Below are 72,089 nucleotides of genomic sequence, written 5' to 3' on the forward strand. Positions count from 1 at the left end.
AAGGAATTTTGGACCATTCCTCTTTACAAAACTGTTTCAGTTCCACAATATTCTTGCGATATCTGGTGTGAACCACTCTCTTGAGGTCATGCCACAGCATTTCAATCGGGTTGAAGTCAGGACTGACTGAGCCACTCCAGAAGGCGTATTTTCTTCTGTTCAAGGCATTCTGTTGTTGATTTACTTCTGTCTTTTGGGTTGTTGTCCTTTTGCATCACCTGGCTTCTGTTGAGCTTCAATTGGTGGACAGATAACCATACATTCCCCTGCAAAAGAAATTTTTCAGTCGATAGCAAACTGTCCAAGCCTTGAGGCAGCAAAGCAGCCCCAAACATGATGCTCCCTCCACCATAGTTTCCAGTTGGGATGAGGTTTTTATATTCGTGTGCTGTGCCTTTTTTCAATTTTTTTCTCCTTTCAAACAACCCAACTTTAGTTTAATCTGTCCACAGAACATCCAGGTGCACTTTTGCAAACTTCAGACGTGCAGCAATGTTTTTTTTTGACAGCAGTGGCTTCTTCCATGGTATTCTCCCATGACCACCATTCTTTTTTAGTGTTTTGCGTATGTTAGACTCATCCTCAGATGTTAGCATCTTCCAGAGAATTCTGTAAGTCTTTAGCTGACACTCTAGGATTCATCTTAACCTCATTGAGAATTCTGCACTGTGCGCTTTCAGTCATCTTTGCAGGACGGCCACTCCTAGGGAGAGTAGCAACAGTGCTGAAATTTCTCTATTTCTAGACAATTTGTCTTACTGTGGACTGACTTTTAGAGATACTTGTGTAACCCTTTCCAGCTTTATGCAAGTCAACAATTCTTAATCTTAGGTCTTCTGAGATCTCTTTTGTTCGAGGCATGGTTCACATGACATGTAACCTTTATTTAACTAGTCAAGTCAGTTAAGAACAAATTCTTATTTACAATGACGGGCTACCGGGGAACAGTGGGTTAACTGCCTTGTTCATGGGCAGAACGACATATTTTTACCTTGTCAGCTCGGGGATTCGATCCAGCAAACTTTCAGTTACTGGCACAACACTCTAACCACTAGGCTACCTGCCACTCCACATAAGGCAATGCTTCTTGTAAATAGCAAACTCAAATTTTGTGAGTGTTTTTTGAGGGGCAGGGCAGCTCTAACCAAAATCTCCAATCTCGTCTCATTGATTCGACTCCAGGTTAATTGACTCCTGACTCCAATTAGCTTTTGGAGAAGTCATTAGCCTAGGGGTTCACATACTTTTTCCAACCTACACTGTGAATTTTTAAATGATGTATTCAAATATAGACAAGAAAAATAAAATAATTTGTGTATTATTAGTTTAAGCACACTGTGTTTGTCTGTTGTGACTTAGATGAAGATCAGATCAAATTTGATGTAAAATGTGTGCAGAAATCCGGGTAATTCCAAAGGGTTCACATACTTTTTCTTGCCACTGTATATTGTTTTATGTGATGTTTGCCTTTTCCTGCCCTCAGACTGGGACAATGATATGTCCTCCCTGCTGCTGCTTGTCCTCAGACTGGAACAATGATATGTCCCCCCTGCTGTTACTGCTTGCCCTCAGACTGGGACAATGATATGTCCTCCCTGCTGTTACTGCTTGCCCTCAGACTGGGACAATGATATGTCCTCCCTGCTGTTACTGCTTGCCCTCAGACTGGGACACTGATATGTCCTCCCTGCTGTTACTGCTGCATCATCTCCCACTACCAGCAGGAGGGAAGAGAACTTGCACACAAATAGTTTGGTATTTAATCATATAAGTCCACAACATTTAGATGTAAATCTGATAACTGGGAAATATACACAGTTATGTTGTTCTACTGTCCTTTACATCACAAATTAGTAATGAATTTAACATGATTGTTCTTTAAGTCCCTCCTACCATTTCCAACATTCTTTATATTAGAAATATGTTATCGTTCTCCACTTTTGGATGATGCAGTACGGCAAAATCTCTCTCTGTGGTAACAAAGGGATTTTTAACTTCCATTTCTGCAGAGTGGGAGAGAGAGTACATGCAATGGAATTTACGACATTATAAAACTGTGGTGAGAGGGGGGGGGGGGGTGATCTCGTGCCTATGATCCTCACCCAAGAGGGCAAGTCATGACAGTCCTTCAGTCGTCATTACTTTTGCCGGTTCTGTTTGATAGGAATGTCTAAGGCTCAGACGGCTTACTGTGAGGATGACCCTAAGATTGTCTTGCGTGATAAAGATACATTTGAATCAGTTGCAGTCAGACCCACAGCTCCCCATCTGTGTATGGTGTAAAGAACAAAATCATCAAAACTAAACAGTTTGCAGAACTTCCATGTTTGTAGTAATTCTTCTGTGGGCATAATGCATGACATTCTTGAAGGGGTGGCTCAGTTTGAGTTAAAATTGTTGTTTGAATATGGCTCTGAAAATGTTATTTTCCAAAACGTGCGCTTCTCTCTAGAATCAACGCATTTCACTACGGGTATGTGGAACGCAAAAACCGTCCAACTAAAGTCAACCGAGAGAACAGTGGAAATAGCATAGCACTTAATTTTATTCCAACTCTGTGTCTTGTGAGAAACATTCTCTTGATTTGGGATGATGTTGTTCCAGCTGGAACTGAGAACTGGAATACGCTGCTCAGCTTACTGCAAATAATCAACTTAGTTTTTCCCCCTTTTCTTAGCCAGGGCATGACTGTGTATCTGAAGCATTTAATAATTGAACATCACGCACTTTTCAAACAGTTGTACACACATAAAAACTTAATACACAAACATCACTTTATGATACATTACCCAGCATACAAAAGACAAATCGGTCCTTTATTACATATGTGGACCATGATGTTTGAGGCAAAGTACAAACTGTTTAGTTTGCAGTAAGATGGAGCATGAAATGCCAGTCTTTTGTAAAATAACTAAGATCATTGTGGTTGACAACATTGCATACCTATTGCTGGACAAGTTGCATACTGGTAATTTCAGTGAACATTACCATGCATTCACTGTGTTTTGATATGTGTTGATGACAAAGTTGCTGTCAAAGTTGACGATCTGAAATTGTATAAGCCTTTTGTCCTTCAAAGTACTAATGGTGCTGATGAGAGCCTTTATATTGTTACTTTGTTTGACATGATTGAGTAATAGTCAGATTATTGGCGATTTTTGTCAAGAAAATTGCATACCTAGTCTTAGGAGGACTTCCACTTGTGTTAAATTGCAACTCTGCAAATACTCTTGTTCTCATATAGTACATATACTGAGGTGTCTGTGATGCACTGATTTCATTCTGAGGTGCCTGTGATATACTGATATACATCCTGGTGTCAATTCACCTACAGGATGCATTCTCTAGAGTTGATCCTCAACACTGAAAGGTGTCGCTGCTTAATACTGAGGGTGTTGAAAAAACAATCACATGGGTCATTTGAACAACATCTGAAGTGTTATATTTTAACTCTCCAAGTGTTTCAATATGAACACTACCAAAGTGTTAAATTACACTGAGTGGCCCTATATAAAAACTGGATGAGCGTTGAAAAAACACTCTCACGGGTCATTTGAACAACACCTGAAGTGTTATATCTTAACACTCAGAGTGTTTCAATATTAACACTACAAAAACTGTTACATTAACACCGATGAGAGTGAACCTATATAAATACTGGATGAGTGTTAACATTAACACGCCTGGTGTTAAATTATCACTTTCAAATTTGCTGTGTAGTCTTATCCTTTGGAGTCTCCCCTCATCCTTATTCAGGCCATTCCCCACAACAAAGACATCTTTCTGGCACAAAAACAGGCTTAACCCTCTTTTGCTTATCTGAACATTATTTTTCTACATGTGAGCTATAGATTAGCTGCATAGTTGTAAATTTAAATGGCTAGATAGCTGAATCAATGAGCCAAGAATTGAATGAAAGGCCAGTGGTGGCGGTGAGTGCGCCTCATTCACATCATAATCCGCTATCGTCCAAAGGCTGCATAGGAGAACAGCAGGCGTTGGCCACAGTTGGTTCTCCAGGGGGTCGTCAGGGACAAAGCGTGCTGGGTTGATTCCCCACTCCCCTGGTGAAGAGAACACACTAACAACAGATTAGTCTTCACCATCCATCATGTGGATCAGCATGTGTTAATCTGAGGGAGACATGCAATGTGTTGTGTGTACATGTTTTGCAGTTGCCTGGGGACCACAGTTGTGCCAAGAACAGCCGGGCGCTGTTGCTGTGACAGGCTGGCCTAGCGATCTCTCTCACCACTGCCTCTCTCTATGCCTCTCTCTCTCATCAGGTCAGGCAGGAGCATGCAGGGAGGCAAGCTGCATCACAATTTGCAGATCAGCCTGTCAACTGAGTATAGCACTGCGTTAGACAAAGGGTGTGTGTTGGGGGTATGGAGGAGACAGCCCTCTGGGGCCTCATTTATTAACGTTGTGTATGTACTAAATAGACCCCAAAACATGCGCCAGTTCACGCAAATGTTGGCCTTTATAAAAACTGAACTTGACATGAGAATGTGCTTGGCTTCTTGCAATCTTTAGACCACGCCTACGAACAGTTTCTAGCAGTTAAAGTACTGCATTGCGAGAAGGCAAGTAGCCTAGTATTTTGTGGGGACGGGGGATATGACGCTTATTCCTAATAAAGAAAATTAGGATAATAAAAACATATTTTTTTTCTCTTTGTATTCTAAAATAGTTAGAAATAGGCATGTACTTCCTATTAAATGTCCATAATCATTGCAGAACAAATTGCTCACTTTTTCTGACTGATGGTTTATACGCGAAGTAGCCTATAGACCTACAATGTCCCATCTCTCATTTAATTGGACCCACTTCACAGTAGTAAATAGAGACACTATTAAGTATGTTTCGTTATGTGATCCGATCTAGAGCGCAGTTTAACCTAAAACAAATGGTTCACCATTTCCAGTTTAATTTTTTTATATATATATATCAATTATATTCATATCCTAGCTTTTGGGCCTGAGTAGCAGGCAGTTTACTTTGGGCACGCTTTTCATCCGGAAGTGAAAATAGTGCCCCTTACCCTAGTGAAGTTAAATGGTCTTTACCTATCACATCTATAAACAGTCAACTTATTAATCATAACCTCATATCATATCATCATTCTGAACAGTTGTAACCTCCTTTCATCTGCAAAAACCGGAGCCTTATTTATGATTCAGTACTACACAAATTGTTTTAATAATTTATTTACTAATTAAATGGGAACACAGGTTAAACATACACCGGTTATTGCACCGGTTATTGACTGGAGACGTAATACGCTGAAAACAGGTCCCTAGTGGAATGACAATGACATTGATGCTTGATAAATAAGAGATGAAGAGGGAGAGAGAGGGACAGAGACACTTAACATTGGTACATTCAGAAACTACTCTCACCTACAGTAACCATAATCTTTGCTCACGAACCGCCGCCCGCTTTGAGTAAGAAATCACGTGAAATTCCTGGGTTCGCCGGGGTTCTCTCGGTGAACAGGGCAGCCTTGGATAGGGGGTTGGGCCTTTTGGCCGCACACTTGCAAGGCTCTGATTGTCCGAAATGGTTCCAACAAGTCTTCTATTGTTGTCCTTCTTTGTAGTTGTCCGGTATCTGGTGACTTGTCATGTAGTCCTGAACAGAACTACAGAGTTGACTTTCCTTCCATTCACTCTTAAAGATGCTTCTTTGAAGATAGGCTAGCCAGTCGTATCGATGGTTTAAGCAGAGTAACAGGATGGCCCTACTTAAATTCACTTTCGAAGATACTTAGGACAGCTAATCAGCGGTACCAGTGATTGTCCGGGAGGTGGGTTTATCGTCTCCACCTCGTGTTGAAATTCAAACCACTTTAAACGTGCAGCTTCACATCTTTCTGGTCTAATGTGTTTTTTTCTTAACCCATCATTTATACAGTTCGCTCGAAAGGGGCGGCTCTGGCAGGCTGACACGTTCCATTACCTCACTCCGGGCGGTAACTATTCACTGTGCAAAGTTAGGTAAAACAATTATCTTGTATAGCTTCTCAAATCACATCACTCTCTTAACCTCTCTTGGGTACGTGAGACGTTAGCGTCCCACCTCTTCAACAGCCAGTGAAACTGCTGGGCGCCAAATTCAAATACAGAAATACTCATTATAAAAATTCAGAAAACAAAACATATTTTACATAGGTTTAAAGATTAACTTCTTGTGAATCCAACCATGATGTCAGATTTAAAAAATACTTTACGGCAAAAGCATACCTTACGATTATTTGAGAACATAGCCCAGCAGACAAATCATTACAAACAGTAACCAGCCAAGTAGAAGAGTTACACAAGTCAGAAATAGAGATAAAATTAATCCCTTACCTTTGATGATCTTCATATGGTTGCACTCAGCAGACATTCATTTACTCAATAAATGTTTCTTTTGTTCGATAAAGTCTCTTTATATCCAAAAACCTCAGTTTTGTTTGCGTGTTTTCTTCAGTAATCCACAGGCTCAAACACAGTCAAAACAGGCAGACAAAAAATCCAAATTGTATCCGTAAAGTTCATAGAAACATGTCAAACGATGTTTATATTCAATCCTCAGGTTGTTTTTAGCCTAAATAATCGATAATATTTCAACCGGACAATAACGTCGTCAATACAAAAAGGTAAACAAGAAAGGCACTCTTTTGCTCGGCGCATGAAAAAGCTCTGTGACACTTTAGGGTCCACTCATTCAGACTGCTCTTACTTCCTAATTTTTCAGAATACAAGCCTGAAACAATCTCTAAAGACTGTTGACATCTAGTGGAAGGCATAGGAACTGCAATTTGAGTCCTAAGTCAATGGATACTGTAATGGCATTGAATAGAAAACTACAAAACCAAAAAGAAAACTACTCCCCGAATGGATATTTCTCAGGTTTTCACCTGCCAAATCAGTTCTGTTATACTCACAGACACTATTTTAACAGTTTTGGAAACGTTAGAGTGTTTTCTATCCAAATCTACCAGTTATATGCATATCATATCTTCTGGGGCCGAGAAGCAGGCAGTTTAATTTGGGCATGCTTTTCATCCAAAAAACCCAAATGCTGCCCCCTACCCTAGAGAAGTTAACAAAAACACTTTAATAATTTTTCATATTACATGCACAACACAGAGTATGGAAACTTCATGCATGTAGCCGGTATACTTTCCAAGTTACAGTATTTCCTTTATAACATTTTTAATGACATCCCAAAATAATATCAAAATTACATTAGTGTTCTATGGATCACCTCTGACCATTCCCCATGTTCTATGTTAGAAATATTGTTCCAGTATTTGCTTTTGAACATGTTAGAGTTTCAGCTGGAAAAAGTCTGTTGAAACAAAGACATTCCTTCGGATAATCTTGAGAACGCATGTTTTTTCCTTCCCCCTCTAGGGTGAGATGGGGTCTGATAGAATTTATTCATTGCAAACCTGATCTGACCTACTTGGATTCTGGTGGACAGTCATGACACTGGGGAATGTAACTTGGACCTTCGTGTGCTTCTCATTTACATAATTCCCCCCGGAATTACTAACTGTTCAGCGTGAAAATGAGTCAGAACGCACAAGTGTTTGCAGGTGTACCTTGCCAAATGACTGAACAGTGAAGAGGTGATCAACATGATGAGTTCATATTCCTTTCAAATGAATGTGCAGTAATGGTCTAGTTAGACTAACTCCACAGTCATTTCCTGCGGTGACGGTAGTGTTACACATCTCTGCTTGTCCCAGAGGATGATGAGCAGCAGAGCAGTCCTCTTGTTTTGGAATTCCTATCCTTTGACTCTCCAGCCTGCTCAGGCAGCTCAAAGAAAATCTCTTGCACAAAAAACAGGCTTAACGAAATGTTACTTACCTGCACTTTATTTTTGTGTGTGAGAGCTATCGATTGGACACATTGTCAGAAGCTGAAATATCTAAATCAATCAGCCCGACAAATGATTGAAGGTCGGTGGTGGTGGGTGTGACCCTTTCATATTATAATCCGGTATCATCCTGTTCAGAATGTAAAAACTGGTAGGCTGAAAAGACTGTATAGGTTGGTTTGGTTTGCTGGTGTTGGTAGTTTGCTGGTGTTGGTATGGGCTACCGTGGTGGTGGGTCGGTAAGAACATGAAGAGAGATGGAGTAGGCTACAGTTCCATGGGCTATTGCAGATTGATTAGGCAGGTATGGAAAAGGATGCTAATGGCAGATTGATCTACAAGAACAATCACTTTTTAAAATTTATTTTATTTAACCTTTATTTAACTAGGCAAGTCAGTTAAGAACTAATTCTTATTTAGAATGATGGCTGACCAAAAGGCAAAAGGCCTCCTGTGGGTACGGGTGCTAGGATTAAAAATAAAAATAAATTAAATAAAAATATAGAACAAAACACGTATCACAACAAGAGAGACAACACAACACTACATAAAGAGAGACCTAAGACAACAACATAGCATGGTAGCAACACAACATTTGTTGTGTTACAGCTTGAATTAAAAAATGAAATAAATTGAGATTATGTCACTGATCTACACACAATACCCCATAATGTCACACTGGAATTTTGTTTTTCGAAATGTTTACAAATTAATTAAAAATGAAAAGTCACCGGCCAATGGTGATTTTAAAACAGTTACATAGTTTAATGGCTGTGATAGGAGAAAACTGAGGATGGATCAACAACATTGTAGTTACTCCACAATACTAACCTGCATGAAGGAGTGAAATAAGGAAGCCTGTACAGAATAAAAATATTCAAAAACATGTATCCTGTTTGCAATAAGGCACTAAAGTAACTGCAAAAAAAATGGCAAAGAAATGCATGTTATGTCCTGAATACAAAGTGTGATGTTTGGGGAAAATCCAACAGCACAGGGTACCACTCTTCATATTTGTCAGGGCATGGACTCTAAAAGGTGTTGAAAGTGTTCCACAGGAATGCTGGCCCATGTTGACTCCAATGCTTCCCACAGTTGGGTCAAGTTGGCTGGATGTGCTTTGGGTGGTGGAAAATTCTTAATAAACACGGAAAACTGTTGAGCGTGAAAAACCCAGCAGTGTTGCAGTTCTTGACAGTACCTACTACCATACCCCATTCAAAGGCACTTAAATATTTTGTCTTCCCCATTCACCCTCTGAATGGCAAACATACACAATGCATGTCTCTAATGTCTCAAGGCTTAAATTCCTTCTTTAACCTTTCTAGCACCAGCGTTCCGCTAGCGGAACTCCTCCCACATTCCACTGAAAAGCCAGAGCGCGAAATTCAAAAAATATTTTTTAGAAATATTTAACTTTCACACATTAACAAGTCCAATACAGCAAATGAAAGATACACATCTTGTGAATCCAGCCAACATGTCCGATTTTTTTAAATGTTTTACAGGGAAAACACAATATATATTTATGCTAGCTCACCAACAAATAGAAAAAAGCACAGACATTTTTCACAGCACAGGTAGCATGCACAAAATCAACCAAACTAACCTAGAACAAACCAAAGAAACCAAGAAACAACTTAATCAGATGACAGTCTTATAACATGTTATACAATAAATCTATGTTTTGTTCGAAAAATGTGCATATTTCAGGTATAAATCATAGTTTACATTGCGGCTACAATCAGAAATTGCACCGAAAGCAGCTAGAATAATTACAGACACCAACGTGACATACCGAAATACTCATCATAAAACATTTCTGAAAAATACATGGTGTATAGCAAATGAAAGACAAAGATCTTGTGAATACAGCCAATATTTCCGATTTTTTAAGTGTTTTACAGCGAAAACACAATATAGCATTATATTAGCTTACTACAATAGCCTACCACACTACCGCATTCATTCATCAAGGCACGTTAGCGATAGCAATAGGCATGTTAGCGTTAGCGAATAAACCAGCAAAAGATATTAAATTTCACTAACCTTCATAAACCTTCCTCAGATGACAGTCGTATAACATCAGGTTATACATACACTTATGTTTTGTTCGAAAATGTGCATATTTAGAGCTGAAATCCGTGGTTATACAACGTAGCATAACGTAGCATAACGTGCTAACGTAGCATCTTTTTCCCAGAATGTGCGGATATTTCTATTAGACTCTCACCTATTCTGACCAAATAGCTATTCATAAACATTACAAAAAAATACATGTTGTATAGGAAACGATAGATCCATTAGTTCTTAATGCAATCGCAGTGTTAGAATTCAAAAAATATCTTCATTACGACATAAGACTTAGTTATGGTAAGGGAATAACCAAAACCTGAGCGCAAAGCTACTAGTACACAGTTCGACAGATATATATGAAATAGCATCACAAAATGGTTCCTACTTTTGCTGATCTTCTATCAGAATGTTGTACGAGGGGTCCTTTGTCCAGAACCGTCGTTGTTTTGGATTCAGAACGTTCTTTTTCCCTCTTGAATTAGCAAGCACACTGGCCATGCGGGGCTAAGCTCTCCAACGTCAACAAAGTCAAACAACGCAACACGCCTAACGTCCCGAATAAATTTCAATAATCTAATGAAACTATATTGAAAAAACATACTTTAGGATGATATTGTAACATGTATCAAATAAAATCAAAGCCGGAGATCATATTCGACCATAACGACAGCTTTCCAGTAGGCAATAACAGGTCCCAACACGCGCCTTGCAGAAAACAGAAAATGGGGGACACGTTGTTCCAAGAGGGCTTATTCAACGTGAACGCGCATGGTGAAAGCATGGTCAGGTCATGGCAGACTTGACTAATTCCTCTCTCATTCGGCCCCCCTTCACAGTAGAGGCATCAGACAAAGTTCTACAGACTGTTGACATCTAGTGGAAGCCATAGGAAGTGAAAACCCGTTCATATCTCGCTGTGATTTCAATGGGATCTTGGTTGAAAATCGACCAGCCTAATAATTTCCACTTCCTGTTTGGATTTTTTCTCAGGTTTTTGCCTGCCATATGAATTCTGTTATACTCACAGACATAATTCAAACAGTTTTAGAAACTTTAGAGTCTTTTCTATCCAATAGTAATAATAATATGCATATATTAGCAACTATGACTGAGGAGCAGGCAGTTTACTCTGGGCACCTCTGTGCACCTTTCATCCAAGCTACTCAATACTGCCCCTGCAGCCACAAGAAGTTAAATAACATTCTTAGAACGTTACTGTTTTATTGTGTTTTTTATGGAAAGTGTTCTTAATGTTCTGAGGACTTTAAATGGAACCATGAGGAAACCTGTTGAAAACGTTAAACTGAAGTACTGAAACTCCTACCTAAGAAACATGGTTCTCAGAACGTTATGTGTTAGCTGGGTATCCTGCACCATAACCATAGGACAAGCACGCTGTCACCAAGCGCTAAGAATAATATGGTTCTCAAAACGTCCAAGTGCTAGCTGGGTAGCTAGACTCTAAACCCATAGTAATTTCCTGTTGTGAAAGTAGTGTTAGACAACTCTTCCAGTCCCAGAGGATCTATACTGCAGCTACCTTTGGTGCCCTGATGAGCAGAGCAGTCCTCGTGTTTAGGCATTCCTCTCCATTGACTCTCATTCTCCAGCTCAAAGGTAAAATCATTAGCATTCATAAAACATGTTTCAAAGGTTATTTAACACAGAAATAGGATCCCTTTTTGCCAGGCAGGCGAGCCAGGGCCATATGGTGTCCCTTGGATCCTTGCCAGGGAGGGAGGAAGGGAGTGTCTTGCCCAATCGCCCTCTAAATGTCACACATTCACAATCCATGTCTCAAGGCTTCAAAATCATTCTTTAACTTGTATCCTCCCCTTCATCTACACGGATTGAAGTGAATTTAACAGGTGACATCAATAAGGGATCATAACTTTTATCTGGATTCACCTGGTCAGTCTATGTCATGGAAAGAGGTGTTCCTAATGTTTTGAACACTCTGTGTATATTCTTATAGCCGATGCTGTAGATATGCTACTTATCTTTTATTGCAGTCATCTCAGTTTTCATTTCATTTTGCCTTCACTTGTTTGTAACATTGGCAAAGACATTGGCAACATTATATTTGTAGTCAACTTCATGGGGAAGTTATCTGCGGTCACAGAGAGTGATAAACATTGTGATTACATGTTTAGCGGAGAACTTCTGTGTATAAAGGAAGGGCAAAAAAGCATCTAATGACTCATTTAGCTGTTCTACGAGTAGTCTGAGGCAGGCATTAGATTACGAGCGTTTTCAAGTGCAACATTAATAAATATGAGAGACTTAATAATGCTTCTACGGAAGTTCTAACGATGAATTTAAGATCATTTTGGGAAACCAGGCCCTGGCCTTTTTTTTCTCATCAAAACCCGATTAATATAATTGCCCAACTGCCTACAAATGGAAAGATAAATTGTGCTTGCTCTTTTGTTTTCCTTTTGGCTAATGGTGAAGACTTTAGGGAGTGGGAGTAGTATACGCTGACCATACCTCCAATGCCGTGTGTTCTCAGCCTAATGGCTCTAATCATGAGAGGAATACCACAGGACACAGACGTCAGTTCAATCTCTTCACTGTAAACCCCAAGGCATTTTTAACTCAATTACTTCTAGTAAGTTGTACTCAAAGTCTCAAAGTCATTATTACTTAAAATGTTTGTGGTACTGACTCAGAACTAAATGAGAAGTCACACCAACTAAATGTATTTTAAAATATGATACCAAATTTAACTTTTTTCCCCAGCATGCTCTACTGCAGATAGATTTAAAAAAAAAAAAAAAAAGTAATGTCTGTGTTTTTGCATGTATATTGAGTCATTGATTTATGAACTGTTATGGTACACAAAGATACATGTCTTCTATACTCATCCAATCATTGTATTCTTGCACCTGTTACTGATTCTTTTTCTTTCTTTCATTTAACCTTTATTTAACCAGACAAGTCAAATAAGAACAAATAATTATTTTCAATGACAGCCAAACCTGGACGACGCTGTGCCAATTGTGCGCCGCCCTATGGGACTCCCAATCACGGCCGGATGTGATAGAGCCTAGAAATGGTTGTTCCAGTTTAAATGGCTTAGGTAGTTACCTCGCACTGTTCTTAACCCTGGCAGTCATTATGAATGCAGGTTGCGGGTGAATACAAATTTCAACAGTTGGATATTGTAACGAAGGCTAGATTCCAATAGAAAATACACATCACTTTGCAAGCCAGCATAATGTGATTTACAGTTAGGGTTGCAAATTCTGGTAAATATTCACCAATTGTTTAAAAAATCCTGGTAGGTAGATTACTGGAATTTTTTGGGGAAAAGTTTGTGGAATTTTGCAACCCTACTTGTAGGCCTGATGTGGCCTGTAAACTAGGAGTTTCAGGTCACTGTATAAGGCCTTATGATATTATAGTTACATTATAATTATATTTGCCTAGGAACTCACTTGGTGAAGGCCACAGGATTGACAATCAATTAATTCAACAAGCATGTCTCTGTCACTAACAAATACAGTTATGGGTGGTAACTCTACAATTCAATTGAAAAGGCAAGGCACACTGGGAAATTATTGGATGCATGGCTTAGTTGGGGCATTACATTTAAGTATACCTTACTTAATGAAAAAAAATGAATATGTATTACTCATATGAAGGTACAGTAGTACTGCTCACTTCAGCTATTTACATTTCTTAACATACTATTTTTAAAGTAATCGTTTTCCTCAAAAGGTTTGAGTAGCCAGAACTTCTCCAGTTTTACAATGTAGTTTTGAGTTACATTTGTTTGAGTTGTCAACTAAAGTGAATTCAACGTGAAATCAACCAAAAATGTCTTCCCCGTCACTAGATTAAGTTTAAATGTTGGGTAACAAAAGAAGAAATAAATTCCCTCACGATGATGACATCGTTTTCTATGTTGATTCAACTTTATCACATTGACTTTCTTTGGTTGACATGGAAACAATGTTGATTCAACCAGTTGTCCCAGTGGGATGTGACTGCACTACCAGTGGGATGTGACTGCACTACCAGTGGGATGTGACTGCACTACCAGTGGGATGTGACTGCACTACCAGTGGGATGTTTCTCTGAATCCCCCAGAGTCAACCAATAACTGGGGCTCAATGAGCCTCTACTGACTCAGCCAGGCCTCTCTTCCTCTCCTCCTTTCTCCCCTCCTCCTTTCTCTCCTCCACCTTTCTCTTCTCCTCCAGAGGGAAGCAGGTATACTGACCACACAGGAATGCCATTACATCACCCAGAAGATAATTGGTTAGAAAGAATGATGCAGAAAACTTTTCATTAAATAGATCTGTCAGATTGTGACAGTTTCATCAAGTCTGGTCAACGATCACAGTGTGGATCATTCATTGTTAGTCATTGTTTCCTTCAATTATTAGTGTTGAATACTGTTACTGGCTCTTTGTTTAGCATTTTGAGGAGCAGCCGGTTCTAAAAGCCTGCCAGTGTACGATATGCTATCATCAGTGCCTGGCAGAGAATGGCCTCTTAACTCTCCATTTGGCCTTTCACTTGCTGTTGTTGTTTTTTTCCTGCGACAGATATTATGACAGAATGTTTTGTTAACAGCCTGCGATTTCAACTCTGAACCAACTGCTAAAACAGAAGCAGAGCGAGAGGCAGCAGAGTCTTCTGCCAGTTCATTATTTAATTTCCTACCTCCTCCTCCTGTGTCTGGGGCTGTTGCGTCACAGGCCTCAGGCGGCTGTTTACACAGACACATTCTCCCTGATCATAAGAGTCCTTCCTCCTGTCAAGACCACGGCTGGGATGTTTCAGAGGAGACGATGCATGTCCTTTTACTCTGGCCCACACGGAACACAGACAACCAGTAAAAGCATCAAAACAAAGTTGTTTTTACACACACTCACCGACACTTAATCTCTCCATTAACATAAATAATTGTATGACCCGCCTCCCCGTTATCTTGTTCAGCTTTATTCTTAGTGCTCTGTTGATGTCTGTGTTTATTTCCAGTAACAAGAGGTGGTTTACTTCTATTGGTGTAGCAGCTACACAGTCTGTGTGTTGCCTAGTGACCTGGAGGTTGAGGGGGATGAAAGCATATATTGTTGAGTTGGCTATACATGAGGTGTTGGTGGAGAGGCAGACTCTCTAATTCAATATCAAGAGCATCTAGTCCACAAGTAGTCTAGCCCCAGAGCTGTTTGTGCTCTACAGTTGGCTATACATAGGAGTTTACAATACAGCTCAAACAGATATCTGTGAGGTGACAGGAGGTGGACCACATATACCTGGGAAAGTCTGTGAAAGGTTCCAGCACCCTTGGGATTCAGAAGATCAAGTCAAGGGGAGTACAAGACGGTAATAGATTTCCTGTCCGAAGTCACCATGGGAACGGGGCTACAGGAACTAGAATCACACGGATGATTCCCCCTTTCTGTTTCAGAGAAAGTGACTCACTAACGTCAGGTTGGGTGAGCATCAAACTAATCTCTTGTGGACAGATTCTTGTGGACAGATGAAACGGCAAAAATCTGTCAAGGCTCATGTACAATTACAGTATGTGATTGTGAGCAGCAGCAGTTCCTGGTTTTTCATCGCCGCTTAATTGGACGAATCAGTTTTGGGCGAAGGCGGTGCTTAAACTGGTGATTTTCAACCCCGTGTGCAGATGATGAACGTTTTCCACAGAATTGTCCATATTGTAAAAATGTATGAAAACAACAATGTATTTTTTGGTCATGATAAACAGGGGTGAAACTATCAGAAGTAAAGGGTTTGGCTGAGACTTTCCGTTTGCGAGAGAGGAGACTTCGCTTCCTTCATTTGCACAAAGGTAATCACAGTTGTTAACGCCATTTCCCCCAGAAGTCAAACAGGACAAACTTTCGCAAGATAATTTTACTTCTGCGTAATCGAGATTAGGATCAAACTGACAAGGCCTATGGTGACGAGTGCTTTAGAAGAGGATAACCGCAACAGCCTGGAGCCTGGTGCCTGGAGAAGTCAAGTGCTATGTTGTGTCACTTGGCTTGAAGTTTGCTAACAAAGCTGAAGATACAAGACACTTCATAAGCACTCCATCATGGCCATATGGGGCACAGGGTTACATGCCCCCTCAGATTTGTCCTGTTTAAAATATAAAAATATATTTTTAATGCGACTAGTGTGATGACTCTCCCACTCTGTCTGCCAAATTCTTTCTATTTGCACTTGTTTTCCTTATTAGGATGTTGGTGGGCAGAGCCAGAAGGGTTGTCAGCGAAATTGTTATTTTTTATTTTACTAGGCAAGTCAGTTAAGAACAAATTCTTATTTTCAATGAAGACTTAGGAACAGTGGGTTAACTGCCTTGTTCAGGGGTAGAACGACAGATTTTTACCTTGCCAGCTCAGGGACTTGATCTTGCAACCTTTCGGTTACTAGTCCAACACTCTAACCACTAGGTTACCTGCCGTCCAAATTGGGACACACCTGGGCCCGGGGGTGTCCCGGGATAAATACACCTCTTCCCCATTCATTGAGGAGACTCTCCATGCAGACACACTGTTTGATTTTGGTTGTGGCATGTTTGTGGCTGCTTGTGTTTGTTTGCTTGCTTTGGCATCTTTCAACAATCCTCGTTATCACATCTATACACGCAACCACTCACTTACACTACTGACTACACACACCACTGCTAACTGTATATAGGTTACCTCAGTTAATAAATATATTTTGTTATTCTTTATCTCCACGTTGTCTCCCTTTTTGTTACGGGCTTCGAGCCGGTTTGTGACACTAGCCACCTAGCAATTTTATGAAATTGGCTTTGGGTAGCCCAGATACTGTAGGTTCCCAATCTCCCGACCTCATAACTACAGTATGTACCAAAAAGCCATTTCAGGCTATCAATCAAGTTGTATTAGCTAGCTTGTCTAACTATTGTATCTTAGTTGGCATGCCTGCTGGCGAGGTTGGTACACTTTAGAAAAGCAAACAATAACTACATTTAATTTTTTCTTTTATTTATTTCACCTTTATTTAACCAGGCAGGCTAGTTGAGAACAAGTTCTCATTTACAACTGCGACCTGGCCAGGAAAAAGCTAAGCAGTTCGACACATACAAATGTACTGAATAAGACACAAATTCCTTTCAATCTTTTCCCAGATTTTAGCAAAGATGTGGAAAAGCATATTTAGTTTCTTTAAAAAAAACACACAAATCAGGAGGATACAGACAGCTCAAGAGGTATGTTTAGATATCCGGGGGCAAACTACCTGCCCTCCAGGACACCAATAGCACCCGATGTCACAGGAAGGCCAAAATTATCATCAAGGACAATAACCACCCGAGCCACTGTCTGTTCATCCCACTATCATCCAGAAGGTGAGATCAGTACAGGTGCATCAAAGCTGGGACCGAGAGACTGAAAAACAGCTTCTATCTCAAGGCCACCAGACTATTAAATAGCCATCACTAGGTGGCTTCTAACCAGTTACGTAACCCTGCACCTTAGAGGCTGCTGGCCCAATATACATAGACTTGAAATCACTGGCCACTTGAATAATGGAACACTAGTCACTCTAATAATGTTTACATATTTTTGCTTTACTCATATGTACAGTTGAAATAAGAAGTTTGCATACACCTTAGCCAAATACATTTAAAATCAGTTTTTCACAATTCCTGACATTTAATCCAAGTAACAAGTCTCTGTTTTAGGTCAGTTAGGATCACCACTTTATTTTAAGAATGTGAAATGTCAGAATAATAGTAGAGAGAATTATTTATTTCAGCATTTCTTTATTTCATCACATTCCCAGTGGGTCAGAAGTTTACATACACTCAATTAGTATTTGGTAGCATTGCCTTTAAATTGTTTAACTTGGGTCAAATGTTTCGGGTAGCCTTCCAAAAGCTTCCCACGATAAGTTGGGTGAATGTTGGCCCATTCCTCCTGACAGAGCTGGTGTAACTGAGTCAGGTTTGTAGGCCTCCTTGCTCGCACACGCTTTTTCAGTTCTGCCCACAAATGTTCTATAGGATTGAGGTCATGGCTTTGTGATGGCCACTCCAATATATTGACTTTGTTGTCCTTAAGCCATTTTGCCACAACTTTAGAAGTATGCTTTGGGTCATTGTCCATTTGGAAGACCCATTTGTGACCAAGCTTTAACTTCCTGACTGATGTCTTGAGATGTTGCTTCAATATATCCACATAATCTTCCTCCTCATGATGCCATCTATTTTGTGAAGTGCACCAGTCCCTCCTGCGACAAAGCACTCCCACAACATGATTCTGCCACCCCGTGCTTCACGGTTGGGATGGTGTTCTTCGGCTTGCAAGCCTCCCCCTTTTTCCTCCAAACATAACGATGGTCATTATGGCCAAACAGTTCTATTTTTGTTTCATCAGACCAGAGGACATTTCTCCAAAAAGTAGAATCTTTGTGCAGTTGCAAACCGTAGTCTAGCTTTTTTATGGCGGTTTTAGAGCAGTGGCTTCTTCCTTGCTGAGCAGCCTTTCAGGTTATGTCGATATAGGACTGGTTTTACTGTGGATATATATACTTTTGTACCTGTTTCTTCTAGTATCTTCACAAGGTCCTTTGCTGTTGTTCTGGGATTGATTTGCACTTTACGCACCAAAGTACGTGTTTTAATGACTCCGACCTAAGTGTATGTTAACTTCCAACTTCAACTGTATATGCTGTATTCTATTGTACTGTATTTTAGTCTATGCCACTCCGACATTGCTCATCCTAATTTTTATACAATACTGGTCAAAAGTTTTAGAACACCTACTTATTCAAGGGTTCTTCTTTATTTTATTATTTTCTACATTGTAGAATACTAGACATCAAAACTATGAAATAACACATATGGACTCAAGTAGTAACCAAAAAAGTGTTAAACAAATGACAATATATATAAATGTGAGATTCTTCAAATAGCCACTCTTTGCCTTGATGACAGCTTTGCACAGTCTTGGCATTCTCTCAACCAGCTTCATGAGGTAGTCACCTGGAATGCATTTCAATTAACAGGTGTGCTTCTTTCTTTCCTCTTTGTGCTAGGGGGCAGTATTTTGACGCCTGGATGAAAAGCGTGCCCAAAGAAAACTGCCTGTTAATCAGGCCCAGAAGCTCGGATATGCATATAATTGGTATATTTGGATAGAGAACACTCTAAAGTTTCTAAAACTGTTAAAATAATGTCAGTGAGTATAACAGAACTGATATGGAAGGCAAAAACCCAAGGACAAACCATCCCAAAAAATAATAATTCAGCCTACCACTGTTTCCAATGGCTGTCATGTTTATTATGAGGCAAAAACCTCCCAGATTGCAGATCCCAGGGCTTCCAAAAGATGTCAACAGTCGTTAGAAAGAGTTTCAGGCTTGATTTTGGAAAAATTACCTAGAATTTGTAGTTTTTCTAAGTGGCTCCCATTTTGGCTGTAGTGTTTTCATGCGCATGGATGAGAGCGCCTTCTTTGTTGTTTATCTCCGGTAAAGACAATAACGATTCTCCGTCTTAAATTTTAATGTTTATTTACGTATTAGGGTACCTGAGGTTTTATTATAAATGTTGTTTGACTTGTTTGAAGAAGTTTATTGGTAACATTTGGGATTCATTTTGTATGCGTTTTGAAGGAGGGAAACCGGTGGATTATTGAATGAAGCGTGCCAGCTAAACTGAGTTTTTGGGGATATAAAGAAGGACTTTATCGAACAAAAGGACCATTTGTGATGTAGCTGGGACCTTTTGGAGTGCCAACAGAAGAAGATCTTCAAAGGTAAGTTTTATCGCTATTTCTGACTTTCGTGTCGCACCTGCCTGTTTGAAAAATGTTTTTCATGCTTTCGTATGCGGGGCGTTGTCCTCAGATAATCGCATGGTGTGCTTTCGCCGTAAAGCCTTTTTGAAATCTGACACAGCGGCTGGATTAACAAGAAGTTAAGCTTTATTTTGATGTATTACACTTGTATTTTCATGAATGTTAAATATTTCTATTGTAATTTAAATTTCGCACTCTGCAATTTCACCGGATGTTGTCGAGGTGGGTCGCTAGCGGAACGCCTGCGCCAGAAAGGTTAATGTGTTTGAGCCAATCAGTTGTGTTGTGACAAAGTAGTGGGGGTATACAGAAGATAGACCTATTTGGTAAAATACCAAGTCCATATCTTGTTGTTAATCCCACCAAAGTGTCCGATTTCAAATATGATTTTCAGCGAAAGCACCACAAACGATTATGTTAGGTCACCGCCAAATCACAGACAAACACAGTCATTTTTCCAGCGAAAGATAGGAGTCACAAAAAGCACAAATAGAGATAAAATTAATCACTAACCTTTGATGATCTTCATCAGATGACACTCATAGGACTTCATGTTACACAATACATGTATGTTTTGTTTGATAGAGTTCATATTTATATCCAAAAATCTGAGTTTACATTGGTGTGTAACGTTCACTAGTTCTAAAAACATCCAGTGATTTTGCATAGCCACATCCATTCAACAGAAATACTCATCATAAATGTAGATGATAATATAAGTTATACACATGGAATTATAGATATACCTCTCCTTAATGCAACCGCTGTGTCAGATTTTTTTTAAACTACGAAAAAAGCAAACCATGCAATAATCTGAGACGGCACTCAGAACAATAGTCAAATTAGCCGCCATGTTGGAGTCAACAGAAACCAGAAATTACATGATAAATATTCCCTTACCTTTGATGATCTTCATCAGAATGCACTCCCAGGAATCCCAGGTCCACAATAAATGCTTGATTTGTTCAATAATGTCCGTTATTTATGTCCAATTAGCTACTTTTGTTAGCGCGTTTGGTAAACAATTCCAAAGTCACGAAGCGCGTTCCCTATAAGCTGACGAAATGTCCAAAAGTTCAGTAACAGTCAGTAGAAACATGTCAAACGATGTATTGAATCAATCTTTAGAATGTTGTTAACATAAATCTTGAATAACGTTCCGACCGGAGAATTACATTGACTTCAGATGAGCGATGGAACAGAGCTTCCTCTCATGTGACGCGTATGGTGAAAGCATGGTCAGGTCATGGCAGACCTGACTAATTCCTGTCTCATCCGCCCACCCTTCACAGTAGAGGCATCAGACAAAGTTCTACAGACTGTTGACATCTAGTGGAAGCCGTAGGCTCAATGGGAACTGTGTTGAAAACCTACCAACCTCAGATTTCTCACTTCCTGTTTGGATTTCTCCTCAGGTTTTTGCCTCCATATGAGTTCTGTTATACTCACAGACATAATTCAAACTGTTTTAGAAACTTCAGAGTGTTTTCTATCCAATACTAATAACAATATGCATATATTAGAAACTAAGACTGAGGAGCAGGCCGTTTACTCTGGGCACCTTTGTGCACCTTTCATCCAAGCTACTCAATACTGCCCCTGCAGCCACAAGAAGTTAAGACATGAAGATCAGTCAATACGGAACATTTCAAGAACTTTGAACGTTTCTTCAAATGCAGTCGCAAAAACAATCAAGCGATATCATGAAACTGGCTCTTATGAGGACCGCCACAGGAGTGGAAGACCCAGAGTTACCTCTGCTGCAGAGGATAAGTTCATTCGAGTTACCAGCCTCAGAAATTGCAGCACGAATAAATGCTTCACAGAGTTCAAGTAACAGACACATCTCAACATCAACTGTTCAGACGAGACTGTGGTAATCAGGCCTTCATGGTCGAATTGCTGCAAAGAAACCACTTCTAAAGTACACCAATATAAGAAGAGACTTGCTTGGGCCAAGAAACACGAGCAATGGACATTAGACTGGTAGAAATATGTCCTTTGGTCTGGAGGCCAAATTTTAGATTTTGGTTCCAGCCGCCATGTCTTTGTGAGATGTGGTGTGGGTGAATGGATGATCTCAGCATGTGTATTTCCCACCGTAAAGCATGGAGGTGGAGTTGTGATGTGTGGGGGTGCTTTGCTGGTGACACTGTCTGTGATTAATTTAGAATTCAAGGAATGCTTAACCAGCATGGCTACCACAGCATTCTGCAGTGATACGCCATGCCATCTGGTTTGGGCTTAGTGGGACTACCATTTCTTTTTCATCAGGACAATTACCCAACACACCTCCAGGCTGAGTAAGGGCTATTTGACCAAGAAGGAGAGTGATGGAGTGCTGCATCAAATGACCTGATCTCCACAATCCCATGAACTCAACCAAATTGAGATGGTTTGGGATGAGTCGGATATGCAGAGTGAAGGAAACGCAGCCAACAAGTGCTCAGCATATGTGGGAACTCCTTCAAGAATGTTGGAGAAGCATTCCAGGTGAAGCTGGTTGAGAGAATGCCAAAAGTGTGCAAAGCTGTCTTCAAGGCAAAGGGTAGTTATTGGAAGAATCTCAAATATAAAAATATATTCTCATTTGTTTAACACTTTTTTGGTTACTACATGATTCCATATGTGTTATTTCATAGTTTTGATGTCTTCACTATTATTCTACAATGTAGAAAATAGTAAAAATAAAGAATAATCCTTGAATGAGTAGGTGTTCTAAAACTTTTGACCTGTAATGTATATTCCATAATTCCATTCTTCTAATTTTAGGTTGTTTGTATTGTGTGTGTTGTTGTGAATTGTTAGATATTGCTGCACTCTTGGAGCTAGAAACACAAGCATTTCACTACACCCCCAATAACGTCTGCTAAACATCTGTATGTGACAAATACAATTTTATTTGATATTCAGTAAAAAAAAAAAAAAGTTTTTATGTAAAATTAAGCATAATGATTATGGCTCTAGGTTGCAAGAAAAATCTGTTAGAGGTGTTTGAAGATCCCTTCTGGATCACCCCCAAGCCGTCCTCACATACTTTGTGCCCCCTCAGATTTTGGGGATGCATGATGCCCCTGTATGCACTGTATGAGCAGACTACAGTATGTGGATGTGTTCAGCATATACAAGTTCCATTGATGTTATTGATGAATCCATTTTGATAAAATTGTGTGGGAGTATTCACATGAGACACTGCGTTATGTGGAGTGAAGAAGAACATAACACATTAGGATAATTCACGAAAGCGGTCAGGTCTTTCTACAGCCTACAGCTTGAGATAATCTTTTAACATTTTTATTCCACAACATGTGTACCATTTTCCCAATGAAGTATAGGAGAATAAAGACTGATATCCTCACGGCACAATTCATACAACTTTTATTTGAAAATGAAATCATGACATTTTTTTGTCTTATTCTGAATGACAAAGCACTGCCACCTTCTGGCGTGATACAGTAGCTACTGTAGCATATTCGAGAAACTGGACCAAAGACAGTAAAGTTCAGAAGTGATGAATAGTTTTGCCAGCATCCAATCCATATAAACTGATTTATCACAGACAAACCTGTTCAAACCTGACATTTTGAAACCATTCAGTCTGATGTTGTCTCATTCTCATCCACATCAGGCTCACAGCAACAGCCAAACTACAGCAAGACCCATCCCATCTCCTAGATGTCTACCGGTGGAAAATATGTTTACCAGACTCTAATGTCAAACAGGTTCCACTGGTCTCAATCAATCTGCCAAAGAGCCGTCATGGAGGACACAGCCAAGCCTCATCTACCGTGTCAAGAACAAGTAATAAACAGAGAGGTCTGGGCCATCAATCTCGTCACTAGGTTTAACAGGGGATTGATCAGAGGAAGAGCCAAAGCCAAGCAGCTGCTACAGGAAACCTCTCCTTCACCTCAATGATTATGTTCTAAATGAGAAGGCTTTGTTTATCATTTTGTAAATACTATTGTCACAGTTATAGACAAGTGCTAATTTAGCTTCTATTATCACGAGACAACCAACCCGTCCAATGGAATTTTCACTCTTTTTCTTTATGGGGCTAATCGTTCTTCTTCTTTCTGAATTCATCCCAGCACTTGAGCTGCTTCAAAGCATGCTGTTTTTGTTGGAAACTCTGTTCTGTAATCTTATCTCTTGAACATTGTTTTGGAATCTATTTATTAAACATTTTAGGCTATGGAAAAATCCATCAAGGTGAATCGAATGATGTTATGTATGGATATGATATTGGTAACACTATGGAAACCATATCGCTCTATCAGATTACTCTGAGAAAGCGTTGCTATTATGGAATAAACTTGACATTTCATGAATGAGCAAAGGTGAAAATTCAGGCATGACACTCATGTAAATTATCAAAATGCAATGCTTTGGTGTTGTGTTTCAATTGGTAGCTACCTTCTGTTGACTTCCAGTTCAATGGCCAATCTGCTTTTAAGCCTTGCTTAATCTTAATTAGAAGGGGAAACAACCGCATCTATCATGCTTATAAGGGGATCTTCCTGACATCCATCAAGCAGGTTTACCTCCAAGTCAAACTTGTCATTTTGGGTTTTACGTTTGGATTTGTTTTCTCTGGCAGAATTCACTTTTAATATACAGTCATCATTTTATAGGCTAGGGGTGAGTTGAGTTACATGATTGGACATGGCATTCTACCATAGTAAGCAATGGCAAATCAAAAATCCCATCCAGTGTAACATTACTGACATAGGAAGTCTAGATTGCTTTCTGCTGTACATACAGGAATATGTATTTTTTGTAAGTGGAGGTGTTGCCCAGTAAATGGCTTAATGACATTTGAATGCACTTTCATTGATCCAATAACGCCAGGAAAGCGACGTGTATCTAGTAATGGATTCTGGCATATTGCGTTGCGTGTGAACATGACCACTGGGGTGTTTCTAGGGTTACGCTCACCTCACACGCAGAAATCTTATGACTAAGAGGACAATAAAAAATAATGGAAAAGCTCTGGGAAATGACTCACTGACTAAAGCCATGCATGGATTTGTTGTCCACACAAACAGATAAATTCAATCCATATTAGCAAAACTTAAACATTCTAGCTACCTTGACACCTGCATGGCGGAAGAAATATAGTGTGTCACTATTGCAAGCATCAATGAAGAAATTCAAATCGCCACTCTGCTGTGCTTTTACTGACTGCCCTTTGTGCACCCTGGTTTCAGCCCTGGGATCCGGAGAGGGTTGGCTGGTCACGGCTTGCTTTGCAGCTCCAGTGAAGAGTGGTGTGTGCAGTGGGTCGGTGTTGGACGTGAGGGCTGTGCTAAGTGCGGCACAGCAGGGCACTGTGTGATGTGAATTCTCAGGAGGCAGCAGCTGTCCCAGAGGAGTGGAGCAGAGACGGCGTGTCAGCTCAAGCCTGCGGTCCGTATTGTTGAGACGTCCAGCTTGACTGAGAGTGTATCCATGCAGAATGCATAATGAGTGGTTACACACAGCGTCCCCTGTTTCTCCCGCTCTCACAGACTGGGAAAAGAGCTGTACCTTATTCAACTGAAATGAGAAGTTATTAGGTAGTACTTTTTCATTCCGATCGAATTTGCTTTGTTTAGCAATGGATCGAACCTGGGCTCATTTAGAGATTTTGTGACATTTTGGGTTTCTGGCTCTGTGTGTCATGATTGGCTAATAATGTGAAAGTGGAGTGAGGTGGCAAGTTGTCTGCATCATTATCACTATATGATTATCTGGCTTCTTGGCTTGAATGCAGCGTTTTAAAATCAATGTCACCAAATTACTCTGAGCATTTCTCCATAGCTGAGGAGCAATTTCTGTAGGCAACCGGTATTCTGTAGGCCACAGGCATTCTGTAGGCCACAGGCATTCTGTAGGCCACCGGCATTCTGTAGGCCACCGGCATTCTGTAAAACACCGGCATTCTGTAGGCCATCGGCATTCTGCAGGTCACCGGCATTCTGCAGGCCACCGGCATTCCGTAGGCCACCGGCAATCCGTAGGTCACCGGCATTCTATAGGTCACCGGCATTCTATAGGCCACCGGCATTCTATAGGCCACCGGCATTCTGTAAAACACCGGCATTCTGTAAAACACCGGCATTCTGTAGGTCACCGGCATTCTGTAGGCCACCGGCATTCTGTAGGCCACCGGCATTCTGTAGGTCACCGGCATTCTGTAGGTCACCGGCATTCTGTAGGCCACCGGCATTCTGTAGGCCACCGGCATTCTATAGGCCACCGGCATTCTATAGGCCACCGGCATTCTGTAGGCCACTAGCATGATAAAAGTAACCAAGGTCTATAATCGAAAAGTAAATCTGAACCATCAGTTTCAAATACCAACCAGTAGAGCTCTGGATAAGAGCGTCTGCTAAATGACTTAAATGTAATGTAAATGTAGAGCTTCTTATGAAACATAATGCAGCATTTCTGTGATCGACTGAGATTGTTGGGAAACTGCTTGGATATTGAAACACTCATCAATCATTTCACATTGGTAAATGCCATTGAGATTATTATCTCTGAACATAATAATTATTGCATGTGAGGATGATATTGAGAATGACAGAAGAACATGAGTACATGCTAAATGACTCCTGTGACATATACTTGAATTATTTTAAGACAACTTTAATGACATTAGATAAAATAAAATGTTCCTCAAGGATGATTCTGTGTTTCTGTGAATTATCACACCCAGCCACATGACATTTACCAAACTACATTTTAATAGTACATACTTAATAACTGATACAAAAGACCATAGTTACAGTGCAAGTGAAGAACAATGTAGATTATCACACCATCTATCTTTACAAATGGTATTTTCAGTAAGACCTTGAATACTTAGTTAATGAACTGGAACAACGTCATAAACAACTGCTCACAGTATGCAGAGCGTACTCAAACATCCATGTATAAGTCTTCTGAGTTATTGTCTTGAAATAGTTTGCTGTTTGGACGATTTTATATGAATAATCTAGAATGGGGTTAATATCTGATTTCAGATAAAATCCATCTACGCCCAAATTAAATTATATATATATATATATGTTTAATTGAGCTCAATCTCATTAGAAAAAATCATACTTCTCCAGAAAAAGTAAGAGAGATTTCTTAATCAGCATATCATTAAGACCGCTTCAACAAGTCATCCATCTCTCTGTTAATGATCGATTAATCAAGGTTAATAACGGACCAACTTATCACACCAAACCATATGGATCGAAGGTCTCATCCATTATAATCATAAGGACATTGTATTCCCTATCCCAGGACTACATCACGCGGTGACAGTCCCTGCCGTCACAGTCAAACCAATGTCAGCATCCCAAATGGCGCCCTATTCCCTACATAGTGCACTACTTTTGACCAGGGCCCACAGTGTGTTATTTGGGGAATAGGGTGCCATTTTAAAAGCAGACATTGACTATTCACAAACTGTGACTGTATTAATGTTGTGTGTTTGACCTCCTGGGGTCTGCTCTATGGTGAGGCAGAGACACATCAGACTCAACGCTACACTTAAAGGGGCTGCTGCAATTTAGAGAGTGACTTTGTGGTTTGGAGGTGTGGATGCCCTCTGTCTGGTAACTGTCTCTGAATCCCACCGCTGACACCAATGTGCACCAAGGGCACACAGTAAAAGCAGTAGACAACTATTCTGGCTCTCCGGGGTAAACACAATATGTGAAGAGCAGAGCTCTCCAATCCTGTTCCTGGAGAGCTACCCTCCTGTAGGTGTTCTCTCCAACCCTGTTCCTGGAGAGCTACCCTCCTGTAGGTGTTCTCTCCAACCCTGTTCCTGGAGAGCTACCCTCCTGTAGGTGTTCTCTCCAACCCAAGCTACACTCCCGTAGTTTTGCTGCAACCCCAGTTGTAACTAACCGGATTCAGCTCATCAACCAGCTAATTATTAGATTCAGGTGAGCTATATTAGGGTTGGAATGAAAACCATTAGGGTTGGAATGAAAAGGATAGCTCTCCAGGAACAGGGTTGGAGAGAACACCTACAGGAGGGTAGCTCTCCAGGAACAGGGATGGAGAGAACACCTACAGAAGGGTAGCTCTCCAGGAACAGGGTTGGAGATACCACCTACAGGAGGGTAGCTCTCCAGGAACAGGGTTGGAAAGAACACCTACAGGAGGGTAGCTCTCCAGGAACATGGTTGGAGAGAACACCTAGGAGGGTAGCTCTCCAGGAACAGGGTTGGAGATAACACCTACAGGAGGGTAGCTCTCCAGGAACAGGGTTGGAGAGAACACCTACAGGAGGGTAGCTCTCCAGGAACAGGGTTGGAGATAACACCTACAGGAGGGTAGCTCTCCTGGAACAGGGTTGGAGAGAACACCTACAGGAGGGTAGCTCTCCAGGAACAGGGTTGGAGATAACACCTACAGGAGGGTAGCTCTCCAGGAACAGGGTTGGTGAGCCCTGCTCTATGGTATCTAAGGGCAACCAGCAGTAGAAAACTAAAGCTCATATGTGTAGAGTATCATTCAATTTATGGTATCTAAGTTGACTCTTAATGTTATAGAGTATCAGCTAATGTATGATGTGATCGATGTCCACGTGTGTGTGTGTGTGTGTGTGTGTGTGTGTGTGTGTGTGTGTGTGTGTGTGTGTGTGTGTCTGTTAGGTAGATGTGCTAGGGAGTTTAGAGAGAGATAAACAGGTGTGCTGCACTGGGAACGAGAGACATGGTATCCTTGAGGCACATAGCGACAGAGATGCATCGCTATGGCAACTGGCTATTGTCGCATCCAGGGCTCATTAAAACTATTTGGCTTGGAAGGCAGTTTGGGTTACAATGTGTTTTGAGACTATAAAGAGGAAGAAAGATAATACTCGATCAAAATATACATCAAGACCGACATTGAAATGGTTACAGCAGTCACATCAAGATGTATGTACACTAGACTTGAATCCAAGTGACTTCTAAGTGTGAGGAATGTTGTTTCCACATGTAAACATCTGTGAAAAGTGTTCAAGGTGAACATCCATTCCTATAAATTGTAGTTCCCGCTCATATGGGTTTGAGGTCTGATAGGGGTGTTTAAGAGAAATAGATTTAGGTTACCCTTACCATCTTAGATATAAATATGCTGGGAAAAGATTGTCTATTCAGCACTCAAGGCTCACTTAGGCAAAAAAAGAGGAGAAAAGCGGAGAACTAGATTAACTTGATCCAAAACTGATACTGTCAGGTGAACTATATTGTCATGCAGACAGTAAAGATCTTTAGACATTCTGTGTCTAGTATGTTTGTCATAAACTCCATATTTCGGGCAGATAGATGTAGAATACAGTAACGACTGTGATGTTAAAGACATGTTAAAAACTTACCAGTGTTACTTTCTATACAATGATCTCTAAACGCTCCAAACGGCACGTTACTAAGGTTTTATTATCTGAATATTTTACGTCCAATGATTTCAGAATTGACCAATGACATCTGAGGGTATTCAGAGTACATCACTGTTCACTATTTAAAGCTTCATCAGAAAGCTTCATCAGAAATGTTAACATCTTCATGTATAGTCAACAGCACTAATGTATACAATATTCCATATTTTGACCTTTGGCTGCAGTAACATGACCAACATATTACACATATTAATTTCTGTAATTGTGAACAATGCCTTGTCTTTCAAATGCTTGGACAAGATGCCAATGCAAGAATCATTCACTGCTCTGTAACAGTGTAGCCTTTGAGAGTGGCCGTTGGCTGCTGTGGTGTTCCTAGCGCATGTCCAAATGTCTTGTCCAGAAGCTTCCTCCTGCTGGCATGTCTCCATCATGGCTTCCACCACTCAGAAAGTGAAAGCGTACACCACTCCCACGACCACAATGTTCCCTATGGTGGCGGTGATTGCAATCCAAAGCCAGATGGCGTCGCGGGACATGGGCTCCCGCTCCGGCTGGTCATGGGCCGCCATAGAGGCGGCGTGGACGCTGGCCGAGGAGTTGAAAAGTGAGTGGTCCGTGCTGTCGTCATCATTGGGCGAGTCCATGAAGGCCCCCGCCATGACCGACTGAAAGAGAAAACGAAGCGCATTCAACTCAGAGGGACAAATATCAGAGTTTTGCACAGTGCTTTAGACTTAGAATTACACTCATTTCATGTATAACTGGAAACAGTGCTTCCCTATCAATATAGTCCAGAGGCCTAATCTTCTTCTCCCTTTCGATATTCATTAACTATTCAGTTCATTTATCTCCTTTCCAACGTTATCTTGGACTTGAGAAAGTAAATAGTCTGAAAACCTTGATGCTATGGCTCTGATTCATTGCAAATTCAGAACCCTTATCTAGAAAGGTGAAGCTATTTCAAATAGGCCATTGGAGCATATATATTAAGATTATTTGTAATACATTAAAACGTTTTCATTGAAAGCTATCTACAATGAGCTACTGGAATGTCAATGTTATGCTTTCTCCAGTGATAGTATGGAACCTATAGATTACTACACCTACACATTCAGAACATAAACACAGTATCTCAATACTATCGACAGTAGGGAGGAGGATGGCACGACAGAATCCACTATTCTTATAAAATAATACACAGCTATACTCAGGTAGCCAAACCCCCAAAATACGATAGAGGGACAAGAAAAGTGTTCTCCTTCACACAGTGTATAGCCTATACAACACCCATACCAGAAAATGACAAATCTGTCACTTAGGGTCCCCTCTTACATGTGGTCCCGTGTGGCTCAGTTGGTAGAGCTTGGCGCTTGCAACGCCAGGTCTGTGGGTTCGATTCCCACAGGGGAGCAGATTGAAAATGGATGCTCTTGCTCTGGATAAGAGCGTCTGGTAAATGATGTGATTGATGAGGCTGCTACCTGTTTCTGTGAACCCCTTCTGTGGTGGTTAGTCTGTCACATGTGAAGGTACTTTTCAGTAGAGGGAAAGATGTATTTTGTGAACATTGTCTGATTGAAAATGCTAAATGAGAAAGAGGGCATGGAGTACCAGATCCTTTATGAGTGCCTTGTTTCCTGTGATTTCTTTAGGAATTGACTGTTTGCTCATTTATAGCAAATTCATGAGAAAGGGAGTTTGTGTATTGTACAGTAGGGGTATATTAAAAGTACAGCCGGAGTGACAGATTGAAGTCCCTAGAGACCTGGGCCCGTATCCACAAAGTGTCTCAGGGTAGCAGTGCTGATCAGGGTCCAGTTTCATAAAACATCTGAAGTACATTTTCTCCTTATCTTTTCCCTTAAAGTTTCTTTAACTTTAAGTCAGTTACACAAACCATTTTTAAGGTGAATTTCCCCCTTAAATTAAGTTAACAAGTTAAAACTTCTTGACGCCCTTTAGCGGGATCATTTTCACCAACAACCGCTGAATTGCAGAGCGCCAAATACAAAAGAAATTGCTAAAAATATTTATAATCATGAAATCACAAGTGCAATATAGCAAAACACAGCTTAGCTTGTTGTTAATCCACCTGTCGTGTCAGATTTTGAAAATATGCTTTACAGCGAAAGCAATCAAAGCATTTGTGTGAGTTTATCGATCACTAGACAAAACATTAAGAACACCTAGCAGCCATGTAGATTGGTCACGAAAGCCAGAAAAGCAATAAAATGTATCGCTTACCTTTGATGATCTTCAGATGTTTGCACTCACGAGACTCCCAGTTACACAATAAATGTTCCTTTTGTTCGATAAAGATTATTTTTATATAAAAAAAATCAATTTGTTTGGCGTGTTATGTTCAGTATTCCACAGCCTTAGGCAGGTCATCAAGGCTTGACGAATAGTATCTGTAAAGTTCGTAGAAACATGTCAAACGTTTTTAATAATCAATCCTCAGGTTGTTTTTAACATCAATAATCGATAATATTTCACCCGGACTGTAAACTATTCAATACTGGAGAGAAAGAAAATGTCGAGCAAACAGTGTCGCGCGCATCAACTAATGGAGGGACATCCGTCTATCCACTGACGCGTTTTGATAAATCTCGCTCTTTTTTCAAAATAAAAGCTTGAAACTATGTCTAAAGACTGTTCACACCCTGAGGAAGCCACATGAAAAGGAATCTGGTTAATATCTCTTCAAATGGACGAAAGGCAGGCAATGGAAGGGTGATCTTTCAAAATAAGAGTCACTTCCTGGTTGGATTTCCTCAGGTTTTCGCCTGCAAAATCAGTTCTGTTATACTCACAGACAATATTTTGACAGTTTTGGAAACTTTTGTGTTTTCTATCCTACCCTGTCAATTATATGCATATTCTAGCATCTGGACCTGAGAAATAGGCAGCTTACAATGGGAACGTTATTTTTCCAAACATAAAAGTTCTGCCCCCTAGCTTCAAGAGGTGCCCATGAGGTCCCTTAAGTGCTTCATTCAGTATACTGTAGATGCCAATGTAAACAGCATTTATGGAGGTGAATGTTCCCTTCCTCTGACCTGGTTTCAAAAGGAAAACATCCACCAGCTAGCTAGGTACTTGGTTAAACCATGAAAGTTGCACTATCTGTTCACTCATGACTGCATGGCCAAGGCACAACACCAACACCATCATTCATTTTGCAGACGACACAACAGTGGTAGGCCTGATCACCAACAACGATGAGACAGCCTATAGGGAGGAGGTCAGAGATCTGGCCATGTGGTGCCAGAATAACAACCTCTCCTTCAACGTGATCAAGACAAAAGAGATGATTGTGGACTACAGGAAAAGGAGGACCGAGCACGGCACCATTCTCATCGACGGGGCTGTAGTGGAGCAGGTTGAGAGCTTCAAGTTCCTTGGTGTCCACATCACCATCAACCTATCATGGTACAAACACACCAAGATAGTTGTGAAGAGGGCACAACAAAGCCTATTCCCAGGAGACTGTAAACATTTGGCAAGGGTCCTCAGATCCTCATAAACGTTCCACAGCTGCACCATCGAGAGCATCCTGACTGGTTGTATTACTGCCTGGTACACCAGGCGGTGTCAGAGGAAGACCCTAAAAAATGTCAAAGACTCCAGCCACCCTAGTCATAGACTGTTCTCTTTGCTACCGCACGGCAAGCGGTACCGGAGCGCCAAGTCTAGGTCAAAAAGGCTTCTTAACAGCTTCTACCCCCAAGCCATAAAACTCCTGAACAGCTAATCAAATTGCTCCCCAGACTATTTGCATTGTCGTCGTCCCCCACACCCCCTCTTTTACGCTCCTGCTACTCTCTGGTTATTACCTATGCATAGTCACTTTAACTCTACCTAAATGTACATATTACCTCAATTACCTCGACTAACTGGTGCCCCCGCACATTGACTCTGTACCGGTACCCCCTGTATATAGCCTCGCTACTGTTATTTTACTGCTGCTCTTTCATTATTTTTATTATCTATTTTTTAAAACTGCACTGTTGGTTAAGGGCTTATAAGTAAGCATTTCACTGTAAGGTCTACACCTGTTGTTTTCGGCGAATGTGACAAGTAAAAATTGATTTGATTTGATTTATCCATGGCTACAAAGCTAGCTACCTAGTTAGCTTGACATGCTAGAAAGTTATAGAAACAAGATGAGTAACTAAAATTATATTCTGAATCAATTTGTTTCTCCTGTCATGAATGTAAAAGTCCTATTTTGCGATATCCCAAAATAAATGTGTTCTCTTTAAGAAAACATTCAGTCAGTGAATCAGTTCGTCTCCATGATAACCAGAGACTCCACCTGTCCAAATAATCGTATTAATTATAATCAGAAAGGCCAAACCTATTCTAGATCAGCCCTATTTTGAGTTGCTTTGTGGATAAGGGCCCTGATCAAAGAAAGGGCTGTAATGACTTTTCTGTAGATGTGTCTGTTTTTCAGGTTTCCACCTGACTGCTCCAGCTATTCACACCTCAATGAGAATCAATAGAGAGGAATTAAAGAGACAGCTCACCCACATGTCAAATGTATTTCATGCCCAGTGGGAAAGCTATGCAGTATTACATCTTAAGGATGTAATGTCATGGTTGTAAACTGGTTTTCTGGTTGAGAAGGTGTCAAATAATCAGGCTACCCGGAAGAAGGCACTGCGTTACCGATATGTTGGTTATTAGGCTTACCCATTAAATTCGGCATCTGCGGTGAAAGGTGGCAGAGCTAGAGAGGTGTTTGTCAGACCATGAGACATCACAAAAATCGGTCGTGTCATTAAAACGTAAAGTGCCTTCGGAAAGTATTCAGACCCCTTGACTTTTTCTACATTTTGTTCCGTTACAGCCTTATTCTAAAATGGATTAAATACAAAAAAGGTCCTCATCAATCTACACACAATTACCCATAATGATTTAGAAAAACAGGGTTCTAGACATTTTTGCTAATTTATAAAAACGTAATATCACATTTAAATAAATATTCAGACCCTTTACTCAGTACTTTGTTGAAGCACCTTTGGTAGCGATTACAGCATTGAGTCTTCTTGGGTATGACGCTACAAGCTTGGCACACCTGTATTTGGGAAATTTCTTCCATTCTTCCCTGCAGATCCTGTCAAGCTCTGTCAGGTTGGATGGGGAGCATTGCTGCACAGCTATTTTCAGGTCTCTCCAGAGATGTTAGATCGGGTTCAAGTCCGGGTCTGGCTGGGCCCCTCAAGGACATTCAGAGACTTGTCCCGAAGCCACTATTGCATTGTCTTTGCTGTGTGCTTAGGCTCGTTGTCCTGTTGGAAGGTGAACCTTCACCCGAGTCTGAAGTCACTGAGTGTTCTGGAGCAGAGTTTTCATCAAGGATTTCTCTGTACTTTTCTTTGTTCATCTTTGCCTTGATCCTGACTAGTCTCCCAGTCCCTGCTGCTGAAAAACATCCCCACAGCATGATGCTACCACCACCTTGCTTCACCTTAGGTATGGTGCCGGGTTTCCTCCAGACGTGAAGCTTGGCATTCAGGCCAAAGAGTTCCATCTTGGTTTCATCATGGTCTGAGTGTCCTTTAGGTGCTTTTTGGCAAACTCCAAGCGGGCTGTCATGTGCCTTTTACTGAGGAGTGGCTTCCATCTGGCCACTCTACCATAAAGGCCTGATTGGTAGAGAGCAGCAGAGATGGTTGTCCTTCTGGAAGGTTCTGCTATCTCCACAGAGGAACTCTAGAGAAGTGTCAGAGTGACCATCGGGTTCTTGGTCACCTCCCTGACAAAGGCCCTTCTCCCCTGATTGCTCAGTTTGGCCGAGCGGCCAGCTCTATGAAGAGTCTTGATGGTTCCAAACTTCTTCCATTTAAGAATGATGGAGCCCACTGTGTTCTTGGGGACCTCCATGCTGCAGAAATGTTTTGGTACCGTTCCCCAGATCTGTGCTTCAATACAACCCTGTCTTGGTGCTCTACAAACAATTCCTTCAACCTCATGGCTTGGTTTTTGCTCTAACATGCACTGTCAACTGTGGGACCTTATATAGCCAAGTGTGTGCCTTTCCAAATCATGTCCAATCAATTTAATTTAACACAGGTGGACTCCAATGAAGTTGTAGAAACATCTCAAGGATGATCAATTGAAACTGGATGCACCTGAGCTCAATTTCTTGTCTCATAACAAAGGGGCTGAATACTTATGTAAATCATGTATTTCAGTTTTTTTTTTTTATACATTTTTGAAAAATTCAAAAAATATTTTTTTCAATTTGTCATTATAGGGTATTGTGTGTAGGTTGCTGCGGAAAATGTTTTATTTAATACATTGTAACGTCATTTTTTTTAGAAAAAGTCAAGGGGTCTGAATACTTTCCGAAGGCACTGTATGTAGCATCCGAACGGTTTGACCTACAAATCATGGAAAGGGGAGACTCATGAACCTGATGGTGTTCTCCCTTTTATTCTACGACCCCCACAAGTGTCACGGGACTCTTCTATATGTAACCGGTACCGGTAAAAAATAAATAATGGTGTATGAAGGTTTTGTGCCTACCCAAAAATTTGTTTAAATGTGTAAAAAAATATGTGTAATTTGTCTTTTTTGTCTTTTTTTTGTCTTTTTTGACATTCATGAATGAGTCATTTAACGCGTTTCTCTGGGCTATAGTAGTAAAGGCCACATTCAAACCATTCAATTGAAGAGAAGATTCAAACCACTTGAAACAGAACTGGGGAATGTGAACAAAGGATCAAAGTAAATGGTTTTGAAACATTCTTTTTTAAAAGCTAAGTACCCTGTTAACTAACGACTGCTTGATTGCTATTTAATGCTGTCAATAATTTAAATTCAATAAATACCTTACAAGGTTAACTAAGAAAAACTGCAATGACATAAAAGTGTTGTTTCCATCACTGTTCCTTATTTCATCTTCTTAACATCACTGTCATACACACACAGACACAGACACAGACAGAGACACACACACACACACACACACACACACACACACAGTCACACAGACACACACACAGATACACACAGACACCGACACAGACACACAACAACTCGACTGCCCCAGAGACCTACCCTCAAAGCCTGTGTGCCTTTGAAGACAAACCATTCTGTCCGAATGAGAGATGGAGCCAACACTTGCTTATTCGTTAACATTGGATTACACAAGTTCAGCTCCAACTAACCATTAAAGTGCTACGTTCAGGGTAATAGAGGTGTCTGTCACAGCCATAACGCCTTTTTGAAATGGCTTTCTGGCATATATATTGGCTTCCCAGTGTAGACTGTGCTAACTCACAACTGAGACAATAATTAAGAGAAATCGACAAGATGCTAGGTCTGGAGCCTTGATACTGCCCTGGCTAGACAACCTAGATTTATGAACTCAATTCAGTTGATTTTCGGCGCTCGCTCTTCATCACTGTCACAATCACATTCTACGTAAATCTCCAAGTGTACAGCTGGTCTTTTTATTCATTGTGCTTTCTCCGCCTCACAATTTCGTGTCTTGCTCTGGTGCTCGTATATATTTTGTTAGGATACCCGCTGATCCTTTACATAATAAATGTGAAAAGAAGTGTACGATGCATCATTCACAATATTGCTTGTGTTAAATATGACCACTTATTGTAGTATACAGTACATTACGCTAGCACATCCATAGAACACCATACTTCTGTCCATTTTTTAATCAGGAGAGAAAACAATGCATTTCAACTGAGCTCCCATAGGAATGAACATCCACCTCTGGTCTCTTGGCCCTCCCACCCTTATGGGAGGTCAGCCCCTGCTCAGCGCAGTCAAAGCTCTTCTCTGTTCTTATACCCCAATGGTGGAAACAGCTTCCCCATGATGCTAGGACAGCGGAGTCCCTGTCCATCTTCCGAAAACGTCTGAAATCTTACCTCTTCAAAGAGTATCTCAGTCTTGTTCCCCCTTGCACTTGTCTTTTCCTACTAGCACTGACTTTTCTGATGACTTCTATATTCAGGAAAAATTTACTTACTACAACTGTGATATGTGGCTGTCTCACCTGGCTATCTGAAGATGACATTAAGTCAACTGTAAGTCGCTCTGGATAAGAGCGTCTGCTAAATGACAAAAATGTAAATGTAACATCAACAGAAAACAAACCACATCCTGGTATGAGTGTCAGGATAGTTCCTGTATGTAAGTGGCTGTCAACCCTACAGCCTGGACTGGAGCATATTTGTTAGAGAGCACTTTAGGATTCTTCTTTACAATGCAGCTGTCAGAAGCAGTCACTGTATCTTTACGTTTCTACGGGCAGTTCCTCAAATAAGCCTTCAGCCTGTCGTTAGTCATGGCACTTTGCTCTCAGTTCACTAGGGCTTCTTTACAATACACTACTCTGATGATACAAACTAGGTCCAGGAGAGATACTTGTGTAAAGAGACGGATCTAGATTCAAATCTCTCTTTAAGAGATGTCTCCCACACTACCTCCAGAGGTAGACATCTACACCAAATACACCGTTTGAGTGGTACAGTGCACAAGGGCTCTCCCACACCACATGTCCTTTCAATAATTACATTATTTACATTAATACCAGAAAACAGCATTTTTGCTCTGTTAACCAAATTGAAAATGAAAGGCTTTTATAATATCCACACATTTGTGAATCATTGCATTAATCAAGTGTGCAACATTGTGTGCAATATGGCTTAGATGAGAAGCATCTGCATAGTTTGAATTGCTATCCCTATTTTGTTTGTCTATATACTATGGTATTTACGGTATGCTAATAGCTACTCACACATGAAGCAAGAATGTACCTTTGGCCACACCACACCCAAGGTTAGTGTAAAGAGAAAATGAGCAAATCTGATGTTGAAGAGTGATAGATCTCACTAGACTTATTTTAGTAATGTAAAAGGCCCACAAATGATCTTCCGTCCTATTCACCGGTTGCACCTCCATTACTCGGTGCCCAAAAGTTGTGATAAATCCAGTCAATCTGGAAGGAGGCTAACAACTTTTTGTCTAAATTACACTATAGTGTCCTGGAAATAGGATGACATTGCTAAAGTAGACACATATTTAGTAGAAAACAACTTTATCATCATCATCTTGTCAAATTTACTTTAGACTGATGACAATGTTGTCATTAGCTAGCAAAGGTTGTCAAAAATATAAAACAATGCTAAAGTTAGCTAGCTAAAATCCAGTGATCTCCCCTCAATCTTAGCTAGCTAGCTAAAGTTATACTGCATATAAAGTCAACATGGTGATATTAAAATGATGACAAAAGGTTTTCCTAGTAATTATTTACCTCCTTTTGAAATACCATTGTATTTCCAAGCCACTGTAATGCACTTCTGATTAAATCTTCATCAGCGCTCATTAACAATGCATTGAGTAGAATGCTCATTCGGGTATCAGTCCAAAATGAATGTTCAAAACAATATTGTGACGAAATGTGCAACCCATGAATAGCCAGAGGTTTCAGCAGGAAGAAAAAGGATGTAACGTGTTCAATCGCAAGTACAGAATCAGTAGCCCAGAGCTCCTGTTTGCTCAGCGGAAGCATAGAATGAGTGCTCACATGTCCACTTTGAACTGAAAACATAGTAATGACAGTGAGCACTTCCATCAGCTGTACATTACTCACCTGTGAAGAGCACTCTCTCTTATTTAAAAAATCAGTCTCTTGTACAAATGGATTATTTAGAGAGTGGGTTTCAACTCTGACATTCTCTTCTCTTCTCCTAAACACACTGAAAATATCATCCATTAACTACAGGCTACTGTGTACACTCATTCAAATGTTTGGTATTTGGTATTTTATTAGGATCCCCATTAGGTGTTGCAAAAGCAGCAGCTACTTTTCCTGGCGTCCACACAAAACATGACATAATACAGAACATTAATAGACAAGAACAACCCAAGGACAAAACTACATATATTTTTTTTTCAAGACACACGTAGCCTTCATATCAATACATACACACAAACTATCTAGGTCAAATAGGGGAGAGGCCTTGTGCCATGAGGAGTTGCATTATCTGTTTTTTGAAACCAGGTTTGCTGTTTATTTGAGCAATATGAGATGGAAGGAAGTTCCATGCAATAAGGGCTCTATATAATACTGTACGCTTTCTTGAATTTGTTCTGGATTTGGGGACTGTGAAAAGACCCCTGGTGGCATGTCTTGTGGGGTGTGTGAGCTGTCAGAGCTGTGTGTATCAGAGCTGTGTGTACGTTGACTATGTGAACAATTTGGGATTTTCAACACATTGTTTCTTATAAAAAGAAGAAGTGATGCAGTCAGTCTCTCCTCAACTCTTAGCCAAGAGAGACTGGCATGCATAGTATTTATATCAGCCCTCAGATTACAATGAAGAGCAAGACGTGCTGCTCTGTTCTGGGCCAGCTGCAGCTTAACTAGGTCTTTCCTTGCAGCACTGGACCACACAACAGGACAATAATAAAGATAAGACTAAACTAGACCCTGCAGAACTTGCTTTTTGGAGTGTGGTGTCAAAAAAGCAGAGCATCTCTTTATTACGGACAGACCTCACCCCATCTTTACAACCATTGAATCTATATGTTTTGACCATTTCATTTTACAATCTGAGGTAAGTAATTTAGTCGCCTCAACTTGTTCAACAGCCACAATTACCAGATTCAGCTGAGGTCTAGAACTTAGGGAATGATTTGTACCAAAAACAATGCTCTTAGTTTTAGAGATGATCAGGACCAGTGTATTCCTGTTCACCCATTCAAAAACAGACTGCAACTCTTTGCTAAGGGTTTCAGTGACTTAATTAGCTGTGGTTGCTGATACATACAGTGAGGGAAAAAAGTATTTGATCCCCTGCTGATTTTGTACGTTTGCCCACTGACAAAGAAATTATCAGTCTATAATTTTAATGGTAGGTTTATTTGAACAGTGAGAGACAGAATAACAACAAAAATATCCAGAAAAATGCATGTCAAAAATGTTATAAATTGATTTGCATTTTAATGAGGGAAATAAGTATTTGACCCCTTCTCAATCAAAAAGATTTCTGGCTCCCAGGTGTCTTTCATACAGGTAACGAACGGAGATTAGGAGCACACTCTTAAAGGGAGTGCTCCTAATCTCAGTTTCTTACCTGTATAAAAGATACCTGTCCACAGAAGCAATCAATCAATCAGATTCCAAACTCTCCACCATGGCCAAGACCAAAGAGCTCTCCAAGGATGTCAGGGACAAGATTGTAGACCTACACAAGGCTGGAATGGGCTACAAGACCATCGCCAAGCAGCTTGGTGAGAAGGTGACAACAGTTTCTGTGATTATTCGCAAATGGAAGAAACACAAAAGAACTGTCAATCTCCCTCAGCCTGGGGCTCCATGCAAGATCTCACCTCGTGGAGTTGCAATGATCATGAGAACGGTGAGGAATCAGCCCAGAACTACACAGGAGGATCTTGTCAATGATCTCAAGGCAGCTGGGACCATAGTCATCAAGAAAACAATTGGTAACACACTATGCCGTGAAGGACTGAAATCCTGCAGCGCCCGGAAGGTCCCCCTGCTCAAGAAAGCACATATACATGCCCGTCTGAAGTTTGCCAATGAACATCTGAATGATTCAGAGGACAACTGGGTGAACGTGTTGTGGTCAGATGAGACCAAAATGGAGTTCTTTGGCATCAACCCAACTTGCCGTGTTTGGAGGAGGAGGAATGCTGCCTATGACCCCAAGAAACCATCCCCACCGTCAAACATGGAGGTGGAAACATTATGCTTTGGGGGTGTTTTTCTGCTAAAGGGACAGGACAACTTCACCGCATCAAAGGGACGATGGACGGGGCCATGTACCGTCAAATCTTGGGTGAAAACCTCCTTCCCTCAGCCAGGGTATTGAAAATGGGTCGTGGATGGGTATTCCAGCATGACAATGACCCAAAACACACGGCCAAGGCAACAAAGGAGTGGCTCAAGAAGAAGCACATTAAGGTCCTGGAGTGGCCTAGCCAGTCTCCAGACCTTAATCCCATAGAAAATCTGTGGAGGGAGCTGAAGGTTCGAGTTGCCAAACGTCAGCCTCAAAACCTTAATGACTTGAAGAAGATCTGCAAAGAGGAGTGGGACAAAATCCCTCCTGAGATGTGTGCAAACCTGGTGGCCAACTACAAGAAACGTCTGACCTCTGTGATTGCCAACAAGGGTTTTGCCACCAAGTACTAAGTCATGTTTTGCAGAGGGGTCAAATACTTATTTCCCTCATTAAAATGCAAATCAATTCATAACATTTTTGACATGCGTTTTTCTGGATTTTTTTGTTGATATTCTGTCTCTCACTGTTCAAATAAACCTACCATTAAAATTATAGACTGATCATTTCTTTGTCAGTGGGCAAACGTACAAAATCAGCAGGGGATCAAATACTTTTTTCCCTCACTGTATATGGTTGAATCATCAGCATACATGGACACACATGCTTTGTTTAAAAGTCGTTGGTAAAAATAAATAAATCTTCTTATTATCAATTTATTTCAACCAATCATCAGTCATTTGTGTCAGTGCAGTACATGTTGAGTGCCCTTCTCTATAAGCATGCTGAAAGTCTGTTGTCAATTTGTTTACAGGGAAATAGCATTTTATTTTGACAAACACCATTTTTCCCAACCGTTTACTAAGAACTGACAGCTTGTTCCAAGCCATTATCATGCTTTCATTCATACAAACCAAGCAGGGAAAGCACAAGCGTCTACAGAAAATGCCCCAAAGCGAGTGTCACCCATTTAATAAGGCTGTAACTGTATAATTATTGAGGGCACTACATGCTTTTGAAACGGCCACATACCGTAGGCCCGGAACAATTACTGTATAGTTGTGTAACCGACGATTATGGATCAAGACCGCCATGAAGATAAAATCACTGTCATAACCGTTAAATATACAGTACTAGTCAAAAGTTTAGAAACACCTACTCAATGGTTTATCTTTATTTGTACTATTTTCTACATTGTAGAATAATGGTGAAGACATCAAAACTATGAAATAACACATATGGAATCATGTAGTAATCAAAAATTGTTAAACAAATGAAAATCTATTTTATATTTGAGATTCATCAAAGTAGCCACCCTTTGCCTTGATGACAGCTTTTCACACTATTGGCATTCTCTTAACCAGCTTCATGAGGTAGTACCCTGGAATGCATTTCAATTAACATGTGTGCCTTGTTAAAAGTTATTTTGTGGAATTTCTTTCCTTAATGCGTTTGAGCAAATCAGTTGTGTTGTGACAAGGTAGGGTTGGTTTACAAAATATGGTCTTTTACCAAATAGGGCTAAGTCCAAATTATGGCAAGAACAGCTCAAGTAAGCAAAGAGAAACTACAGTCCATCGTTACTTTAAGACATGATCGTCAGTCAATTCGGAAAAGTTTCTTCAAGTTCAGTCCAACCATCAAGCGCTATGATGAAACTGGCTCTCATGAGGACCACCACAGGAAAGGAAAACCCAGAGTTACCTCTGCTGCAGAGGATAAGTTCATTAGAGTTACCAGCCTCAGAAATTGCAGCCCAAATAAGTTCTTCAGAGTTCAAGTAACAGATACATCTCAACATCAACTGTTCAGAGGAGACTGCGTGAATCAAATCTTCATGGTCGAATTGCTTTAAGGAAACCACCACTAAAGGACACCAATAATTATTGGCTTGGGCCAAGAAACACGAGCAATGGACATTAGACTGGTGGAAATCTGTCCTTTGGTCTGATGAGTCCAAATTTGAGAATTTTTGTTCCAACCGCCGTGTCTTTGTGAGACAGAGTAGGTGAATGGTGAAGTCAAGGCACACTTAACCAGCATGGCTACCACAGCATTCTGCAACGATACGTCATCTGATTTGCGCTTAGTGGGACGATCATTTGTTTTTCAACAGGACAATGACCCAACACACCTCTAGGCTGTGTAAGGGTTATTTGACCAAGAAGGAGAGTTATAGAGTGCAGCATCAGATGACCTGGCCTCCACAATCACCAAACCTCAAACCAATTGAGACGGTTTGGGATGAGTTGGCCCGCAGACTAAAGGAAAAGCAGCCAATAAGTGCTCAGCATATGTGCGAACTCTTCAAGACTGTTGGAAACATTCCAGGTGAAGCTGGTTGAGAGAATGCCAAGAGTGTGCAAAGCTGTCATCAAGGCAAAGGGTGGTTACATTGAGGAATTTATTTATATTTTTTAAATACCTTTTTGGTTACTACGTGATTCCATGTGTTATTTCATAGTTTTGATGTCTTCACTATTATTCTACAATGTAGAAAATAGGTAACATTTAAAAAAAAAAACTTGAATGAGGTGGTATGTTCCAACTTTTGACCTGTACTGTATATATAACAGTGCCTTCGGAAAGTATTCAGACCCCTTAAATTTCTCCACATTTTGTTACGTTACAGCGTAATTATAAAATGGATTAAATAAATAAAAAATCCCCATAATGACAAAGAAAAAACTGGTTTTTAGAAATTTTTGCAACTTTGTTTAACATATGAAAAACTGAAATACCTTATTTACATAAGTGTTCAGACCCTTTGCTATGGGACTAGAAATTGAGCTCATGTGCATCTTGTTTCCGATTTTCATTCTTGAGATGTTTCTATAACTAGATTGTAGTCCACCTGTGGTAAATTCAATTGATTGGACATGATTTGGAAAGGCACATACCTGGCTATGTAAGGCCCCACAGTTGACAGTGCATGTCAGAGCAAAAACCAAGCCATGAGGTCGAAGAAATTGTCCGTAGAGATCCGAGACACGATTGTGGCGAGGCACAGATCTGGGGAAGGGTACCAAAACATTTCTGCAGCGTTGAAGGTGCCCAAGAACACAGTTGCCTCCATCATTCTTAAATGGAAGAAGTTTGGAACCACCGATACTCTACCTAGAGCTGGCTGCTCGGCCAAACTGAGCAATCGGGGGAGACTTTGGTCTGATGAGTCCTTGGGCAAGGAGTTGACCAAGAACCCAATGGCCACTCTGAGAGAGCTCTAGAGTTCCTCTGTGGAGATGAGAGAAGCTTCCGGACGGACAACAATCCTTGCAGCACTCCACCAATCAGGCCTTTTAAGTAGAGTGGTCAGACGGAAGCCACTCCACAGTAAAAGGCAAATGACAGCCTGCTTGGCGTTTGGCACCTAAAGGCACCTAAAGGACTATCAGACCATGAGAAACAAGATTCTCTGATCTGAATAAACCAAGACGGAACTCTTTAGCCTGAATGCCAAACGTCACGTCTGGAGGAAACTTTATACCATCCCTACGGTGAAGCAAGGTGGTGATGGCAGCATCATGCTGTGGGGATGTTTTTCAGTGGCAGGGACTGGGAGACTAGTCAGAATCGAGGGAAAGATGAACGGCGCAAAGTGCAGAGAGATCCTTGATGAAAACCTGCTCCAGAGTGCTCAGGACCTCAGACTGGGGCAAAAGTTCACCTTCCAACAGGACAACACCCCTAAGCACACAGCCAAGACAATGCTGGCGTGGCTTCTGGACAATTCTCTGAATGTTCTTGAGTGGCCCAGCCAGAGCCCGGACTTGAAACCAATCAAACATTACTGGAAAGACCTGAAAACAGCTGTGCAGTGCCACATTTTGCAATTCAAACAATTATAATGGTGACCATGGTCATTTGGCTGACCAATATCGTCATCCAAAATGTCATGACTGTCACAGTTCTACTCCACACAGAATCAGCCACTTCTACCTCTCTCATAGCTACTACTTCCTCCCTCACCAAACAGAAAAGGACCCAACAATCAAAAGGTGTACACATGTCTAAAACTTGAGAAAACAATATGACATGCTATCTAACAAAACATAAAGTGAAACACTTTCATGGATGCACACGTATAGCAAGTTTGGCCCACATACTCATTGGCTTTGTTTACAAACTTGAATATGGAGTCCAATACCTATAAACACCTGGTTCACATCACAATTAAACTCTGAGCTGTACTACCATTTTCCAATAGAGACATTGTTATTCTATGTGCTATTACGGACCAGACATTTAAACCTGCTATATCCTGACCTTTGTAGATTTGTGGAAACAAGCTCATTCCATGTCCATCAGTGATGTCTCCATCCTTCCATCGCTATGGTAATATATTCTATTCAAATCAAGCACACTTCGTCATCTTAAAGGATATCACTATTTCGCATAGTTCATAACCAACCAATTGATTAGGAAAATGTGTTACAATTATTGGAATTCTGCCTCCACAATCCATAGTCGTGGAATTTTCATAGGTCATATCGAGCCTACCTCAACTTAATGAGTATGGTGTTTCATTTATAGCATGGAAAGCAATGCAGGAACATGCAACTAGTTTCTCTTTACACAGTAATATCTAGCGAGGGACCATTTCCCAAGTCTGATTGAGTCCAGTCATACTACTGAAGATGGAGCATCCATGACCCACCACAGTCATCCAGCTATTTTCTATCTGCCCAGTGAGCGTCTTATGGGGATAAAGGAACATTATATGGGCACAAGGCGAGACCCAGATGCAGACACAGGAGGCAAATGGTTAGAGTCTTTGTTGTTTATTTAATCCAAAAGGAGTAGGCAAGAGAATGGTCGTGGACAGGCAAAAGGTCAAAACCAGGTTCTGAGTCCAAGAGGTAAAGTGTGGCAGACAGGCTCGATGTCAGGGCAGGCAGAAGGGTCAGGCAGGCGGGTACGGAGTCCAGAAAAAACAGGCAAGGGTCAAAACCGGGAAGACTAGAAAAAGAGAATAGAGAACAGGAGCACGGGGAAAAACATGCTGGTTGACTTGAAAACACACAAGACAAACTGGCACAGAGAGACAGGAAACACAGGGATATATACACTGGGGAAAATAAGCGACACCTGGAGGAGGTGGAGACAATCACAAAAACAGGTGAAACAGATCAGGGCATGACAAACATAGAACATGTGAACTGCTATTTTAAGTGTCGATAAATGAAGAAGAATGATTTGCCACAATATTATTGCGATATGGCATACTACAGTGATATACCACAATATATCGGCCAGTAACAATATTATATTGAATTATCCATTTTATATTAGTGCCCACCACTACTAATTTCCCCTAAAAGTTTGTGTCTGGGCTCAGTCTGGGGCTAACCACATCTCTATAACATTGGTGGCCATCCAGCGAATTGAGCAAGACGTCCATCATCCAACCTCGACAATAAGGACACGGGATATTCCCCACGCTGTGATTATTCCCCTCCTGCTGGCTCACCGCCTGGGTGAGTCTTTACTGTGGTAGTATGCAGCCATCTTTACTGTGGTAGTATGCAACCTAGCAGACCGTAAAGCACACAGAGGTGCTGTGGTAGAATGCAGCCGGCCAACTAGCAGACCGTAAAGCACACAGAGGTGCTGTGGTAGTATGCAGCCGGGCGTTGCTAACCTAGCAGACCGTAAAGCACACAGAGTGTAATGGGATCTCGGAGTGTTAGCGCTGCTCTGGGGCTGGGCTCCATGTGATGTAACGTTATCCACTGGGCTGCATCACAGAGACGAGGCTGCTTAGTGTGAGGACACTCATCTGTTCCTTCTCAGACTAACAATGTCAGGAGGGAACAACAAAATGCTCTTACGCACGCACACACATGCACAGACACACACATGCACAGACACACACATGCACAGACACACACACACCCACAATGAAAGGAGGGAGCAACAAAACGCCCAAACACAAAGGCATGTTTTCCTCTGAAAAATAATCACATAAAGAGTGTATATCAACAGCCTTGCTAAGCTAATGAAGAATAATAGATTTCATTATGTACCTTACTGAGCAAACGTCTCCCAAGGAGTCTGGTATGATACTACAACTTATGGATTGTACAATGCGTGTGTTTGCGAAGAAATAAACAATGTCATACCGAGTTTTCCTGTATGCACCGTAGACAGCCTGTAGGCCAGATAAAAGTCACAGAGGCGACCTATTTGCTTGGTTGTAATAAAGATATTTCAGACGTTTTACACCACAGCAACCAAATTCAAGTACAGCTACCACAGTCAAGAAATGTCCATAGAGAATACATACAGGAGTGAACGAGGAGTGAACTTGGCCACCTCGATCAGGAACCGGGCCTCTGGGTTGAATGGCGCCAGAGAGGATGGCTGCTGTTTTATTGGCTCTTAACCAACCGTGCTATTTTGTTTGTTTTTCGCATTGTTTGTAACTTATTTTCTACATAATGTTGCTGCTACCGTCTCTTATGACCAAAAATAGCTTTTGAACATCAGATCAGCGATTACTCACCTCGAATTCAACAAATATTTTTTCTTTAATGAGACGGACTAGAAGGATATACAACAAACACCCGAACAGGCCTTCATCCCCGTCATTCGCAGGAGAAAGAAACTGAGATTTCGCGCAAGGAGATCGGGGTGCCTTGTGAGGATCAGGCAACGAGTGGCTAATCTTCCTTTGCCATCCGTACTGTTAGCCAATGTTTAATTGCAGAAAAATAAATGGGACAAACTAAAAGCACGTATATCCTACCAACGGGACATTAAAAACTGTAATATCTCATGTTTCACCGAGAAAGCAGGAAGCACCAGTGACTCGGTCTATGAAAAAGTGGTCAGATGAAGCAGATGTTAAACTACAGGACTGTTTTGCCAGCACTGACTGGAATATGTTCCGGGATTCTTCCGATGGCATTGAGGAGTACACCGCATCGGTCTCTGGCTTCATCAATAAGTGCATTGATGACATCGTCCCCACAGTGACTGTACGTACATACCCCAACCAAAAACCATGGAGTACAGGCAATATTTGCACTGAGATAAATGGTAGAGCCTCCGCTTTCAAGGAGTGGGACACTAACCCAGAAGCTTATAAGAAATCCCCCTATGCTCTCCAATGAACCATCAAACAGAAAAAGCATCAATACAGGACTAAGTTCGAATTGTACTACACCGGCTCCAACGCTCGTCGGATGTGGCAGGGCTTGCAAACTATTACAGACTACAAAGGGAAGCACAGCTGAGAGCTGCCTAGTGACACGAGCCTACCAGACGAGCTAAATAACTTCTATGCTCGCTTTGAGGCAAGTAACACTGAAACACGCATGAGAACATCAGCTGTTCCGGATGACTGTGTGATCACGCTCTCCGCAGCCGATGTGAGTAAGACCTTTAAACAGGTCAACATTCACAAGGCCTCAGGGCCAGACGGATTACCAGGATGTGTACTGTGCATGCGCTGACCAACTGGCAAGTGTCTTCACTGACATTTTAAACTTCTCCCTGTCTGAGTCTGTAATACCAACATGTTTCAAGCAGACCACTGTAGTTCCTGTGCCCAAGAACACTAAGGTAACCTGCCTAAATGACTACCAGGAACTCTATACCAGGCGGTGTTAGAGGAAGGCCATAAAAATTGTCAAAGACTCAAAGACTAGTCATAGACTGTTCTCTCTGCTACCGTACGGCAAGCGGTACTGGAGCGCCAAGTCTAGGTCCAAGAGGCTTCTAAACAGCTTCTACCCCCAAGCTATAAGACTCCTGAACATTTAATCAAATGGCTACCCAGACTATTTGCATTGCCCCCCCCCCCCCCCCCACTCTTCTATGCTGCTGCTACTCTCTGTTATTATCTATGCGTAGTCACTTTAATAACTCTACCTACATGTGCATATTACCCCAATTACCTAGACACCGGTGCCCCCGCACATTGACTCTGTACCGGTACCCCCTGTATATAGCCACGCTCATTGTTATTTCACTGCTGATCTTTAATTATTTGTTACTTTTAATTCTTACTTTTTGGGGTATTTTCTTAAAACTGCATTGTTGGTTAAGGCCTTGTAAGTAAGCATTTCACTGTAAGGTCTACACATGTTGTATTCGGCGCATGTGCCAAATAAAATGTGATTTGATTTGATAACAGAACCATGTATTTATAGAGTTGGGACACTGAGGTTTCTGCATTATGATGCATTTACATGACACTACAACATTATATGGCAGCCATGTTAGTGCCCCATTAACATTACATACAGTAGATACGGTAAAGGGGTCAATGGACCACAGACGTTCCATTGACCAGATTGGCGCACATTCAACAAATCTGATCTAACAAAGTGGATATTCGTCAAATCCGTCACGATTTATGTATTGTAACAGGCCCACAATGTGCTTACTGATGTCCAATTTGGATATCTTCTATATATGCTTTTGCTGCATAACATGTTTACGTTGTCCCTTTTTGGTTTAGAAGAACTGACTGCTAAATGCTAAATCCTGTTCATATAAACTGGTCAGCATAGCTAGCATACAGAAGTGGTTGATGGTAGTCAAAGTCATTTTTAACAGTAATGCAGTTGATTGGTAAAGATGACATGAACATGTGTTGGGGTTCACATCCATACAAGCATTATACTCTGATTTTGACCTCAACAGTGTGAAATACACATGTAAACAATAAACTAAATGTAGATACATTTTGCTGTCCATTGGCTTTATAAACATTCTCATCTTGCGTATGTCTATAGTGAATTATCTAAACTACGATGGGATAATGTTGTACATTAAACTCTACAATATTTTTCTGGTCCTCGTTGGGTGTACTAAATGTCAATTATTAATGATCCTAAACAAACAATGATAATGTCTTGGAAACATTTGCAAATTGAGATCTGAGCAAAGGAAATGATCTCCTGTCTGAAATATCAACCGAAAAACGATTTATCCATCTAAACATAGCCTAATTGCTCATTATGAAAGTTGTAACTTTAGGCCTATTGGATAGGCTACAGTTGACCAGCCACATTGATTAGCCCATGTAGGATAAAACAATGTTTTTCTCCGAAAGCAATAACCTGTTTTGTATTTGTAAAGTAGGCTACCTTCCCCCACATACCTTTCCTCCACCCGTTTCCCTGGCAATTCCATTGTTTTGGTGGAGTTCTGTTGACCTCTAATTACTGCATCTATGGGGAATATAATGTCTAGAATGAGCATTATGACACTTCCAAATCCTATGGCAGCCATGTTAGCACCCCATTAACATTACATGGGGAATATTTAAATAATGCTATACTCTGAGTCGATATTCACGTAATAATAAGGAATTCCCCTTGACCATGCCCACAAATTGGGGAAAACAAACATTCTTTCCCATAGACCCCAAGCGTAAAAGAGCCAAATTTGTGGTTGATTTTTAGGCGCTGTGTTGCACAATGTACAATGTAAATGTAACCAGGTCAAAAAGCCCAACCTACAGTTCACAACGCTCCCACATAGGGAATAGAGCCTGCTAGAAGAGCCCTGTGGCTTCAGGCTATTCAGAATGGGAGAGTGGGAAATTTAGGCAACACGTAGCTATAGGTCTATAAGGGGAAACACTTCATCTAGGTAATACATTTAACTTGTTTAGTATAGTCCATGTGTAACTCCACTCACTACTTGTATCTGTATAGTCAATTTGTTTGTGTTGTTGGTCTTGTCGGTCAGTAGCTAGCTCACTCACGTGGTTGCTAGCACCGTCTTGAAAAGGGCCAATACAATACAAATCTACAGTGTTCCACAGTGCAGAGGGCTACAGATGTAGGATCTTAATTTGCTCTGTCTTTTGTTGCTGAGAATTTTCCTACACTACAGGAGATGCAAACTTGTAGTGTATTTGAGTTTTGAAAAGGTTGTTAATGTTTGTAATTTCCACTTTGAAATTTCAGACTTGATTTGCCCTAACGAAAAATGTATCAACCTCTACAACAATGTCCATTAATGATAATCCACATAATAATTCACATTTCCTGTTGCTGTAGGATTATTTTCCTGCTGTAGCAAACTGGCGCAAATGAAGATCCTACATCTGTATAGGGATGATCCTTATTGTACACTCCTACCGTTGGCCCCATTTTATTATACTGTTCAGGATGGGTCACTGGGCTGATAGATGCCCTCCAGTAAGTCTGACTTGAAATCCATGACCAGTTTACAGGCCAGGAGCAGGACTACTGTATGGGTTTGTCCCTCCCCCACCCTTTACTGATGATGAGTTACACAGGACGTGGAAGCACTGACCCCAGGTCAGTTGCGTCAAAGCGTGGAGTCTACTGTAATGTGACATAACCAGGGTAGAAAGGGGACCTCGGGCTCCTGCAAGACACCAGCTCAGATATAGCCTTCAACATGCAAAATCTTTGTAGGGGCAGTAAGTAGCTATGGCACTGTACAGTTGTTTGTACGGGATTGTGTATTCAGTCAACTATTTTGAGAACATAGACCATATCATTATCATGGAGACTAAGATCTACGGTAACCCAGGGAGAATATATAATGGTTCAGAACTTACAGAAACGGAAGAATATCAGTCGTCTTTAAACAAAGATGAACTTCTCTTCTACTCCATTAGGCTTGCCTGAATGTAAATAATACATTAAAATGTCTCTGTATCTCTGAATACATCATCAATTAATTAAAATGTCCAAAAAACAGAATCATGATTTTTCCCATTCAATAAAAACATCAGACATGAACATAATAATAAAATTCACGTAGAAAAATTGTCTGATAACAGAACTATTGCCTGATGCTCTGCAAGTCAGGTATGGGAGACAGGTAGCCTAGTGGTTAAGAGTGTTGGGCTAGTTACCGAAAGGTTGCTGGTTTGAATCCCCAAGCCAGCAAGGTGGAAAAATTAGCCATTCTACCTTTGAGTGAGGCAGTTAACCCCCAACAACATCTGCTCCCCTGATGTTGGTTAAGGCAGCCCCACACACCCTCCATTATATGCAGAATAAATATTTCAGTTGAATGCATTCAGTTGTGCAAATGACTAGGTTTTCCCTTTATGTCTGTAAGGTTAAATATTGTAACTCATAGACAAGCTTGTTTGTTCACAACATAACTCTATTAATAGAGAGAAGAAGAAAACTCTGGAGCAGGGATGAGTAAACAAGACAATGTCATTTATGACCACAGTCTCATTTGTTCACTTGACAATGGCTGGACTAGGGGTCAAAACATCTTTAAAGACATTTTTAAATCCATTAAGTTTGGAAACAGGGCGCTCTGCTTAAGCTGCTTCCTTGTGAAGGCAGCTCAGAGAGAAAGGCACCCTCTGGCTACAGCGATTGACTCACTAACTCTGTGGCCTCCCCCTCAATGCCCTGCCATTTTCATTTGCACTCCAATTTCCTTTCTCTACAGGGTAAACAACCTATGAGTATCATGGATGTACATCATCATTTATTCTCACACATCGTGAGACATAATCACCCTCTCCACAGAATGTGCTTATCTCTTTTTTGCCACAGCTCTAGTCACCCTGATTCAGATATCTACTGCTTGATCCGATTTCATGCACTGTGTCAGAGGTCTCTTGAGAAGTGGTAATCCAAGAAACATCTCACAACTGCTTAATCTTCTCTGTGTTTCTGTTCCACACACACACACACACACACACACACACACACACACACACACACACACACACACACACACACACACACACACACACACACACACACACACACACACACACACACACACACACACACACACACACACACACACACACACACGCGCCACCCTGGAGAGCTGTTGCCAGCCCACAACGTTTCAACCCTCGTCTGAAAGTTCCTTCATTCAGAGAAGGCCAGCTAGCTCAAGCATAACAAATTACTACTGGAGAGCTGGTAGCCAGAAGCCATCGTTATCTCTCTGCTAATTACAGTACATGCACTCTGACACACCATGGGCTAAGCCGAGGAAAATCAGCTCTCGTGAAATAATTAAGCCTATTTGCCGCCTGTTGGTAAGTCCCGAAGACAAGACCTTGGTTGGTGAGATGATCAGAAGGATGGTGTCAAGGTCTTAGAGCAATTCGATCTGGTGGCAGTCGAGCGGGTCAAGAAGTGAGAGCGCACTTTCTGATCCTACTGTACCCACATCCATATAGCGTGTATAGCTGCAGCAGATCCAGCACTTACAGTACGTCTACTATGACCATCACTGACTAGCTATGTTGAGCTGGCTGACTGGCTTTGTTGAGCTGGCTGATTGGCTTTGTTGAGCTGGCTGACTGGCTATGTTGAGTTGGCTGATTGGCTGACTGGCTATGTTAAGTTGGCTGATTGGCTGACTGGCTATGTTGAGCTGGCTGACTGGCTATGCTGAGCTGGCTGACTGACTATGTTGAGCTGGCTGACTGTCTGACTGTCTATGTTGAGCTGGCTGACTGGCTTTGTTGAGCTGGCTGACTGGCTTTGTTGAGCTGGCTGACTGGCTATGTTGAGTTGGCTGATTGGCTGACTGGCTATGTTGAGCTGGCTGACTGGCTGACTGGCTATGTTGGGCTGGCTGACAGACTGGCTGGCTGACAGACTGGCTATCTTGAGCTGGCTGACTGGCTGACTGAATATGTTGGGCTGGCTGACTGACTGGCTATGTTGGGCTGGTTGATTGGCTGGCTGACTGGCTATGTTGGACTGGCTGACTGACTGTATGACTGGCTATGTTGGGTGGGATGGCTGACTGACTGGCTGGCTATGTTGGGCTGACTAACTGACTGGCTGGCTGGCTATGTTGGGTGGGCTGGCTGACTGACTGACTAGCTGGCTGACTATGTTGGGCTGACTGACTGACTGGCTGGCTGACTGGCTATGTTGGGTGGGCTGGCTGTCTGACTGGCTGGCTGACTGGCTATGTTTTGCTGGCTGACTGATTGGTCAGCTACATACCTACAGCCATCTTAACTATCAGTTCCATTCAGACATAGGGTTTAGGTTCAGGACCAGTTGTAGCCTACCCACCCTCTACAAACCTATGGAAGACACTCACAAGCATCTCACTTACTGACAGTTGACGTGCGCTGTATGTTAATGTAGCAACAAACAGCATTAATTAAACCAAGCATGTATAGAATAGCATGAGAGCATGAATTAGAAAATACTAACGGGGTGGATTGATGCTGAGATCAGTATATGTGACAAATTACAAACACAGCATGAGTCTTGTAGAAGCAGCAGAACTGTTACTTTTTAGTTTAGGGTAGAAACATGACATTGTCAAAAGCAGTGGCCGAGCAGAAAGGAGAAATTCAATTAAAGTTGGAAAAGGTGTCAGTATCACTGGCAAGAGATAAACGGAAAAGCCTAGGGAGCAATAATGGAAAATCTTGATTGCAATCATGGTCATTATGAGAAAAAAAACTTGCAAACTTCAAGCATCCTTCATCATCTGTCAAAAGGAATATAGCCCACGATAAATTTGCATCAAGGGCACAAAATGACGGGTACGAATAAAGGGAAAGTTATTTGGCTCATTACAAGTTGGCTCCTCTTTCAGATCAAAGCTAGCAGAGCAAGAGAAATGTGTCATCAGAACATCTTATCCATTTCAGCCTCTAGGGCCTGTCTAAATTGTGTTTCTTTGAGCAAAAATGATCATTATCTAACTCAAGGAAAGAAATGGGCCGGTGTGGGATCCTCAAGGAAATAAGTGGGCCGGTGTGTTTGAAATGCTAGCGCCGATTTCTGGTCCCAGTCCACCCCTGACCAACAGTGTAATACAGTTAGATGCAAAACAGATGATTGTTCTCTCTCGCTCTCTAGTTTCCGATGAACATATATGAAGTCATAAGGAGATGGAAGAAAGGAATGGAATAATAAGAATGGAATGAGGATGCAATGAGAATGGAAGTAATGAAACAAGAGTGAGTGGGGAGTTAGAAACTGAGGCTCTGAGTGCCTAATCGCACGCTCTCGGAAAACCTCTTCTGACACATTGCTCCAACACAGGTCTGCTATGACAGAACTTGGTAACTAGGCAGGCTCTCCAGCATCTCCAGCATTAATATTAAAGTGACTACCTCCTGCTTGTCAGCTAGGGCATCGAGGGCGAGATGACACTGGGCAGAGCGGGGAGCATGGTAGAGAGGCCAGGCAGAGAGACATGGCACCTCTGACAGAGACTAATGGAGTGCTCGCTCAAGGTGGCAGGCAGAGCTGTGTCAACCCCTCTGTCTGACCGATGACGTCCTCCCATCGGCCATCACTTCGCAGCATTGAAAACTTTTATCTCTATATCAGAAAGCCTGTAAATACAAGGGACTTCAGCTGATACCGCTCTACATGGCTCAGTTGGTAGAGCATGGCGCTTGCAAATGCCAGGATTATGGGTTTGATACCCACTGGGGCCACCCATATGGAAATGTGTAGACATTTGACTGTAAATTACTTGAGATAAAAGCCTCTGCTAATTGACATATTTATATTAGTCACACACACATGGCTAACACCCAAGCAGCAGTCAAAGATATTGGATGGGACTAGCAAGTGGCAAAGAAATAACAATGAAGATGTGGTATTGTGTCAAACACACTAAGACTGAGGTCATCTGTCTCTAAGACCAGCTCAGAGGCTACACCAAACTGATGAACCTCACAAGCTGAAGGCTGAGGTCATCTCTCTCTAAGACCAGCTCAGAGGCTACACCAAACTGATGAACCTCACAAGCTGAAGGCTGAGGTCATCTCTCTCTTAGACCAGCTCAGAGGCTACACCAAACTGATGAATCTCACAAGCTGAAGGCTGAGGTCATCTCTCTCTAAGACCAGCTCAGAGGCTACACCAAACTGATGAACCTCACAAGCTGAAGGCTGAGGTCATCTCTCTCTAAGACCAGCTCAGAGGCTACACCAAACTGATGAACCTCACAAGCTGAAGGCTGAGATCATCTCTCTCTAAGACCAGCTCAGAAGCTACACCAAACTGATGAACCTCACAAGCTGAAGGCACATCCTGATCTTATAGACCACAACTGGGTGATAAAGCATCATGTGGTCTATACACACCATCATGTGGTTTGAACATGTCTCTTGTCAAGAGCAGAGGTAGGATACAGGTAAGTAGGATAAAGATAAGTTGGATCCGGGTAAGTAGGATCCAGATAAGTAGGATATGGTAAGTAGAATACATGTATGTAGGATGGGGGTAATTAGAATTTAGGTAAGTAGGAAACAGGTAAAATTGTCTTCTCTCCCCTTGCCCACCCTAATGACACCCATGTTTTCTAAAAGACATAGCTTGCCACCTTCATGTATATGCATGAGCAGCCCTGAGGGCATCACACTCATAATCAGATAAATTAAAGTGGGCTAGCAATAAAAATGAAGGTGAGTCATAAACATTTGTCCAACATTTGTCCATGGACAAGTTTAATTTATTAGAGTCTTTATGTGGAGTTACATGTTCAAGGTAGTGGTGGTCCCGTATGGCTCAGTTGGTAGAGCATGGTGCTTGCAACACCAGTGTTGTGGGTTTGATTCCCACAGGGGACCAGTACGAAAATGTATGCACTCACTACTATAAGTCGCTCTGGATGAGTGTCTGCTAAATTACTAAAATGTAGTATTGCATTGTGAATCACATATTGGTACTATGACACGGTAGCCTGCCATTATACTATCTTAATGGATATTGATCTAAACTGAACAAAAATATAAACGCAACCTGTAATGTCTTGGTCTCATGTTTCATGAGCTGAAATAAAAAATACCAGACATTTTCCATGAAAACAAAAAGCTTATTTCTCTCTCTCTCTTTTTTCTCCCCATGTTAGTGAGCATTTCTCCTTTGCCAAAATAATCCATCTACCTGACAGGAGTGGCATATCAAGAAGCTGATTAAGCAGCATGATCATTACACAGGAGCACCTTGTGCTACAGCAGGGACGTAAAAGTACACTTTAAAATGTGCCGTTTTGTCCCAGAACACAATGCCACAGATGTCTCAAGATTTGCAATTGGCATGCTGACTGCAGGATTGTCCACCAGAGCTGATGCCAGAGAACTGAATGTTCATTTCTCTACCATATGCTGCCTCCAACATCGTTTTAGAGAATTTGGCAGTACTTCCAACCAGCCTGACAACCACAGACCTCAACATCTGTCTTTTTCACCTGTGGGATCGTCTGACAGGGTGCTGGGGAGTATTTCTGTCTGTAATAAAGCCATTTTGTGGGGGAAAACTCATTCTGATTGGGAAGCCAGGCCCAGCCAGTGGGTGCAACACTGCCTAGTCATGTGAAATTCATAGGTCAGGGCCTAACTTATTGATTTTAAATGACTGATTTCATTATATGAACTGTAACTCGGTAAAATCATTGAAATTGTTGCATGTTGCGTTTATATTTTTGTTCACTATTATATTTAAGATCGTATAATTTCCTATCTACTACTGACCAAACATACCGTTTTGAATAAATCAACAAGTTGGTTGACCTAATAAAATATGATATTGATCTCAAGGTTTAGGGTGGGAACCGCGAACGTTTATTTCAGCTTGTTGATGACGAAATCAAGTTCACCGAGAGAGAAACTTCGTGCGTATCCCTACTCCTTGTCGGCAGGCTATAATTGACCCCATAAACAGACAGACGCCATACATAATACATGTTGTTATTTTCCTTACTACCTTATGCACGTTAGTAGGCTTTTCAAAATATTCGTTCAAATAATTATTCTCCGACAATTGCATGGAAACCCCACATAACTTCTATTGATTAATAATAACAAAAATGTCACTAGGACTTACCTGCGCAGCCATAAATGAGAGATCCATTGTGATACGCGTGTGAGGACACCTTTGTCTATCTTGAAACAGTGTCGAGTCGCCCTTGTATTCCTCAGAAGGACATTAGAACGTTCTTCCCATCAAAATTGCATTTTCAGATCCAGCCAACGTTTATAGCGTATGAAAGTAAGTGCAGCCGGCTAGGCGACTATGGAATTTGAACAGACGAAAGCATTTACAGAGAGAGGGAAAGAGCGCAACAGCCGAGAGAGAAAGAGAGAGAGAGACCCTTTATTATCAAGAGAACCACAAGATCCTGATGTCGCACCTTTTGCCCTCTTTTTGAATAGCCTACAGTGACATGAACCCTAACTGCCAATCACGCCGTGTTTTCCTAGTGATGACGGAGTCTAACTGGTTTGTTTCGCCTACTCGTCGCACATTCATCAGTTCATTTTGAGATACAACAAGATACAACACTATTTAACTCAAAGCTCATTGGGAGTTTGGAAGAAGGAAATGCAATGTCTAAAAGGGATGAAATAGTCAATTAAAAAGTTTACGATGGCTTTGAGAGCGAAGATCATAAAATGTTTTGCCTAAACACAGGTAATGAACTCTCTAGTGTAGTGTAGTAGCCAATATTTTATGTGTATGCAAATGACTTTCAGTCAGGGTAATCACTTAGATCAGAGCTATAACTGCTACTCAAATGGTTTATTTCTAGCCATTTAAACAAAGTATCCTAGCTTCCATCTTGGCTATTACACCATTAATGTCCACCCGACTATTCCACCACTTCTTAATATGATATGGAATACAAATTACAGTACATCAAAATTGGTCTTCCAGCTGATATCCTTTCCAATACATACATATTCTATTTATATATTTTAACCAGATAAATTATGACCCTAGCCTTTTGGGGGCCCTAAACAAGCAATGTTCTAACACATTTCCTGCAATTCTATACATTTCGCCACGGGGCATAGAGAAAATGTTGTCATTTTAAAGAGAGTTTTCTGCAATTATACATATTTTGCCATGGCATGGGGCATTGAGAATTTTTAGCTGTTTTCTAAAACATTTAATGCAATTCTACTCATTTCTCCATGGGGCAGAGATAATTATTTTGCGGTTTTACAGTTAATTTCCTGCAATTCTACCCATTTTGCCAGGTATTTGCCAGGTGTACGGTGGCCAGGTATAGGTACAGTTGTAAAAGGAACCGCTGGCAGTTCGCAGCCTTCCCATCGTATTCCTGGGGCAGGGAGAGACAAATCCCACTGGGACCAGGAGGAAGAGGGGCGCTCAGGGGAGACCCCGCTTGTGCTTGTGGAGGCTGGAAGAACTCCCCGTCTCTCCCAGCGGTTGTGCTTGTGCTTGTGGAGGCTGGAAGAACTCCCCGTCTCTCCCAGCGGTCTATTGTCTGGACAACGTGGTCCATGGCGGGGCCAAGATGGTGAAGCATTGCTGCGTGCTCACGGACGCGCTCCTCCACCCCTAAACCCGGCGTACCTGCTCCTGCTGACTCCATAGTTTGGGTCGTAATTCTGTAGTGAGGTGCGTACTGGCGGCAGAGAAGTCAGTCGCAGGAGAGCGAAAACTGATTTACAACGGTGTCATTTAACCAACATAAAACCACCATAACAGAACAATACAATAAATGGGTAACCAACTTCGGCGGAAGTCGTGACAGGGGTGGAGAGAAATCTTTGCATTTTTCAAGCTAATTTCTTGCAATTCTACACATTTTGTCATGACTAATGCTATCGAAGTGAGAATGACCATCAAAATCAATTGTGGGCCCCTGGGCACGTGCCCTGCGTGCCCTGTCGGTATACGGCCATGATTACTACAAGTTTAGATAAGAGGCTAGACTAGCTACCAATCAGAAAATTGTTAGCTGACAAGGCTACTTGAGTGACTGTCAGGGACTGACATTGCAAGCAAAAACTGCTGATGCCCAAACAAATGTAGAAATTGCACCTGGTTTATTCTAATATTCTTACTCTCAATAGTAAGTTGAGTCCCCGACTGTTTAAAAAAATAAAATAATAATTGGTCAGGGGCCCCCCAGTGACCACTTATGTCGCTTATGCCTGGGGCTGGCCCTGATTGATGTATCATCTCCGAGACCCAGACAGATATTACCCATGGGATCTCTTAAACTCATCAATATTTCATCCACTGCTTTTTTCCAGCCTCTCAGGAATAATTTGGGTTGGGGAGAGACTAACCTGCTGAGCAACCAACTACCTGCAACTTTGATCGTTTTTCATATGTTACTCTTTTAAAAACCAGACTCAACTTGACTGTAGTCTTTCTGTTTATTTTTATACGTCAATTTCATGACCCCCTCCACCTTCTTACAAGTAACACCCTTGAGCCCGGTCAAAGGTCATGTCCAACAGTACTTTCCTCAAAAACACTGAAATGGCACTGTACAGTACAGGATATTGACTGTACAGTACAATAGAGAAAAGCTACATTCTCTGTTTTATGACGACAGTTATTACAACATTATTACTTCTCACATGGTCACATGTGGTTATTTAATTACTCTGCTACTTTACAAGTCATTATGTCCATGGCTCTGGGTGAAACAATACAGCCATATCGACAAGTTCCATACCAGCTCTGATTTTGACCATAAACCCGATAAGGCATACAGTGGCTTGCGAAAGTATTCACCCCCCTTGGCATTTTTCCTATTTTGTTGCCTTACAACCTGGAATTAAAATAGATTTTTGGGGAGGTTGTGTCATTTGATTTACACAACATACACTGTGAAGATGCTAAATATTTTTTATTGTGAAACAAACAAGAAATAAGACAAATAAACGGAAAACTTGAGCGTGCATAACTATTCACCCCCCCTAAAGTGAATACTTTGTAGAGCCACCAAGTCTCTTGGGTTATGTCTCTATAAACTTGGCACATCTAGCCATTGGTGGTTTTTCCCATTCTTCAAGGCAAAACTGCTCCAGCTCCTTCAAGTTGGATGGGTTCCGCTGGTGTATAGCAATATTTAAGTCATACCACAGATTCTCAATTGGATTGAGGTCTGGGCTTTGACTAGGCCATTCAAAGACATTTAAATGTTTCCCCTTAAAGTGTTGCTTTAGCAGTATGCTTAGGGTCATTGTCCTGCTGGAAGGTGAACCTCCGTCCCAGTCTCAAATCTCCGGAAGACTGGATCAGGTTTCCCTCAAGAATTTGCCTGTATTTAGCGCCATCCATTATTCCATCAATTCTGACCAGCTTCCCAGTCCCTGTCGATGAAAAACACCCCCAAAGCACGATGCTGCCACCACCATGCTTCACTGTGGGTATTGTATTCTCAGGGTGATGAGAGGTGTTGGGTTTGCGCCAGACATAGCGTTTTTCTTGATGTCCAAAAGCTAAATTTTAGTCTCATCTGACAAGAGTACCTTCTTCCATATGTTTGGGGAGTCTCCCACATGCCTTTTGGCGAACACCAAACGTATTTGCTTATTTTATTCTTTAACAATGGCTTTTTTCTTGCCACTCGCCCGTAAAGCCCAGCTCTGTGGAGTGTATGGCTTAAAGAGGTCCTATGGACAGATACGCCAATCTCCGCTGTGGAGCTTTGCAGCTCCTTCAGGGTTATCTTTGGTCTCTTTTGTTGCCTCTCTGATGAATGCTCTCCTTGCCTGGTCCATGAGTTTTGGTGGGCGGCCCTCTCTTGGCAGGTTTGTTACGGTGCCATATTCTTTCCATTTTTTAATAATGGATTTAATGGTGCTCCGTGGGATGTTCAAAGTTTCAGATATTTTTTTATAACCCAACCCTGATCTGTACTTCTCCACAAGTTTGTCCCTGACCTGTTTGGAGAGCTCCTTGGTCTTCATGGCGCCACTTGCTTGTTGGTGCCCCTTGCTTAGTAGTGTTGCAGACTCCGGAGCCTTTCAGAACAGGTGTAGATATGTGTAGACACTTAGATTGCACACAGGTGGACTTTATTTAACTAATTATGTGATTTCTGAAGGTAATTGGTTGCACCAGATCTTATTTAGGGGATCATAGCAAACGGGGTGAATACATATGCACGCACCACATTTTTTTTAAACTTTTTTTGTTTTGTTGAAACAAGTGATTTTTTTCATTTCACTTCACCAATTTTGGCTATTTTGTTTATGTCCATTACATGTAATCCAAATGAAAATCTATGTAAATTACAGGTTGTAATGCAAGAAAATAGGAAAAACGCCAAGGGTGGATGAATAATTTTGCAAGGCACTGTACCTAGTGCATTACACTGCCTATAAGCTTTCAGCAACAAGATACTGCCTCAGAGCATCCAAAGCGGGCAATCACTGAAGTTATAATTAAGATGCTGAAGATAAGAGCAATGCTCCCTAGCGACTTACCACTATCGTTGTTTGGTATAAATGACATCCCAGGTGTCTATTTAAATCTCGGGATCACTGTGGTGTAGATGGTGTAATTGTTTTATTGTCATGGTGTTTTAGCAGTAAAATATTGTTTTGGTGCACAGAATGCATCAGATTGAGTCGGCCTCACACAGATCGGTCTGACTCATGGGCCAGTGGAGCTTTTTGCTGAGTCTTGCTGAATGGTTGAAGTTGGGATGAGGAGGCATTGCCATTTCACGTTCCCACATATCCACTTCCACGCTTGTGGCTTTATTGGTGCTGAAACATGATTTGCTTTCAGCTTTCCCTGTTTTTATTGGACTCAAGCCTTTCAGGCCTCTTGTTTGAATATTATAAAGATATGTTATGACAAATATGCTAAGCTGACAAATAAGAGTTCATGGAATGACTCGCCCTCTTTTGAGACACATAGAAAGAGAGAATGTGTTTGGAAGCTTGCCAGGTTTATATAACACCACTCTAGTTCTTTCTTTGGGAATGAGATTACCATAGAATGGCGTTTGATTTACAGCTTGGGTTGTGAGTCGTTGGTTTGTTCCATCCAGATTCAAATGGAATCCCTTGGTAACCCTACAGTATATCATTTTGAAAGCCGCTGTCTCAAGCCTTGAGACTATAGTCGGATTCAAGTGGGCCCTTCTTTATGTGCAGCTATACATGGTTGGTCTTATACCTGTGGACGTGGTCTCCAAGGACATGGCGATCTCCTGTGACAGACACCATAACTCATGGCGAGGTTTGAGATCAGAGCTCCTCATGGTACGTGTAAATTAGAGGTGTCCTGATGTCTTGTCCACCTGTTTGTTCCAGACAGTCTCAGACAGCCCTGGCTGCTCCCCCTGAACCCATTTGCCGAGTGAGACCCATTTCTGTGGTCGTCTCAGGGAGGTGACTGGCACTCTAAGTAAGAATGTGTTTCTTTTTCGGTGACCGCTCAGACGTGCGCGTGTGGGGGTATACGTGGTTTTGTGTGTATGTGTGTGTTTTGAGGGACTCCACGGGTTCAGATTTTCTGCTCCGGTTGGTCCACTGTCATGTGTGTGGCTGACCTATACTTTGTGAACTCAGCTGCTGGCCCAGAACCCTCCGCCCACACACACACATAAATAAATACCCACACCTTTTGGATGTGTTAAGTCTGCCTCTAGCAATACAGACTCAACACCATGATGGTATGTTAGACACAGCAGAGGTTACCACAACAGAAAGCTTTATTCATAGCAGAGACCAGGATCATGTGTGTGATGTCAACTTTGTCCTCGGAGGAAAGAAGTCGCAGTTGGATTTCTGTGGCACAGTATCTTCCTTTCCATTAAAATAGATATGACAACAGTGGAGGGTTGCACTCTTAAACAAACTGAATTGATGGTCCCTGTACTATAACATTCTTTTAAAAGTCAATCTCCATAGAGGTCAAAAGACTTTGCTTACAGGTGGAACAGAGCAGCGACTCCAATGTCTGCACCTTCAGTCAGCTGGAGATCGAGACAGGCCAGAGTAACCTCCAGCATTTCCACAAGAGTTATTTCTGCATGATGGGTCTAGTTTCCTGACCGGCAGGAACAGACTCATTGGATAGCTTCACAGACGTGACCTTTAGTTGAAGGGAGAAGAAAGCTTTTTGTGCATTGCAACAGTCAATAACTCCAGAAAGTTCCTTGTGCAACGCCACAGTCATCAACTCCAGAAACCTTTTTACGTGTGTATACACATTCCATGCTATAAATTGTAGTCATAGAGGAGACAGGGTGTCGTAGATTTATTGTAGTTAGTATGATGAATCTAATCAAAATGGCGTAGATTTATTGTAGTTAGTATGATGAAGCTAATCAAAATGGTGTAGATTTATTGTAGTTAGTATGATGAAGCTAATCAAAATGGCATAGATTTATTGTAGTTAGTATGATGAAGCTAAACATATGGTTAGCGGATGTTAATGCGAGTGCTTCTAGTTCTGACAGTGCAGTAATATCTAACAAGTAATCTAAAAATTCCCCAACAACTACCTAATACACACAAATCTAAAGGGGTGAACGAGAATATGTACATATAAGTATATGGATGAGCGATGGCCGAGCAGCATAGGCAAGGTGCAATAGATGGTATAAAATACAGTATATCTTCTTATGGCTGAAGGGGCAGTATTGAGTAGCTTGGATGAAAGGTGCCCATATCAAACGGCCTGCTCCTCAGTCATAGTTCCTAATATTTGCATATTATTATTAGTATTGGATAGAAAACACTCTAAAGATTCTAAAACTGTTTGAATTATGTCTGTGAGATTAACAGAACTCATATTGGCAGGCAAAATCCTGAGTTGAAATCAAAACAAGAAGTCAGAAATCTGAGCCTGTGTGTATTCACCAGAGTCCCTAAAGAAATCCACTTGAGCTATTAATGATGTTGCACTGCCTAGGGGTTCCACTAGATGTCAACCATCAATAGAAATTTCAATGAGACTTCTATGATGTTGTGGGAGAGAATGAGAGCAGAATCAGTCAGGTGTCCATCAAGCAGCCATTTCCTGATCATGCTTTTTCTTCATGGAAGCCACTGACGTTCCATTGCTCACGAAGAGAACAAAGAATACTCCGGTTGGAACTTTATTGAAGCTATATATTAAAAACATCCTAATGATTGATTCAGTACTTAGTTTGAAATGTTTCTTCGACCGGTAATATCACATTTTTAAGTTTTTGTCCGATATAACGCTGACCAGAATTAGCGTTTGGATATGTAAACCAGACGCGCTAACAAAAGAAGGTATTTGGACATAAATAACGGATTTTTTCGAACAAAACAAACATTTATTGTGGACCTGGGATTCCTGGTGTGCTTTCTGATGTAGATCATCAAAGGTAATGGAATATTTATCATGTATTTTTGTGTTTATGGTGACGCCATCTTTGCAGCTGTGGTATGCTATTTTTGAGCGCCGTCTCAGATTATAGCGTGCGTTTCTTTTTCCGTAAAGTTTTTTTGAAATCTGACATAGCGGTTGCATTAAGGAGAGGTATATCTATAATTCAATGTGTATAACTTCTATTATCATCTATATTTATGTATTTTCTGTTGAAACGATGGGCTATGCAAAGTCACTTGATGTTTTTGCATTTAGTGAATCTAGTCGCCTCAATGTAAACTCAGATTTTTGATATAAATAGGAATTTAATCAAACAAAACATACATGTATTGTGTAACATGAAGTCCTATGAGTGTCATCTGATGAAAATAATCGAAGGTTAATGATTCATTTTATCTCTATTCTGGTTTTTGTGAAGCTATCTTTAGCTGGAAAAAATGGCTGTGATTATTGTGGTTTTGTGGTGACCTAACATAATCGTTTGTAGTGCTTTCGCTGAAAAGCCTATTTGAAATCGGACACTTTGGTGGGATTAACAACAAGATTACCTTTAAAATGATATAAGACACATGAATGTCTGAGGAATTTTAATTATGAGATTTCTGTTTTGAATTTGGCGCCCTGCACTTGGACTGGCTGTTGTCATATCGGTCCCGTTACCGGGACTGCAGCCATAAGAAGATATACATGTGATATGAGTAATGTAAGATATGTAAACATTATTAAAGTGGCCTTATTTAAAGTGTCATTGTTTAAAGTGACTAGTGATCCATTTACTAGTGTCCAGTGATTGGTCTCAATGTTGGCTGCATCCTCTGAGTTAGTGATTGCTGTTTAGCAGTCTGTTGGCCTTGAGATAGAAGCTGTTTTTCAATCTCTCGGTCCCAGCTTTGATGCACATGTACTGACCTCGCCTTCTGGATGATAGCGGTGTGAACAGGCAGTGGCTCGGGTGGTTATTGACGTTGATGATCTTTTTGGCCTTCCTGTGACATCGGGTGTTGTAGGTGTCATGGATGGCAGGTAGTTTGCCCCCGGCGATGTGATGTGCAGACCGCACTACCCTCTGGAGAGCCGTGCTGTTGAGGGCAGTGCAGTTGCCGTACCAGGCTGTGATACAGCCCGACAGGATGCTCTCGATTGTGCATCTGTAAAAGTTTGTCAGGGTTTTGGGTGACAAGCCAAATTTCTTCATCCTCCAGAGGTTGAAGAGGCGCTGTTGCGCCTTCTTTACCACACTGTCTGTGTGGGTGGATCGTTTCAGTTTGTCTGTGATGTGTATGCCGAGGAACTTAAAACTTTCCACCTTCTCCACTGATGTCCCTTTGATGTGGATAGGGGGTGCTCCCTCTGCTGTTTCCTGAAGTCCATGATCATCTCCTTTGTTTTGTTGACGTTGAGTGAGAGGTTGATTTCCTGTCACCACACTCTGAGTGTCCTTCCCTTCTCCTTGTAGGCTGTCTCGTTGTTGTTGGTGATCAAGCCCACTACTGTTGTGTCGTCTGCAAACTTGATGATTGAGTAGGAGGCGTGCATGGCTACGCAGTCGTGGGTGAACAGGGAGTACAGCAGAGGGCTGAGCACACACCCTTGTGGGGCGCGAAGTGGAGATGTTGTTTCCTACCTTCACCACCTTGGGGCGGCCCGTCAGATAGTCCAGGACCCAGTTGCACAGTGTGGGGTTGAGACCCAGGGCCTCCAGCTTGATGATGAGCTTGGAGGGTACTATGGTGTTGAATGCTGAGCTGTAGTCAATGACCAGCATTCTTACATAGGTATTATTTTTGTCCAGATGGGATGGTGCAGTGTGCATTGTGATGGCGATTGCATCATCTGTGGACCTGTTGGGGTGGTATGCAAACTTAATTGGGTCTAGGGTGGCCGGTAAGGTGGCAGTGATATGATCTTTGACTAGCCTCTCAAAGCACTTCATGGTGACAGAAGTGCGTGCTACGGGCCGGTAGTCATTTAGTTCAGTTATCTTTGCCTTCTTGGGTACAGGAACAATGGTAGCCATCTTGAAACATGTGGGGACAACAGACTGGGATAGGGAGCGATTGAATATGTCCGTAAACACACCAGCCAGCTGGTCTGCGCATGCTCTGAGGGCGTGGCTAGGGATGCCGTCTGGGCCAGCAGCCTTGCGAGGGTTAACAAGTTTAAATGATTTACTCACGTCAGCCACGGAGAAGGAGAGGGGGGACGCAGTCTTTGTTAGCGAGCCGTGACGGTGGCACTGTATTATCCTCAAAGCGGGCAAATAAGGTGTTTAGTTTGTCTGGAGGCGTGATGTCGTTGTCCATGACGTGACTGTTTTTGGTTTTGTAGTCTGTGACTTCCTGTAGACCCTGCCACATACGTCTCGTGTCTGAGCCGTTGAATTGCGACTCTACCTTGTCCTTGTACCAGCATTTCGCTTGTTTGATTGCCTTGCGGAGGTAATAACTACACTGTCTAATTTCAGCCATATTTCCAGACCTCTTTCCATGGTTAAATGCGGTGGATCGCGCTTTCAGTTTTGCGTGAATGCCGCCATCTATCCACGGTTCCTGGTTGGGTAGGTTTTAATAGTCACAGTGGGTACAACATCTCCAATGCAATTCTTAAAATACACACTCACCGAATCAGCGTATAGGTCAATGTTGATCTCTGAGGCTGACCGGAACATATTCCAGTCCGTGTGATCAAAACAATCTTGAAGCGTGGCTTCCGATTGGTCAGACCAGCATTGAATCGTTCTCGTCACTGGTTTATCCTGTTTGAGTTTCTGCCTGTAAGACGGAACGAGCAAGATGGCGTCGTGGTCGGATTTGCCCAAGGGAGGGAGGGAGAGGGCTTTGTATGTATCGCGGAAGTTAGAGTAGCAGTGATCGAGAGTATTAGCCCTGCGAGTTGTGTAATCAAAATGCTGATATAATTTAGGTAGCCTTGTTCTCTTATTTGCTTTGTTAAAATCCCCAGCTACAATAAATGCAGCCTATATGGTTTCCAGTTTACATAGAGTCCAGTGAAGTTCCTTGAGGGCCGTCTTGGTGTTCGCTTGAGGGGGAATGTACACAGCTGTGACTATAACTGACGAGAATTATCTTGGTAGGTAAAATGGTCGTAAGGAATTGTAAGGACTACTAGGTCAGGTGAGCAGAAGGACTTGAGTTCCTGTATGTTGTTATGATTACAACATGAGTCGTTAATCATAAAGCATAAACCCCCGCCCTTCCTCTTCCCAGAGAGGTGTTGATCTCTGTCGGCGAGATGCATGGAGAAGCCCAGTGGCTGAACCAATTCCGACAAAATATCCCGAGAGAGCCATGTTTCTGTGAAACAGAGAATGTTACATTCTCTGTCTCTCTGGAAGGCAACCCTTGCTCTAATTTGTCTACCTTGTTGTCAGGAGACTTGACATTGGCGAGAAGTATACTCAAGTATACTCATGTGAGCGATGTGCACGTCTACGGCGCCTGACCAGAATACCGCTCTGTCTGCCCATTATGCGGCGTCGTTGTTTTGGGTCGGCTACTTTACGGTGAAAGCAAACGATGCTATTATCTGAGGACAGCACCCCAGCTAACAATCACAGACCATCATATTTCAACCTTCCAGGCGCGACAGAAAATGCAGAAATAAAGATATAATTCATGCCTTACCTTTGACGAGCTTCTTCTGTTGGCACTCCAATATGTCCCTTAAACATCACAAATGGTCCTTTTGTTCGATTAATTCCATCGATATATATATCCAAAATGTCCATTTATTTCGCGCGTTTGATCCAGAAAAACACCTGTTCCAACTTGCACAACGACTGTTGCAAATTAATGCAAATTAATTACTTAAAAATCATACAATGTGATTTTCAGGATTTTTGTTTTAGATTCCGTCTCTCACAGTTGAAGTGTACCTATGATAAAAAATTACAGACCTCTACATGCTTTGTAAGTAGGAAAACCTGCAAAATCGGCAGTGTATCAAATACTTGTTCTCCCCACTGTATTAGCATCTGGGACTGAGTAGGAGGCAGTTTACTCTGGGCACACTTTTCATCCAAACGTGAAAATGCTGCCCCCTATCCTAGAGAAGTTAAGATTTCCTTAGGTAACAATGTAAAAATGAATACATAAAAAAAAACTAAATACTGCATAGTTTCCCAAGAATGCGAAGCGAGGCAACCATCTCTGTGTTATGTCTGCTTCAAACTCACACCCTCAAACATGTAGATCCCTTGAACGCAGCTCACTTCCCAGCCCACTTTCCAGCTCACACTCTCAAACACATAGATCCACTGAATGCAGCTCACTCTCCAGATCCCAATCACCTGAATTCTGTCTTTATCACACACTATTTATTTCAGTTCTTTGCACCCCATCACTGAGGTATTGTTTGTTTTGTGACACACGTCTTTCAGAGCGCTGTTTCTTCCTGTGATTTACTCCTCCCTTGTATGATAGTTTTTGCCTGCCTCACTAACGATGCCTTTTGCCTATTCCCTGCCTGCACTTTAGCCTATCGGATTTCCTGTTATCTACCTATTGCTTGATCTCCCGGACTACGTTACTAGCCTTTTCCCTGGCTGTAATGTTGCCCTTTTGGACCTCCTGTGCATGACCTACCTGCCTCCTCCTGTGGTCCTTTGTAAGAAACACCTGCTGCGCCCTGCGCTTGAAACCAACTCTGTCTCCCCTCGTGTTTATTACACTCTGCCGGCGCCATGGTTGACATTCAGTGCATCGTTATGGATTACCCTTTGGAGAGGACACCCTTCAATGCACAGTAAATACTGACTCCAAAGACGAACCCTCCTCCCAATCTAAAGACCAATACAGTATCACCCCCTGTTTCCCCATTCACCTTGATGAAGGACAACCTCTCCCTCTATGTACAGTAGATGAAGCCAACCATTGATGATGCATGTCGAGGTGTTATATCTTATTGCATAAGAGACACACATGAATGCCATGATTGGACCAGCGCAGAGAAATAGAGCAATGTGTGTATCCGAGAGGAAATTAATTTATGCCAAGGCCTCCAGACAGTCAATAAAATTGCTGATGGAGCCTTTATATTATGTATTAAGAATAAATCAATTAGTCTGATACTTTCTTTGTCTTCACTTTTTCTCATTTTGACGCAGCAAGTAAAATATATCAGAACATCTCTAGAAATAGATCGTTTTTTGGCCGTTTGATATTTAGTGTGGTCACTTCTTCTTTTGGCATGGCAATTGAAATACAATACACATTTAGTTTTCAGATGCTTTCTACTGTTTATGGAGACTATGTACTTTTAAAAGTAAGTTCTAACTAATCTCAAACCTGTTTGATTTCTCAGTCAAGCTTGTACTGAGTATAAAGTTGGCTTGAGAAATCCCTTTGCTATTGTGCAATTTCATACTTATCTTTTATTTAGGGTAAAAAAAACTACGGGCTTTAGCGTACCAAATGACTCCAACTAAACACCCTGGACAGCGGCTGCCTCTCGTAATATGTGTGTGTGTGTGCTGATCAGACATAGGCAACGGGGAAGTGTTGGGCACAGAAAGCTTAGAAGAGGAACACAGAGAATCTTGTTAGCTTTTAAGAGCCATAGTGTAAGTCAGGAGAGAAGGGGTTGACATGGTTCTAAGTCCTTCTGGGTATCTGGTCACCTTAAAGTGGAACTGACAGCATTTTAATGACTTTGCAGCTAGTATACAAACAGACAATCATAATATTAGCAACAAAAAAAAATCTGACATATAGTAAGGCACAATAGATGAATTCAGTTCAATGCATGATTAATATTTAATGAAGAAAAATATAAACACAAAATACACAAAATAAATTACTTATTTGCATATAGGCCTACTGTAGCTCTGATTGGCTATGGCATACCGGTCTGTGTAAACTATGGTCCTGGACTAGACAGATGTTTTTTGGGTGGGGGGGTTATTTACTGCATTGTCTATTCATTGTCTAAATGCACGGCTGCTTTCCCACTCTATATTGCTATAGAATTGTCACAAATACCTTACCCTACGTTATACCCAAACATTCTATGAATGTATGAAAACGTGAAAATGACCATATCATGGTGCTCGCTTGTCAGAAAATGTTTTAAAAAGTCTCCAGTTTCTTCCTGGAGGTGTATATGAACAGATTTGAATAATATTGCATGTTGCTAAAATGCTGTCAGTTCCACCTTAAGTATTAGAGCCCTTATGTCACGAACGTGTGGAGAGACGGACCAAGGCGCAGCGGGATATGAATACATCTTCTCTTTATTTTAATGATGAAGATGAACACGAAACGAAAACACTTATACAAACTAAACAAAACAACAAACGATCGTGAAGCTACAAACGAAAGTGCACACACAAGCTACTTACGTTAAACATAGACAATACCCCACAAACAGCTAAAGCCTATGGTTACCTTAAATATGGCTCCCAATCAGAGACAACAATAACCAGCTGTCTCTAATTGAGAACCCATTCAGGCAACCATAGACTTCCCTAGACAACTACACACAACCATAGACACAGCTAGATACCTATACTAAACATAAACCCAACTACTCTAATAAACCCCCTACTCTAATAAACCCCCTAAACCTTACAACCACCCTAGACACTACAAAAACACATACACTCCCCATGTCACACCCTGACCTAACTAAAATAATAAATAAAACAAAGAATACTAAGGCCAGGGCGTGACATAACCCCCCCCCCTTAAGGTGCGAACTCCGGGCGCACCAGCACATAGTCTAGGGGAGGGTCTGGGTGGGCTTCCTTCCACGGCGGCGGCTCCGGCACAGGTCGTGGTCCCCACCCCACCATAGTCACTACCCGCTTACGTAGCCTCCTCCAAATGGCCACCCTCCACATTAACCCCACTGGATTAAGGGGCAGCACCGGACTAAGGGGCAGCACCGGACTAAGGGGCAGCACCGGACTAAGGGGCAGCACCGGACTAAGGGGCAGCACCGGGATAAGGGGCAGCACCGGGATAAGGGGCAGCACCAGGATAAGGGGCAGCACCAGGATAAGGGGCAGCACCAGGATAAGGGGCAGCTCCGGACTGAGGGACGGCAGCTCCGGACTGAGGGACGGATCCTGGCTGGACGGCTCTGGCGGATCCTGGCTGGACGG

General features: G+C 41.6%; 1 protein-coding gene across 1 annotated transcript; it reads right to left on the bottom strand.

Moving 5' to 3' along the window:
• Positions 1-29,146: 29,146 nt before the first annotated feature.
• Positions 29,147-57,947, bottom strand: LOC139582600 (uncharacterized protein C14orf132-like). Its single transcript, XM_071412741.1, has 2 exons — positions 57,704-57,947; positions 29,147-29,792 (listed from the first exon to the last, which is right to left on the bottom strand). The coding sequence occupies exons 1-2, from the start codon at positions 57,728-57,730 to the stop codon at positions 29,571-29,573; spliced, it is 249 nt and encodes an 82-aa protein (XP_071268842.1). The 5' UTR covers positions 57,731-57,947; the 3' UTR covers positions 29,147-29,570.
• Between the last annotated feature and the right edge of the window lie 14,142 nt (positions 57,948-72,089).

Source organism: Salvelinus alpinus, chromosome 8, assembly GCF_045679555.1.
Source record: "Salvelinus alpinus chromosome 8, SLU_Salpinus.1, whole genome shotgun sequence".
NCBI classification, from domain to species: domain Eukaryota; kingdom Metazoa; phylum Chordata; class Actinopteri; order Salmoniformes; family Salmonidae; genus Salvelinus; species Salvelinus alpinus.

Coding starts and splice junctions, on each gene's coding strand:
- LOC139582600 (XM_071412741.1), bottom strand. CDS start 57,730: ATGGATCTCTCATTTATGGCTGCGCAG. Junction 29,793..57,703: donor TCTCATTTATGGCTGCGCAG/GTAAGTCCTAGT, acceptor TTTCTCTTTCAG/TCGGTCATGGCGGGGGCCTT.